The following is a 72,089-nucleotide window of genomic DNA, read 5'->3' on the forward strand; positions in this document are numbered from 1 at the left end:
CATTTATTTTCTTTTACTCCTACTGAGCTATTATTTCAATATCATTTATAAAAGAAGAGACATCCCTCTGGATATGCTAGTATAGTCAATTAAACATGGTGGTCTGTATTATATACAGAGGAATTAGAAAAGTGGGACTACTTAAATGAGTGTAATGAAATATTCCATATAAATATTCATATATATAATGTATAATGTTAAAACACAATTTCATTGTATATATCTGAGCCATTCAAATACATTTTAAAAGATCAATTTGTTCTGAGTTGCAATGGAAGTTTATTTGATATTTTATTATTTTTACTTATATCTTTTCCTTCACCCTACATTATTTTGTAAATGATAAATAGACACACTGAATAAATGAGAACACTCTTGCTATTTTTTTCTCATTTGGTTCACATTTAGTTAAAGAAAGTAAAAACATTTCTCTGTTGAATAGAATCAGCACCACTTCATCAATTAGGTCAGGGCTTCCTGCCATTTAAAATTGACAGGAAAAGCAAAATGTACCAGACTGCAGCACTGGAGATAGAGTTATTAGGCATCCCTAGGATCCCTGGTTCTAGACTTGACCTCAAATTCTTTCTGCCAAGACTTTGTAACTGCTTGGAGGGTCCTGGCCACTGGCCTCATGAGACAAAAGAAAAGTAGCTTAAATCTCTGCAATACTAAAGTAAGCCTGATTCTATGTTGCAGTTGGATGTACTGGATCATCAAAATAAAACTCTTGCCATGAATAAATAATAATAAATATTCAGAGATTAGTTTTTTGTGACTGATATAAAGATGGTCAAGCACGGATATAAAATGAATGAAAAAGATTTTACTATGAGCTCACAGCCTCACAGTAAGGAAAGAGAGTAAAATAGAAGTGTGGTTAAGAGAATAGGCTTTGAAGTCAGAGCATTTAGATTTGCATTTTAGTGTGGATATTCACTAGCTGTGTGACCTTAGGCAAGTCTTTTGATCTCTCTAGTCTACGATTTACTGAATGATTTGTATAACAGAAATATTAAGACCATCTCTCATAGAGACTCATTTTGAGAATCAAATTGAATTATTATGAAAATTACTGTTCACATTACTTGGCACCAAGTAAACACTCTAAGAATATTAAACACCATAGTTATTATCATTTAAAAAAACTGACATCATTATATGCACATATAGTTTGAAGTGATTCATTCTGGCTAAAGCAAAACACAAGAATATAAAAAATTATATAAAATATTTAATATAAAAACACAATATAAAGTAAGTATTTTCTTGTCATTAATTTATTATATGTTATGGTAGTATGTGCATATATTAATGACATCTCAGATGGAACACAATAAACACACCCATAATTAGAGTATCAATTGATGTTTTGGAGTATTAAAATATGAATATTTTTAAACGCTCACAATTTATGAAAAATATAGATGTCTTCAAGCAAATTACATGTACGTGTGTATGTATACATACATGCATATATATATTACAAGCTGATGTTCATAGAGAATCATCTAGTAAAATCTACCTTGTGAGTATTGTATTTTAAAGAGAGAATCATAGTATAGGTATTTCCATTTCCGTATACACACTATAGCCCCCAAATTATTTAATATTTATTTCTTTAAATGTATGAAAATGCTGTGCAATTGTATCCTGTTTCATAGTCACATAAAATTTTTTAATCTGAAGCAGAATGTAATTGGCATTGCTCTGAGACTATTGTTCACATGATGAAGCTTCAGTGAATTTGTTTGCAAAACCAAAATCAGTAGAGTGATTTGGTTGTGTTTCATTAGATAAAGGATATAAAGTCATTTTCAATTTGTAGAAGATCATAAAAGGAACTGCAACAGTTTAGCCAGGAGAACACTAAAAATTCAGATTTTTATAACTGTTGACTTTCATTAAAACAAGATAAAACTGTGGAATTGCATTCTAGATGTAGTAAAATAATAATGTTTTCTAATCGTTAACTCAGGATTTCATTATTAATTATAAATCTCATTAAATTCAGTTTTATTCTCAAAATCACTCAATAAATTAATTAATCAATGAATAAGTAAATAAAAATTGGGTAATGACACATAAGGAAGCTGTGATGTTTCTTCAACGAATATCTTTAAGAATACATTGGCATTTAATATATCTGAACATAACAGGCAATTAATTACTGCCCAGAGACAGGGCTATCTTAACATAATCTTCAAATCTCTCTTCCAAAATTTTATCTCTCAAATCACTTCCCAGTTGACACTTAACCACAAAACTCAGGAGGTAACCAAGCCCCACCCCAATGTGGTCTTCAATTTTATATTCCTTATTATTGCAATCACCTTATTTAAGTTTTAATCATTAAGCTGATTGCATTGCTGCACAAGGTCAAGAAGCACTTGTAGAATCAGAAACCCCAAAGTGGTTATGGACTGGCTACTCAGATTTTTTCTTCACTTGCTCTGGCTCCGCCCCACCTGAAACGTCTTCTCTGCTAGGAACTCACTAGGAGAAAATGACTAGTGAGCTTAGCAAAGCTCAGACCTTATCCACCAGAAACATCGCATGGGGCACCTCACCTTTTCAGCACCTCCTGCCATAACTGAACGAAAGTGCTGAAGGGACAGCTCCCAGTGATTTAGGTCTTAGTAAGCGCTCCCAGGAAGACAGCACCCATCCCCTCTCTGCTACAAACAGCCATTCACAAAATCCGAGGAGGAAACCAAGTCATCCCTGATTCCTTGGAAATTTAGTTAGACTGATGTTGAAACACCCCCCGCCTTTCCTAGTGTATAATTATTTGTGGGTGGAGAGCTACCACGGAGGGTAAGAGGCCGTAGAAGGGGGGGGACAAGTAGACGCGGATTTCGTCCTGACTTCTAAAAATTCCTCCTCTCCCTCTCCCATTTTCCTAATCCGAGAATGATGGAGCTCGAGGCAAAGGAATGATTCTGGAAATGGAGATATGATTCTCAAACCTAGAAATGATCGGAGTGATTTATTAGTTAAATATTCTTCGTCCAGGAACCCAGCACAATTCAGAGGTAACAGCGCCTGCGTTTTCTCCGTGATAACATAGACAAACAGTTGCCTCCAAAGGTAAAAACCCGGTTCCGGAGGGTGTTCTTGCTGTCCTCTAAGCTACAGAGGAAGGTGGGGTGGAAAGCGCTCCCAACCTGAGAAAGTGCGGAAGACTCTCTAAACCCACTAGCCAATTTCCTACCTGCCAGAACTCTTTCCTACCATCCGTCACCATTCGTGACTCTGCAAGACACGGGGACTTAGACATATGTGTGGGAGTGTGTGTGTGAGGGAGAGAGGCGAGACGAGTGCTCTCCCCACACGTGTAACCCTGCATCTCCGTGTTTCAGAGCTTGCGTTCATTCATATGCAGGCAGTGGTTTAATATTTGATCAAAGGTAGAATAGTTGCACTAAATAGTTGTATTTTTAATGGGCTCACCTTAAAATCGTCTGTTCATAAATTGCAAGTGTGAAACGACTCTAAGCGCAGTCCGTATGTCTCTCACCCTTTCTACCCTTCCCTCCCCCATTGCCGCTCCCCCAAAAAGAGAAGCTTGCAGCAGATTGTAGAAGGATTTGAGCCTGCAGCTAGAGAGAAGGGGATTAGGGCCAGAGTGGTGCAAGTTAAATTGTGCTGCATATAAAAAATGGGCGGATTGGTCTCCAGATCCAGAGGCTGGTACCACCTTCCTTTCTAAAATAAAATCTCTCTGGCATGAAGTCACCGCCTATTTCACATCCGGTTTGCCCTGGGACGTATTACTACTGTCTTGGTAAAGAGAAATCTTTTGTTGTATAGCTGCAGATTGGATATTGGGAAGCAAATTTGGGTGTGAAATCTTCAGCAAAGGAGCACGCAGAGTCCATGATGGCTCAGACCAAGTGAGTGAGAGGCAGAGCGAGGACGCCCCTCTGCTCCGGCGCGCCCGGACTCGGACTCGCAGACTCGCGCTGGCTCCAGTCTCTACACGATTCTCTCTCCCAGACTTTTCCCCGGTCTTAAGAGATCCTGTGTCCAGAAGGGGCCCTAGGTAAGTGCGACTTTGGACCACGACACACAGGCAGAGCTTTGAACGTGGCTTTTCCTAGCTGGAGAGACAGGAATGTTATAGTCCGGGGGGCGGGGGGAGATGGGGGGGGAGAGAGAGAGAGAGGAAGGAGAGCGAGCGAGCGAGCAAGGGAGCGAGCAGGACAGGCGCCTGATCCCACAGCAGGTAGAAACAACGAAATGTTTTTCTTTCAGGGTGAAACCGCAGCAATGTAAGAGCATTATTTTTTTTCCGCTGTCTTTCTTCTTTTCTTCTCCTCTTTCTTAGGCATATTTGAATGTATTCCGTAGGGTGGGTGGTGGCATGTTGTTTTGGTCTTTTATTTATTTATTTATTTATTTGCAAGGGGGAGCTGGGGTGAGTTGGGGAGGGGCATCGGGGGCCATCATCTAAAGTTAAGACGCTGGGACGAAAAACCTGTCTAACTGTTCCATCATCCTAGGGAAGGCACGCTCTTGTCCTGGCTGCAAAATCGCCTGTTTTCCCCTTTCCAGTGGACGCTGGTGAAATGCCCTCTGGTGTAGGGGTCTCTCCCATTCTGAACACGAAAACTCAACTTAGTCTTTGATATGGGTGGCATGGGATGGTAATGTTTGGAGTGTGTGTCTGGGGGAGGGGGAGGATGAAGGTAGAAAGTGGTAAGACTGCAGCTTAGCCTTTCGTTTAAACTATTATGTTTGTATTTGCAAGAAACTTTCTTAACAACTGAAGTGCCGTGATAGGTTTGCTTTTCTCTTTTAAAAATGTCAGAAGAGGGCAAAAAGCTATGGTGCCTTGTCAAAGGGTTTTGCTGTGTTTTGTTTACCCATTCAGATATTCAATCTTTTTAAAAAGATCAACAAAAATTAATAGAGCTAAGAAAAGTTGTTTTTCCCTTGTAACAAATGATGAAGATTAGTAAAAGGGTAGATTAAAATTTTGCAATTTAGATGTAGCATTTTAACATAATATTTATCCAAGATTTCTTGTCATAGTCAACGGATCTGTTTCAAAACCAGTCACTAAATTACTAAATTAAGGAAAAGCTATGATGAGGCTCAGAGTTCTTATCTCTAGACCATTTCGCTCTAAACATATTATGTTTCATTGCTTACATGCCTGTTTGTAATGGTTTTTAGTGATTTAAATGATTCCCGAGAGTGCAGAAAGCGTTTTGTAGATGTATTTAAAGGCATACCACATTAAACTATAGAGGGTTTAGTGAAAAAGAAGCTTTAAAAGATTGCAGTCTATTAATCACTTACCCTACAAAGAAATATAGATTAAATACTTTTGACATTCCTTATATTATGACTGGAATTAATTACAGCACATTAAAATGTTACCATAGCTTCTCCTTATCCAGGTAGTGCATTGAATTTCGAAAACTGACTCCACACATAGACTATATACATTTTTAATTCTCTAAGCTTTCTATACTCTTCCAGTTCTCCAACATTCCACTACCAAGTCTAAATTCAACAATCAGATGGTGATTGATTGCACTTTACCTAAGAGGTAAAAAAGATCCCTTTATTCATGCAAAGCAAAGCATTCCAGCTTCCATCTGTTTGAGATGAAACATTTTCTAGCAGCAACCTGGCAGAATTTGAGAGGGCTTGAAAGATATGTGTGGTCATGTTTGTGTGCATTTGTGTGTGTGTGTGGTTTGTATGTGAGAGATCAGCACATGGCTTGACTATAAAGTGTGTCCTTTAGCTTCACAGAAACATTAGGAAGCATATTTAACAAAGCAGTCACAGGAGCAGAATAAAAGCACGACTCCGGCATTCAACAGTGTGTTTCCTATGTTTTTAAATAGAAATAAATACAGTTGCTACTGAAATCGAGGTACCTGCAGAATTCAAAGAGGAATTCGGCCATCACAACATGTTAACCTATCCCATCCAATCCCTAAATATGTTCTTCCTGTTAGCGACACCAGCTTAAAAATTTTAATGCACAGTTCACTGTGGAAACTGAAATCATAAAGGTCCAAATTTTTAGATGATAAACAACAAGAAGAGAATAACCCAAACTATATTCTAAATATAAAACCTAGAGATAAACAACTCACAGTTTTTATGTTGAGCAATACTGTCACCTGAAAGCGTTTCAACTTGTATTCTTTTACAGGAGAATAAGGACACTGATATATTTCTGAATGGAGAAATGGAAGGGAAAGTGGAGAATGGATGGTCCAGGTTTCCATTGCTTCCAATGAGGTGTCATATCCCAGTGAGGTCATTTCCTGACTTCAAAGCATTCATCTAAACTGCCTCAGTCAGCCCTGGTGGTTATAACCTGATGTTTCTTGCTAGAGACATTGATCTCTACTTATTCTACTTTTCAGCTGTTCCAGCCCGCGATGAGGAAAAGTCCAGGTCTGTCTGACTATCTTTGGGCCTGGATCTTCCTTCTGAGCACATTGACTGGAAGAAGGTGGGGACACTTTTTTAAAAATCTGCATGAAAATTTCTGTAACTTTTCATTTATTTTATAGGGGGAAGAAAATTGTCCTCAAATGAATTTATGACTAAGGGAATTCAGAAAACTTAACTGCTATAATTTCCAGCTAAGAACAAAGAGGAGCAGTATGAAAAAAAATCATTATATGGTTAGTTAGAATACACTTAACAAGCCATTGTTAAGACATGCATTAATTCACCATTTAAGTCTTACATTGAACTTTTCACTGTTCAGCTGGAACTGAACAAAATATGCGGTTTCCTAATTCATAGAAAAAGTTACCCCAATTAGTATTTGCATACTGTGTGACCTGATTTTGCAACAAGAAAATTTCTAGCCTATTGTAAAGATCATACAGTAACTTTTGTATTTATAGAAATGGAAAGTTTTAAATAATATCTGTAATTTGAAAATCGTGTCTCTATAAATGCATGTGCATATCATGTTTTGAAATCGTTATCTATATAACTCATAAAAGTGGACTATATGAGACAAATATTTAAGAACTTTGGTAAAATCAAATTTCCCTGTTAAAAAAAATTACTGTTTATAAAGCTTAACCATAGTCAAAATATGTTCTAGTGATCCAATCAAGCATGTGAAATTAATATAATAGAAACTATTTACATGACTAATTATTACAGATTTTTCTTTATCTGCTTTTGTATTTCTTGTGTAGCCTATTCCTGTGGCCCATAAGAAAGTCAGACATATAATAAAAACATAAGTTTATTCAAAATGTAATGGCAAGTGAACTCTTAAGAGTTAAGATAGGGAGATGGAATAGTCTGGAAAGACATATGAATTTAGGAAGATTTATTTTAATTCAGAAGTTGTCTGTTGTTGTTTTTTGCTATTGTGTATGGTAAACACTGACAGACAGGCATTATTATCAGATATCCTTAATGTGAGAAGTTAAATGTCTTTACTGCTTTTGAAAAATTATATGAAGTGTTACTATTGCAATGACCTGTAGATGGAGTTAGTGCACAGTGTTTTATTATATAGTGGTTCATACAGAATCAAAATCAGGTACTGTAACTGGCAATTCTCTTCAAAATATATATTCAGTTTAGGAAACACTACATTGGGATGAGTGTTTAATACAAAATGAATAAGCCTCTTATTCGTAGGGTTTTTCTCTGGCAATTACAACTTGACATAGTAAGTTAGAAGTAAAGATGAAATGTCATTAAAAAATCACGTAAAAGAAATATTTCCATTCCAGTTGGGAAAGCAGAACTGGTCTTGGGGAAAAAGCAGTGGTCTCTTTGGGCATCTGTATTCCAATGCAAACAATTGGTGAAAACATTTGTAAGATAAAACCAGGAAGAAAAGCATTTTCTGAATTTTATATAAGCTGTAAAAACTCAGAGGGTGTAGATAAAGGTAATAAACACTCTATATTGTAAGAATTGTTTTTTTAACAATTTAAGTTTATTTTGTCATGTTACCCCATTTCATCTTTTCTTTCTTCTTATTATATTGTTTTCTTCCTCAGAGTTCTCAATCAGGGCCTCCTCACAACTTAGGGTGTTCTAGCATTTCTTTTCCATTTTTATCAAGATGACCTTCCAGTATCCTTGAAAGATGCAGGCATGGCAGTTGATTTTGTGACAATGAGTTTTTATAAATAATTGCATTCATAAAACTATTTTTGCCTTACTGCTGTCATCTGCCAATGAGAGATACTGGAAGACACTTAGCTTGTTGAAAATTTGATTTAAAAAGCAGCAAGATGTTTAATTTTGCCAAAAGAGAGTAAACCCTCAATCTGCATGGCATCAACGTTGAAATTAGGAGAATGAAAAATTGTTTCAAAGAGACACATTACATATATCCAATATTATGGATAGCCTTTAGATTTAGTAACTTTATCAAATTAAAACTTTATCAGAATAATAGCCATTGCATTTTGCCAGTACGAAATTAATTACCTGCAAAATAGTGTTTGTTTTTGAAAGATATTTTGATCATATATCTTGCTGCTGTGAAATAAGTGAATTCTAGTTTCAAATGTTACTATTTTTCTTATATTTATCAGTAATATCAACACACAAGAATGAAGCCCAAAGCATATTAAGTAGAAAATACGGAAGTGATATTTTTGTGGCAGTTTCTTAGTTTACACCCTATATTCATTTTGCTTTTGTACTCAAGGTCAGAACTATGATTGAAATATATCAGTAAATGTGGTCCATCCTAAGACAGAAAACACTTCTCTCAAAGGATTTTGGAGTTGTCATGCTAATCATCACATAAAATGTGATTCAATGAGCATAGACAGCAATGTGATTGATGTAGGAAATATACAGTTTTTGAACTGAGGTCACTATGTGGTTGAAACACAAAGACTAATAGTGGTAAGGGATACAAGCTATATCTTCAACTATGACTTTTAAATGTAAATAATTATCCCAATATAGAAGAAGGAAAATAAAGTTTCAGACTAGAATTTGAAGAAAGCTAGGTTCTAGGTCAAGTTTTGCTCACAAATAGGTGTGCCTTCTTAAACAAAACACTAAAACTGTATACTGCAGCTTAGTCAACCACAAATTAAGATTATTGAACTTGATCTTTCTAAAGTTTCTTTTTACATCTAAGACTAGAAATAATAAAAATTAATTAGATGTTTGAAAGGACAAATTTTAATCACTGGGTCATGAATCTTAAGAGGAATGGAAATTTGCACACTGAAGTAAAAATATAATTGTCCTAAGAAATAAGTTTTATCTAAATCTCTTAAAAGAACATCAAGAAAATCCCACCAAAACACAGACCTATATGAAGTGAATGAAGGAAAGGATGTTGGTAGGTTAAAACTTAGGCTTTTGCTACATGTTAAATAAAAAAAAAATCAGTTGTTTTGATAACTCTTTTTAATTTGGAAAGAACTTTCCTAGGTTTGTTTTTTTTTTTCATGTGCATTAGCATTCTTGCTTGCTCAGAGAAGACATGCATTGCAACATAATATACATGATGAGAATTCAAAAAGCAAACAGAAGTCATTTCTTACAATTTTCCTTTCACATTTAAAAAATGAAAATTAAAAATATAATTAAATGCCCAGAGTTTAAAAATAACATTCTTTTTTACCTTGTGAAAAAATAATTTTCAAGTTAAGATTCAGCAGAAAGCAAAGTAGAAAAACTGAGAAAGGATTTATTTGGAAAGAGGTTTTAGTAGAAATGTATAATTTAGCTATTGCTTCTGTTTATGTTTTTTTCAGCTATGGACAGCCGTCATTACAAGATGAACTTAAAGACAATACCACTGTCTTCACCAGGATTTTGGACAGACTCCTAGATGGTTATGACAATCGCCTGAGACCAGGATTGGGAGGTAGGTTGCATTATTTTTTTTTGTTTTAGAGAATAATATGAAATCTTTATTATTACAGCCTTAATTTACCTCTAACTGGTCAAATAATAAAAATGGTGACATGTAATTTAATGATGAATCTATTTTTAATAGATCACTCTATGTTAATTCAAGTTACTCTGTAGTTTCATATCCATATGCAGTAAAAGGCAGACACAAACTTCTAATAATGACACGAAGCAGATGCTACGTTTATGTGATAAGCACAGTACTTTCTGTGTAACGATTTTTTCATATAGGTAAAAACTGGGATAACATTCTATATTCCAGCACAATGACTGCAGCTATCTCACCTGGTACTGCTATGTCTGCATTTAATTCCAACAGGGTATCTTTGATTCTATTGGTTCAAACATTTATTTTGGAATATTACATATTGATCCACTATTATGTGTTAAATTGCCACCACCTCTAGGATAATAGGGGAATGAGATAGATGGTAGTGTTGTAGTTTAACTGTGCATTTGAACTTATACCCTAATTTTCTGTAATACAATTTTATTTTTCTTGGTATATCAATTACTCGGTTATATTGATACATTTCTGCTTAGGAAGAAGACAGAACTTAATAACATAACATGTATAACAATAAGAGTAAATAGTTCTAGGAATTGCACACATTTGAATAACACTTGAATAAGATAATCAAACTATCTTATTTGGTTAAACAAAGACTAATGAAGCCAAATAAAAATATTGATCTCAGAGTAAAACAAGTGAAGCAAGGAAATAAATTTTCATTCAAAGTCACACAGAAAACCAAGGTTAGAATCCATGATTCCCAACTATAGCTGATACTGAATCTTTCCTAAAGCATTTGTAGTAGCTATTTAATAGCAATATTTAAATAGTGATTAAATGGCAATATTAAGAAAGCCACTTCTTCTTCACTTAGACAGCACAGATAAGAAAAGAATAAAAAGCTTACAAATTCAAACAATGATTTTTCAACTAAATGGTTGCATGGATTTACAGTTACTTTTAAATAAATATTTTGCACAATATAATGACATGGATGTGTATTATGGGTCTATTTTGAAGCTGCCAAATGTCATTAGTGTCTCAGAGGTTTAAGGGAAACTGCCTTGTCAAAGACACAACCCAAATATATGTCAAAGGTCTTACCAGGTGTCCTTTCTAATCAATTTCAAACATTCATTTTAGGACATACTATACAAATTTCCTCAGATTTAGACTTCACCAAGTTTATATTTAAGTTTTTAGAAAAAATTCTTGAAGTCAAAATAGAGTGGTCACAAAATGGGGAGCCTAATTTTGTATATGACATGTTAAAATACTGCTTGTGTACATTTAAACATCTCAGTTGGCTTCAAAATTTTTTATTTATAAAATTTGCAATAAATTACAAAACTAGCTAGATGAGGAATGTATGAAAAGAAGAAATAGCCAGGCTAGTGATATAAATTTTACATAGCAAGACTTTTGAAAATACTGGTTGTAATGTATCTGATTTCTTTACCTAATCTCCTCCCTACCCTATGATCTCATTTCCCTAAAAAGTCAGCAGAATTTTACAATATATTTATAAAATTTCTCTTCATCCTAGTTTAGAAAATTCTATTTAATATTTTGACATGTAAATATGAGTATTATCTGACAGATTTGTGCATCATCTTCAATTTATTAAATAATTTTACACACAAACTGTTAAAATATTAACCATGTGGTTATATTATTGTTCAGAGTACACGTAGCAAGCTGTGACTGTTCATTTCCTTTCAATTCATTTCCTTTTAATTGTATAGAATAACTCTTTAATAAATGTATACTTTAACCCATTCACCAAATAAATTTTAGGAGAAATTATTTTACTAATCATCATATGCACTCCTAGACCCTGGAGAGCCATAGACCTTGAAGATATAAAGATTAGACTGAGAGTACATTGAAAAGCTAATTTTCAATACTGGTGATACTGGTAGATTTGCTTACAGGAATAACTACATTAATTCATACTGCCACATTGCTATTTTTGTAGAATCCACTTTTATCATCTAGTTAATCCCAGAAAATAACAAAAATAGATATGTATTTAAAGAGCAGAAATAGTAGTTGTCTAAGTATAGACAAGCTATCTTCCTTTTAGTGAAATGAGCCTAATATGCTATAATAATTCCAGGACTTGAGAAAATTAACAGTGGATGTGCTTTTATCTTTACTAAAGATGGTTTTTCTGATATTTCTGATTCCTGGTAACAATGACTTTTGAGAGTATGATAGAAATTAAAACAAACAAAGAAGTAGCTCAAATATTTTCTCTATTTTTCTTCTAAACATCCTACTGGAATTTAGTACACTTAAATGTGATAGATTTGAGATTTATGAAAAAACTTTGATACTGACTAAACTTTTTTAAAAATATTTTCTTTTGGAATTTTTTGTAATCCTTAAGGAATAAAATGGCACATGTTTATTACTTATATCTACAGAGTCATCAACATTTTAAAGTACATTTTGAGAAGTTATCTGTCATTAGAGAACTATACTTTAAAATACTAAGTATAGTTTTAAGACATCTTGAAAAACATAACCAGCATTAGACTTAGAGAAATGTGATAATACCATGATTGCTGGCTGCTATTAAGTTGATATTATCGCGGCTTTTTTTTTTATTTTTGCAGATTTGCAGTACTTAATTTTATTCATCTACCATGAATTTTTGGTACTTTAAGTATGACATGCATCTCAGTAGATCTCAATTGCAAAACAGACCCTCCCTTTTTATTTTTTTTTTTATAGGAGCCATTTGCCTCCAGATGAAAAGACTATGTAAAGGAAATACGTGAGATTATCATTAGCTTATAAGGGAGTAAAAGTTTAATTTTATGACCACAGCTAGGATGATTTCCTCTTGCAAGATAAAGGTGCCCACTGTCTCCTTTATTATGGCAAAAGTCTTTTTTTATATAAAAGTAACAACATTATGCAAAAAACAGGGATTTTTGCTTCTGAATGTCCTCAGGAAATAGAAAAACATGATAAGCTGAGACTTGAGACTAATACAAGAAACTCCTGTATTTGCAAATCCATCATGACCTGTTTTTTAGAAACACACTGCATCAGAAGGTATAGCACTGTTCTTAGTTTATATGTACCTTGGGTTCAATAATTAGAAAACAAAATATATGACTTGGTTAATCTAGATGATAAGAATCGGTTTGCAAATATTGTAAAACTGTTTTAAAAGGCTGCCTTTTCAAGGATAAGAGCAATCATGAGGAACTGCAAATAAAAGGATGACTAATAAAGAGAGATCTCTAGGAAGGGATTTTTAAAGGTAGAAGAGCTACAAAGGATTAGAATATGTGGAATTCTAAAAATTTAATATGGTTTATTTGGGATTGTAAAGAGAAAAATAAGATAGCTATGTTCATAATTTAAGTGCAATGTCAATGAAGACACTTTTAAATAGACTTGAGTTAAAATAATCAGTATCCAGAAAATACAAATAAAAATTATCAGTAATTACTGAATTCATTCCTGTCCATAATTGCTTTGGTGGCAAGGTGTGGGGAGCTACTACTTTCTTGCAACTAGAAGCTGAGCAATGTTTTTGATAGAACTCTTACCTAAAGCATGGTCAGTGTAGAAGAATAAAATGAGGAAAAAAAGATAAAAGTCAGAAAAAATGGGAAGATGTGAAAGAAAAAAGTTAAAAAAAAAAGGAAAGCAAAAGAGGATAGAAAATAAAGAGAGAACAGAGGGGAGGGAGAGGAACTGAGGAAGTGAAGGAGAGCAACGCAGAGGCAATTAAAAATGAGAGGAATTAATCTCATGAGCCTGGGGAGACTCAAGTGTCCCTTGATCAATTTATATGGCTCTTTCAGTTTTAAATCAGGACGAAACCAAAATTTTCCCAGGAAATTCATTTTCCCAAGTTTTCTCCTCTTTGCCCATATAAACGAAGGAAGCCTGGATGTTCTCCAGCTTCCTAAAAAAGTAAATAATGCTCCTGCCGTACTGCACCCATCTGCGTGAAATTTCTGTCACTTTCATATTGGCTTCCCCTGCACTTTGGGCATGGGACAAAAATAATCCGTAAACAGAGATATGAGGCTGAATTTTGAAGGAAGATAATCAGGCTTTTATGGATAGTTAATACTCTTCCACTGATATGTTTCTCCTCCATTTTGCCCCACCATATATACAGGCTACACTTTATTTACAATAAGCCAAAATCCCAGGTGAGCCACACTGAGGTACATTTTATCACTAAGAGGCGATGCCACCAAGCTAAGGGATTTTTCTTCTTCTGTACATATGCTCATTTTCACACATCTAACTTACAAAAGACATATTATTCTATAAACACATTCATTTCACTTCCTGGAAAACAAATTAGGGCGGATACTTCTTTAACTAGAACACAAACATGATATAGCTGAAGGAATGAGGTCTTAAGTGAGTCACATTTTGAATTTCAGAAGAAAGAACTTTTCATCCTCTCTCTCCCTGTTAATGGTAGTTCCTGGAAATATTGTTATAATATCTGAATCAGTCTTCAACTTAATATCAGTGTATGGTATCTTGGATGATAAATGCCTCTCAAAAGTTTTGTCCTCAAACCACACAGATAAGACAGCAAAGGAAACAGAGATGATTGTGTTTTCCTAAAACGACAAACCCTGAGAGAAGAGTGGAGAGGCAGATGATAGAGAAGTAAGATTGTAGGTAGAGAACGGACTACCTTTATCCCTGCTACACATTTAACAGATATTTAGTTAACATTTTCTTTTTTCTGTAAGTGTTGTAGATTTGGATTCTTTTGGTTTTGGGGGTTCTGTTTTGTTTTCATTTATGGAGTTTCTTTGAGAGCGTCAATTGGAAGAGCATTAGTAACTGGAGCTGTCTCTGAATGTATTTTAACAGTAACATATTATTTTACAAATCATTTATGCCTCAAAGCAGACTTTCCCCTTACCATCATATTTTTTCCTAATCTTGAATTATTTATGCCAATATAAAACCTTTAAGACTAACCTTTATCCTGATTGTGGCAAGATATCTCAGCTTTAACATATAAGAATTCCCAACTCCTAATGCAAGGCAGCTGGGTTGGAAATTCCCTGCAGTTGGCAAGATGCTGTTGGCTTTTTAGGGAATTGGCTTGGGTCTTGGGTTCCATTTCTTTATGTAAAGTAAGAAAAAATGGAAAACTAAGAGTGCTCTAAAAAGATCAAATTATTTTTTGTGCAACTTTGTAAAATTTAGGTGACTCAAGCATAGGGAAAGCAGCACAGTTTCTTTTAAAATTCAACTTTGACCTATCTCGGGATGATAAGATGTCTGATATTCATGTGATATTTTATTTTATTTTATTTTATTTTATTTTATTTTATTTTATTTTATTTTATTTTATTTTATTTTATTTTATTTTATTTTATTTTATTTTATATTTATTTATTTTTTGAGACGGAGTCTCGCTGTCACCCAAGCTGCAGTGCAGTGGCACAATCTCGGCTCACTGCAAGCTCCGCCTCCCGGGTTTACGCCATTCTCCTGCCTCAGCCTCTCCGAGCAGCTGGGACTACAGGCGCCCGCCACCACGCCCGGCTAATATTTTTTGTATTTTTAGTAGAGATGGGGTTTCACCGTGGTCTCGATCTCCTGACCTCGTGATCCGCCCGCCTCGGCCTCCCAAAGTGCTGGGATTACAAGCGTGAGCCACCACGCCAGGCGATCTTTTATTTTTTTAATATCCTTTGTAACATTGAGATCAGAGAGAAACATTTTGTTCATGTTCAACTAATGTCAAAATACCTATTTTGTATTTATATTAAGAAAACAAAATTTTAAAAAATAGGACAAAATAATTTCTGTTACAATGTGATAGCGTTAGATAAAATAATCTAAATTACTGACAATTTCCAAATAAAATTAAAAGATGGTTAGGTTTATCCAATCTCTTGTTGTTGTTCTCGTTGTGTTTACCAGAGAATAGCCTTTAGTATTGTGTTTTGAAATTCTACTCTGGAATCCTTCCTTTTGAATTTGCTGTCATTTTCTCTGTGGCTTTTAATGCAAGGTATGGAGCAGATGCTCAGACTTTGGCAAAATGCAATACATTTCCACAGAAATACTGTACCTAGACATTTCATAATTCAACAAATTATAGAGAAAAGGTAGTTACCAAAACCCCAAGAAGTATGGTTAAAATGAACAGTTAATACCTTTTAACATTTACTGGCTGAGGTCTACCATCAGCTCATGAAGCCACATTGTCTAATGAATTTAACGGAGCTACCCAAAGGAATGTTCTAGCGTGTTTAGAAAACTTGCTACTTTCATCTTTTCTGTGGTATATAAACCATCTACCTGATCAGTGCCAATATTTTCCTGAGATAAAATGAAACCACTGCAATGTTTGTCTTTCTGTGCCTGCCTTGTTTCACTCAGCATAATCACCTCCAGTTGCATCCATGTCACATGTTCTCACGTATTAGTGGAAATTAAAAATCAGAGAAATTAAACCCATGGAGATAGAGAGTAGAAGGATGGTTATCAGGCAGGATAGGGTAATGGGGGGAGGGAGGGAGGTGGGGATGGTTAATGGGTACAAAAGAAAGTACAAAAAAGTGGGAAAAATGCCTAAGACCTAGTATTTAATAGCACAACAGGGTGACTGTAATCAGTAACAATGTAATTGGACATTTTAAAATAACTAAAAGAGTATAATTGGATTGTTTTTAACATGAAGAATCAATGCTTGCAGGGATGGATACTCTGTTTTCTATGATGTGATTATGATGCATTGCATGCTTGTATCAAAACATCTCATGTACCACATAGATATATACACCTATTAGGTATCCACAAAAAATTAAAAATGAAAACATTTACAAAAAAGTAACCACTGCAACTACGTCCAAGTTATGAGATGCACAGTATTAGTAAATAGCCATTTTTTGTGCAGCTACTCTTGATCTTTTTATATAGTTTCAATTTCCCATGTTGATTCCAGATCCAATGTGGGATTTTAACAAAATGTTGTGTATAGATCATTGCTTTTTTTTTCTGGCAGAATCAGAATTCTGTACTTGAAAAATAATGTAGTGCTCCTGAGATGAGAATCTCATTTGCTATATGTCACAGAATGCCATTTTTGGAAAACTTAAGAGAAAACAAGGCCCTAAGTATTGGCATATTTCTGTAAGATTGTTAATAGTATTATTCTTGTATAACTAAAATGCTACCCTGTGAATGTGAAATAGGGTGCCTGAGAGTTATCACAGTTTGTACAATTTTGATCAAGACTTATACTGATTGCACATTGCATGCTTGTATCCAAACATCTCAGTACTCTGTAAATGCATACACCTACTATGTTCTCACAACAATTAAAAATTATAAAAATTAAAAAAAGACTTCTACTGACCAAAAGAAATCCATTTCTCCAACAGAAAAATATACATTCTTTTTTAAAGGTTAGCCCTCTGTCAATAGAAACTGCTCATATTACAGCATATGGAGGGAATTTATCAGTGGAAATAAGATAAATAGTTCCTGCAATGATATCGACCTTTCTTCCTAGGACATGCTTCTATCATCTGAGTTATTGGAATCCCAAAACACCGAAGAATCAGGGACTGGTCAAACGCCTTGAAACTTGGGCGTCTACCCCCATATCTAGACTTAGTAGCTGAATACAGCCAAAATTAAGTAGCTCTACATACCATCTAGGGGATAGTTTCCAGTTTTTCTAAGGCATTAACTGAATGGAGATGAAGGACAGGGGACAAAAATGTTGCTCCAATCAAGCAGGTCAGCAGGGAGCTGGAACATTGCTTTATCCAGGAGTATACATTGATGTCTATGTAGGAGCCCAGGATATTTTCAGTTTCCAAACAGGACCATTTTAAAGTAGGGTTTTGAGATACATTTTATTGTAATGACTAATGTTAGTCCATTTAGTCTCCATGTAGTGCCTACCTCTGTGAATCAATAGACACAAAGCAGCTTAAATAAGGCAATAGACCTCCTTCATCAGTTATGAACCCATGGAACTGGGTCTAGTTAAATATTACTCTGAGTTCCTCAGCAGACAGCATTGCCAGGGAAAATATGGACAATACCATATTAAATAAATGGTTGTGATAGCATTACTAACAAAATTCCACCAACAATTCTTTCGTATTCATTCCCTCACCCATTTTTTTATTACAGTCGCTCTTGCAATTCACTATTCACACAGCATCAGCTATCTTCTTAGACTGCAAGTTACATCATTTCATTTAATTACCCAAAGGCTTCCTACTGCATCAAAATAAAGGTCAACTGCTAGCTGAAATGCACAGGGCTCTTCAGATATGGTCCCACCTACCTCTAGGTTGTCATCTTGTGCCATGATCTTCAGCATCACCAGGATCCAGATATACTGCACTTTCTGTTTCTTAAACATAACACATTTAACACATTTATTTTCACCTCAGATCCTTTGCCTCCTTTTTTTTTTAATTTTTTTCCTCTCCTTAATGTATTTCCCTCGATCTTACTAAATTTTTCCCATCTTTAAAGTCTCATTTCAAGTTTTATCTCTTCAAATGACATTTTTTAGAGCACTTATAATCTGAATTTAATTAGCAGAATGTGTATATGTGTGTTTTTGCATAACTCTGTAGGTACTTACATCTCTATCCATCCCCTAATCGACCTAAAATATGTTTTTCCTAAAATAAGTATGTGGTTTGCTACAGAGGAACAGAAGCATTTACAGTTTTACTCATCATTGTATTACTGTTACCTAGAAGAGTGCCTAAGTGGCACATAGAAAATGTTTAATAAATATTTATTGACTAAATTAATGTACTCAATAGATGCCTCTCAAAGTGTTTTGGCACCACAGTGTTATTTGAACCTCACTCCAATGCTATGTAGTCATTTGAACAGGTATTATTTCTTCATTCAAAATGTAAGAATAGAGACTCAGAGAGATTAAAGGATTGTACCTAAAATCACATAGCTTGTTCTCGAGAAAAATCAGAGTTTAAATCTGAGTGTTTAGATGCTTAATCTATTGTGCTTACTACTTATTTTACTACTCTGCTTTTCTCATTTTTGCCTCCAGTACTAATCTCATCTTTTTGAATTATCGCTTCAAAACATATGTTATTTCAAAACTTATCAGCAAGATATCAATATTGTAGAAAATTCCCAGGAAAAACAGATTAACTGTTGTCTGAGAGTTAGGGAATGTAATATAGTATTTGTATATATATATATATATATATATACACACACATATACAGTGTATACATGTATAAGTGAGGATGTGGTTTGAGGAAAATGATTAAGTTTATATTTGAATAGAAAGTGGATGTGTTAGACCATTCTTGAATTGCTATAGAGAAATAACTGAGACTGGGGTAATTTATAAAGAAAACAGGATTTATTGGCTCGGTATTCTGCAGGCTGTACAAGCATGACACTGGCATCTGCTTGGCTTTTGATGAGGGCCTCAGGAAGTTCCAATCATGGTGGAAGGTGAAAGGGGAGCAATATATACATGGCAAAAGCAGAAGTGGGAGAGAGAGCCACACACTTTTAAATGACCAGATCTCATGTGAACTTGGAGACAGAGAGCTCAATTATCACCAAGGAGATGGCCCAAGCCATTCATGAGGATCCACCCCCAAAATCCAAACACTTCCCACCAGGACCCAGCTCCAAAATTGGGGATTAAAAGTCCGCATGAGATTTGGGTGGGGACAAATATCCAAACCATATGAGTGGATTTACGTTGATGGTGGCATTCCAAGAAAGGAAATTTTACTTATTTTCATATCTTTCTGAGTTTTTTAAACTTATATTTTGAAGTTTTTTTTTTTCTAACAACACAACGTATTATATTGTTATATACGCCTCAAGCGTACCCTACAGCTTTTGAAATATCTTAGAGTAGCAGTCCCAAATAATTTGCGGAAACATGGGTAAACAAGGTTGACCATATTTATTTAAGACATGATTTCTCAGAGACATTAGGATATTAATGTTTTCAACAGTGTTATATAATTAGCAGAGTTTTCCAGCCACATAAACTTCCCCCCTCGCTGCCCCGCCACTGGACACTTGCCAAAAGCTGATGGCAAATCAAATGAAAGAATTTCTTGGGTATGTGGCAAAGGAGATATATTAGAGGGGAACATATGAGGAGGGGTTTATTTTCATTGTCATAAGCTATGTTCTCACTTTGAACTTTTAAAAGGGTGAACTGCAGATAATTCCTGCATCAAGGGGCTCATTTAAGCAGTTTGAAGTCAATTTTTTGTGCAAAAAATATTGTATTGTTATTGAAGGGAACATCTCTGATTCAAAATTATTTTTTTAGCTGACTTACACATTATGTGTAGGGTATAACATGACCTTCTAGGGATACATTTATACTGGCAGTCTTAACTCTTCACAAGTAAATTGCTAAGGGAAAAGGGCCAGCTCTTGATTTCTAAAGGAAGTCATCATTTTATAAATTCAAAGGAATTTATAAAAGGCGAATCACCTTTTTTATGTTATATGCCAGAGATACAAATACCCTGGCATATGAATATTTGTATATGGCTAGAAAGATCCTCCAGGTGTTTATGATACTCTTGGGAAATGTATAGTGTACTTTAGCAAGACTTGTTAACTCTTTAAGGTCTCAAGAATACGTTTTATAAATGTTTGTTTTCTTGCACTAAATCATAACTGAATTATCCAAATTATTCCTCGGGAAAAATATAAATTAAAAAAATTTAAAAAGTAAATAAAATAAAATAAAAATAAATTTTTTTAAAAAGTAAATGAACTGTTAAAGATACTAGACTGCATTTTTCAGAGCTAAAGATGAAAATTATAAAGTCATATTTTTCATTTTCACCCCTCAATAAATTGTTCCTTTTCTGAAAGCATTGTTTTTCCATTTCTTGGAGAATGGCAATATTTCTCTGGAAATGTCTGTGTTGAGTTGTCATTAGCACTATAATTAATATGCTTTATTGGTTGATATATGTGCCATCAGAGAACAATATAATAAAATCACATGGAATGTGAAACAGAATATATTAAGTGAACTTTTTCTGTGCCATAATATGTTCTTCTCATTCTGAAAATTGAAGAGACTTATATATGATGTCATATTTTCCCCAGGGGATAATTGGATAACTCAGTTATGATTTAGTGCAAGAAAGCAAACATTTATAAAACATACTCTTGAGTCCTTAAAGAGTTAATAACGCTTGCTAAAGTACACTATATATTTCCCAAGAGGAGCCTAAATACCTGGAGGATGTGTCTAGCCATGTAAAAATACTTAAGCTTAAGCTATACCAACATGCTAATGTATTTTCATTACAATGTGAAGCAGTTTAGTATCATTTAGGCAAGTATGTCCACTCTTGAAGAATTCATTAGGTAGTAGCTGAGTTTTCCATAAAGTCTGCCTCCCAAAGTGGCATATTTAGGCTTCATTCTCCATAGAAAATATTAACAGTGAAATTTTATGTGTGAGTAGTAAATTATCAGGACTACACAGTGGACCAATTTTAGAAATAGCTAATCAAAGCCAATCAATTTCCCATTTGGGTGTGAGTATGTGGTGGTGAGATCTAACAAGGACGGTTGATAGATACTCACTCGCCCAATTTCCTGCTTCACCAGAGCGTGTAACCGAAGTGAAGACTGATATCTTCGTCACCAGTTTCGGACCCGTTTCAGACCATGATATGGTAAGTGGACACTTTATCTTTGGTTTTCCTGGAGAATTTTTTAAATTTACCTTTCCAAAGAACAATATAAACTAAGTTTTTAGGGAGCAACCTGAAAAGTCTTGGCTATACTTTTGTGTCTTTCTGTGTGTAATATGTAATAGGTAATATAATATTTATACAATAGAAAAATACTCATTTGCATTCCAGATCAGACCTATTTTCATGATTTTCAACTACTGCAGTCATCTTTTTTAAAAAAATATCTAAAATGATTGGTTTGCCTTGGTTAATACCCTGCAAGCCATACAGTATGACTTACGTTTCATTTTAGTTAGCAGGCCATGTTGATTCAAGGATGCTGTTTTCAGGTAACCAGAGCTGTTATAGAGTGGCCGTAAACATTATGATTTCTAAATTATTTTTGGCTACTAAAAACTAAAAGGAAATGAATGTAAAAGTTGGCCAGAATTAGACAAAAATACTTAAAATACACCACTAGGAAACATTCTGCTTCATTGCAAAAAGCATTCATTAAATTATTATCAAGAGTGGAAATACAATGAATCTATACCTGCTCTTTTTTCCAGTCCAAATAAATTAGCATGAATTTCTCTTCTGTCTGATGGGAGTTATAGAGCTCTACAGAAATTATATAATATTCTTGAACTTATAACAGCCAAGGTTCTATATAAGCAAAACATCATAAAGGTGGTCATGGAAACATACCATTATGAATATTTCAAAGATACATTAATTGAATACTATTTTTGAAATGCCTCATGTTAGCACCAGCTTACTGTAAAAGTATTTTGATTTCAAAATAGCTCACAGAGGGTCAGAATAAAACTTACAGAAAATATGAATGGCAGAGTAAAAGCCCTGACAAGTTCTGAGGTAAAACAAACAAACAAACAAACAAAACTGTATTTAATCTGGTGTTTTTGCAATTGTATTTGCCCAAGACCTTTTTTGTCATTTGACTCCTGTTTACATTCTGTAGAACTAATATTCTGGGAAGTGAACAATGGGAAATTCTGGCCCAGAGGATAATTAGATATTTTAGATTTTAAGACAAGCTTTGAAATATGCCAACTGGACAAAGAAAAATACTTGGAGTATATAAGAGGTAACAGAGTAGTAACTAAGAATGCAGATTTCTGAACCAGATTGCCTGGTTTATAATGACAGCTACTTCACATAGAAGGGCATGTCCTTAGGGAAGTTACTTAATATCTCTCTGGATCAGTTTCTTCATGTATAAGGTGGGATTAATAATGCCACCTAACAAATTTTAGCCATTACTAATATGCAAGAAATATAATATGAAAGTCAATCATACTTGTGAATTTATGCATCTTACAATTTATTTTGTAAGTATGGTCAGTCTGTAGACCACTTTATTGAAATAACATGTGATACAATGTATTTTACTAAATTGACAACTCTCTGAGGACCCATTGTGATTCTCTCATGTTGGAACTCAGTCTTCCCACACTATTCTCTCATGGTACTTTCATAATTAAGAACGTTTATTAGGTCTCAGTCATGTTTAAGGTCAAATATAAACTGTTCTGCCTGTATTCCCATAAATGATTTTGCTACTCTCTGTCACTTGTTCCCAATATTAACTATTTGTTTTAGTCCTGTTTTCTGTGAGGCAGTGCAGTGTGGGGGCTAGCAGGGCTGGCTCTGGGATTCAAGCTGGTTGAATTCAAATCTCACCATCAGCAGCAGCATGACCTTGAACAAACTGCTTAAGCTTCTAAGGCTCAAAGTCTTTCAAATGTATATATTATTATAGTTGCCTATTCCTGCAACATTTTTATAAGTTTTAAATGAGATGTGCAAATAAAGTGTCTATCAACAGTGCTCAATAAATGATAGCTATTATTATTTTTACCTCTGAGCTCCTTATTGTGCCATGCAGAACTCATGGACATTTTTTTTTGTCTTTACCCATCTAAATGAAATACTTCTGCAGAGGCCCAAATCAAGACCCAAATGCTTGATGAAATCATTTTTATTAGTCCAATAGCAAATTGACTTTCTGTTTTTGTATTCTAATCACATGTATTGACTATAAAATACCTTTTAGCTTTTGGCCACATATATAGCACTGCTTTGTAAACTTATTTCTCTTATTTATAAATAAATATCTTATTTTCTTAAATTGTTGCCAAACATGTACAGGCACATGTGTTTCACATCTTTCACAGTATGAGTTCATTGTTATTTTAGAGTAAATGTTAAATTACTATTTTCTTGGTGATAGGTTTAGGAGCCTATAATATTAAAAAAAATTGAGGTCTTGTGGGACCTAATAAATTATACCCTCTTTCCTATCTGTGTTCTGAAACTTTGAGATATAAGACAGTAGAGTAGAAGGCATGGGAAATTAAAATGTCATATATATTACTAATAATGATGATATTACAGAATGTGACTTATATCTGTAGACAAGTAGATTTGCAGAGAGTAGGCACCAGAATCAACCAGATTAACCCACCCAGTCATAGGCAGTGTTGAGTTTCCTTTGCTGGGGTGTACATTATGCATATAAAACCTCAAGCATGGAAGAGCACAGGAGAATTTTTCACTCTTACAGGCAGCCAGCAGCCAAATGGAAAAGACAAGAGAAAAGGACTGAAATAGGTAAAATTGATGTCTTTTTCCAAATTAACGTATCAGATTAAATCCCTTTCCTTCCTTCATTTTTCCCCAGTAGAAGAGTGTGAGGGAATTGGGAGCATGCAGAAGTTTCCTTTTTCCCATTGATGAAAACATCAAGAGAGGGCATGCAACATTCAAAACATCACACACTGATGGCCACACTCATCTTAGTACTTATAATAATATAAAATTTGCTTAATGGCCATTCTATCTCAGTCTCTGGCACCTGGCATGGTGCATCACAGAGTCAATGTCCAATAGGAGTTGTTGAAGGACAATGCCCAAATGAAGCCACAGGCGATCAAAAGCTTTTCTCTTTTCTTAAAAAATAGATGGCATGCCTTTGAGTTATTCCTTCAGATTAATTGTGATTTCATAAACCAATGCTGGAGTTTTTAAATCTTAGAATAGGCTTTTTGATACACCTTCAAACCTGTGATTATAATATACATTTTATATATTACATTTGGTCAAATATCAGGAATAAAGAACAGTGTGTCCAACCAACAATATTCCCTATTGCCTAAAACCTCTGAACAAGACAATGTTTCAATTGCTCGCCGAAGAATCAAATTAGCCATAGGTCTGCCACTGGTTGGCTAGTAGCTGGTAGAAATTGTACCTGACCACCTTGCTTTAGAAGATTAATCATTTAAATTACATTATAGGAGAATTTTGTACAAGAAGCAGCAGCATGATTTAGAAGTAATCAAAATTAGAAGGCAGAAAGACAAAGCTATTTTTCAAAATGGGAAAATTTTGTAGTTTTTAAAGTGAGAACTAATAGATTAATCTATATTAACAACATAACAAGATTTAATGCTATTGAATGCTTACAACACATTAGGCACAATGCTAAATGCTTTCTAGATATTTCATCTTATCCTCGTGCAAACCTTTTAGCTAAGTATTATTCTTGTCTATATTTCCCGGAGAAGGAAAGTGACCTGCTAGCTAAGTGTAGCAACTTGAACCCAGGTTATTCAGCCCTAGAGACTCCATAGCTCCCAAGGCATCTGACTTCATCTGGAATAGCAAACAAAATTAGGACAACTCTCTAACTTTATTTTAAAAACCATTAATTGGCAGTCAAACAGAACATTCCCAGGGCACTAGGTTCTGACAGAAATATCCAGGCAGTACAATCACAGAGCCTTGTTTTCCATAGTGCTTAAAATGTATTAAGTCAAAGCACACACAGATGGTAATAAATGGCACAGGCAGGAACACTTCAATACAATATTTATTTAGGAACATAGCGGATGTTTTGTCCCAGATCTTCAGACTAAGACTCACATTCTCCAGGGACCTACCCTATGGAACAGAGCAACTCAGACTTTCCACTTCAGTAGTGGGAGCTGGAGCCTGGAAACTTGAGCAAATTATTTAGGGTAGCTTTACCTTTGTCCAGCCTCTCTTCCACGGAGTCCCCTCTTTTGCATTTTGTTTTTACTTAACTTGGTTTCGACCACCTTCTTACTTTCCTTAGATTTCCTTTCCTACAATCCTTCTAAAGAGAAACACATTTTCATGACCAGCTACATAAAAACCTAATATGAATTTGTGTTGATAAAATAATAAAATGGGAGACAGGTAATAATTTCTAACTTTTACTAAGAGGTTCCTATGTTCTAGGCACTCTTAAAAGATGTTCTCACAAGTATCAACTCACTTCTCACAATTGCAGAGTGAATTATCCCACTTTATAGATTAAGAAACTGGGGCCTTAGCAAGAGTAAAATAATTACCTAAGGCCACTCAGCAGGTAGGTTCAGAACTTACATCCATAGTCATTATGCTATAGTTCTGCTGCTTGCCTCCCTTTTTCTAGCTTCCTTAAGAAGGGGCTTTGACCGGGCGCAGTGGCTCATGCCTATAATCCCAGCACTTTGGGAGGCCAAGGCGGGTGGATCACCTGAGGTCAGGAGTTCGAGACCAGCCTGACCAACATGGCGAAACCCCCTCTCTACTAAAAATACAAAATTAGCCAGGCGGGGTGGCGCATGCCTGTAAATCCCAGCTACTCGGGAGGCTGAGGCAGGAGAATAGCTTGACTCAGGAGGCGGAGGTTGCAGTGGGCTATGACCACGTTATTGCAGTCCAGCCTGGGCAACAAAGAGTGAAAATCCTTCAGAAAAAAAAAAAGGAAAAAGAAAGAAAGAAAAGAAAGAAAGAAAGAGACAGAGAGAGAGAGAGAGAGAGAGAAAGAAAGGAAGGAAGGAAGAAAGAAAGGAAGAAAGAAAGAAAGAAAGAAAGAAAGAAAGAAAGAAAGAAAGAAAGAAAGAGAAAGAAGGAAAGAAAGAAAGAAAAGAAGAGAAAAAAGAAAAAGAGGGGGCTCTGGCCAATCTTCAACCAGAAGCCCACTCTTGGTCTAATGAACTGTGCCCATGGGGGCAAGGTCATCTTATAGAACTAGCTTCTGGGAACTACCTGCTGCTACCACAACAATCACACAGGGAGAGTTCTCAGAAATGGGAGACCAAATATTTACACTGTTGGTTAGGCAGAAACTAATTTTCATCAACTGCTTTTATTTCATTTTGTATTTCAACTTCTAACAGTGCAGAAAATGGAAATGAAGATTACCCAGCGAGTGTTGCTCTCTGTGTGTGTGTATGTGCGTGTGTGTGTGTGTGTGTGTGTGTGTGTATGTGTGTGTGTCTGACTGGTACAGTATTTGAAGGAAGAATGTCCTAAATGAATTTGGGGATTCTATTGTCTGTCATTAGCACAAATAAAGCTGGTGGCAAACATAATAAACATGTGAACATCAGGATTTTGGCAAGTTTTGACATAATTTTTTGAAATTATTGCCTTTGGGATACATCTTGTCAAAGATTTGGTAATACATCTAATTTAAGTTTAGTTTATATTTAACATTTATTTTATTTTCATAAAACCTCTTTGGAGCAAGCAAATAAATGAACCAAAGGCTAGATTCATGGGGACGTGGTCACTTTCGGCATCCTTGGAACTTGGATTTGCAGGTGGCCATTCATTCCTTCCAACAGTAGTTGAACTATCTAAAGTCATTCAGTTGGATAGAAACTAGAGCTTATATGGCTAAGTCCTGAGTAACAGAAAATTTCATCATATATTACAATCCCTACCTCACAAACTTGTCTGTCATCCAGAGAGGAAAAACTGCACATCCTGAGGTAGATCCATCCACCCAGTTTTCCTGACAGGCATTGGCACATTGTATCACTTGCTGATATCATCCACAGTCTCCCTTCCCATGGAAAATGCCCATCGTACACCTTCATGAGTTTTTCTTACAGTGCCCAAGCCTAAACAGTCTCTCCTTTGCTGAATTTACTAGGTGCTTAGGAAATGTTTGTTGGTGAGTAAATTCCCTTCATGTATTTATCACAGTGCCTTTCATCTGACACTTCCAGACACAAAATCCTAACCAAGAAACAAGGTTAACTTGTCTTGTCTACAAAGACAGTCTGGCACCAGATTACACTTCCTTGTTTCTATCTCAGTAAGCAATTAGTACTATATCTGGTGCATTATAATACATTTAATAATAATTGTTAGTTACTTGATCAGTAAGGGCTCAGTAATGTGAAACATGTGCCAGAGAACACGCCTTCATTCAACCTTCACCCAGTATTGCTTACGCCCTTGGAAGGAGACATGCAGTTAAGTTCGTACACAAAACTCCTAAACACAAACATTTTATTTTGTAGGTCCTAATGACAATATGTGTAAGATTTAAAAAACACAACTGCTTTGTGAAGTAACAGGGCTTAAAGGATTAGGAAAATGTAGTGTGATGTTTTCAAGTTAGTTCTCTTTCTGGTTTGGAGTACACTAAGATTAATGGAGAATGTGGTAATCTCTATTTCAAACCATTGAGCTCCAAATTTAGTGCCAGTGTGGCAAGTACTGAAAGAAAGATGGATATTACCCTTTTCAATTTTAGGAGCTGGTAAGTCACATTGCTTGTTTTCAGATTAGCAGATGTTTGTCTCTGGGTATTGCCATAAGGAATGCTGTGTTTATTCAAATAAATAGATTCCCTGGCTGTGAATGATGATGAGCTTCAAACACTTCTCATGTGGCTTATACACATGTACAATCACAAACACATACTCACACACACTGACACACTCTGCATTCTTATTTTTGTTCTTTTTCTTTTTGAAAAGGATTCAAATTACCAGTAGAAGCAGTTTCTTTGTTTTCATTATCTTCTTTAATGTGTAGGATAATTGAAAGTCTATATACATTATCTGTGAAAAAAATGTTTATTTAGCCAAAAAAAGATGAAATTTTTACACCCATATTGGAATCACAATTTACTTGGGTGTGGGCACGAGGTTTTCAGAGACAATGAGAGGGCCCCCAAAACACTATGCTTTATCTTTATGGCTGGAATTGTCTAATTTAAACATTTTTTTTCTGTGCATAATACCCTCTAACATGAGTTTGTTTTAAAATTGTGATATATTCTATTCCTTCTAGTGCTGCTGTGATAGGGTGGAGGTGGGGTGTTACTTTCCTTTTACATATCTGAGCAGATAATTGGAAAAATTTTTCTGACCAAAAAAAATGTCAGGCATTTTAGATATTTTTTTTTAAATCATTACATCAACCAGTGATTCTCCTGACATCAACATGTACATGCTATCACACGTTTACTTCTAAAAACATCACCTAGCTAACATTATACTTCCAAAGTTGCAAAAATTATGCACTGTCTGTGTTAGATATTTGCATTGCAAAATACAGCACAGTGAACTCTTCGTCATTTTCCAAAATTACCTAGGAATATACAATAGATGTATTTTTCCGTCAAAGCTGGAAGGATGAAAGGTTAAAATTTAAAGGACCCATGACAGTCCTCCGGTTAAATAACCTAATGGCAAGTAAAATCTGGACTCCGGACACATTTTTCCACAACGGAAAGAAGTCAGTGGCCCACAACATGACCATGCCCAACAAACTCCTGCGGATCACAGAGGATGGCACCTTGCTGTACACCATGAGGTAAGGATGGCTGCACTGCCATTTGTGAATGTTGCTGTACTTCATTCCCTTCCACTTGTAGGCAATCGTCAGGCTGCTGAGCCATGGTGGAATATCTGCTTCCTTGTTTTTCAACCTTAACAATCTTAAAAATCTCTCCAACCTTTTCTAATTCCCTCAATCGAGGATGAAGTATTATTTATGCAAATGTTTATTTGTTTACATCTAGTTTTATTCTTAAATAATTTTCTGTAGCTAGGTGGATTCAATATAAGGAACTTCCTCGCTCTACTATAAAATTCATATATTCCTGCATTCCAGTAAGATCTAAATTTCCAGAAGCCATCTGATGATTTACATCTGAAAACATTCCTACTAAAAATGAAGTAATAAAAAACAGAAAATATGGAAAGTTACAAAATTCATAAAACACAGATCCATGTAGACATAGGTATTTTAAGAAGTATTTGAATTCACAATGGCGTTGATAGCTAGAAGAGAATATAGATACTATTAATTTTGCTCAAACTAAAGACTACGTATACATTTCTGTTTTATAAACATTTCCCCCTCTTTAAGATTGCTGTAAAGCCTAGCATCTATTAAGTGTTCAATACCTTATGATTGAATGAAGGAAGCATGAATCAAATAAAGTTTTGAATTTTATATAGAAAAAAAGAGATGTTTAAAAGTATTCCTTGTTTAGGATAGATTAAGAATTGTCTGGAACTCATTCTTGAGAGCAGCAGTAATTTATTCCCAGATGACTTGTTAGATACGAGTTTTTTTACATTTGATCAACACTTAGTAATTCAGATTTTTCAATTGTTTCTTTGGTACAAAAAGGTAATAAAGGCAAAATCCTCAATTTATGGATTGTATGCAAGTACAGTAATATTTTGCCTTTGGAGAAAGCTGCCAGAATGCCTAGTTTTTCAAACACAAACATCCAAAAGAAAAGAAAAGAAAAAATGCTTCAAGAGACACTTTAGATGTTGAGCTAACTAATGAAAATGTATTAGGACTTAAAAAAATCTAAAAGATAGAAATAGAGGACCAATGGACACATGTCTTGAGAACTTTCTAGATTTTCTAAGCAGGACCTATTGGTATTTGAAATTTGAAATATTCTCCCCTGATGAGACACCCTATACTTGGCTTTGAGCCTAAATCTGGTATTCATTCCTCTTCGATGGCAATTTTCTGAGGAGAGACTTGCATATCCTAAGTAGTTTATTGATTAATGGTTTCTGATGTATGCAGTATTCTTCATCTGTATCTTTCATCTCCTAAAATTTTCCTTTGCTAATGTGTTTTTACTGTCTTTAATAATTTAATTTAAGAATGCAATTTAATCATTAATTTATACTTTGTATATTTACTACATTTCTTGAGCTACTTTATAATGTGGGTAAATATACTTGCTAAAAATCATATGAAGGACATGAATATAAATTTCCTTATAATTCTACAAACTGAAAGCAAATATATTTCAGTGAACTTCTTTCTTAGCAATCCAAAAGTAAAACAAAACAAAACAAGAATAGATTTCACATCCACAGAACATCCTAGGGACTAGAGAGAAGCACAGCAGAGTCCTAGCTTCGATTAGATGGTAGGTTTGTAAATAAAACCAAATGGTTTGCAAGTAGTGAGATCATATGTGGAGACGTTGTATTAATCTTAATCTCACAAAGCCTGAGGAAACACCCCCCTTCAGCTTTTACTACCTTCTTTTATGCATTTGGTGCTATTTTAGAGAAGGAAGCAGAGAGAGATGCACTTAGAACAGGAGAAATTCTCTTCTCTTCCGTGCTATCCATGTCTTCCTCTCGAGCAAGGATAAAGTAGTATTTACGCGAGTGTTTATTTGCTTACATCTAGTGTTATTCTTAAACAATTTGCTGTAGATGAGTGGATTAGTTAACTGTTGTTAACTAATGGAAAATATTAACAAGGCTTGCCCATTGTACAATATCAGGGGTTGCCTTTTTTCTTAAAGCAAACAAACAAAAGGATAGAATCCACTGATTATTGTAAATATGTATTTTTAGATCATTTGATTATTAACAGCTCAGCATAACCCTGCAATTTATGCCTGCTTTGTTAATCTATTTGCTACAGTTAATAACATTCCACTTGTATTTATCAAGAAGTATCTAATCTATATGGCTCTTGTTTGTATTCTATGTTTCCCTTAAGGCTGACAGTGAGAGCTGAATGTCCGATGCATTTGGAGGACTTCCCTATGGATGCCCATGCTTGCCCACTAAAATTTGGAAGTTGTGAGTAAATTTATATGGATTTTTCCTTATTGTAAGTCATTAAGTAAGAGATCTCTAGCTATATCTGTGATAAAAACACATAGATAAGAGAATCAAGAAAATTTAAACAGCAATATACTGCATGGACCTTCCATAAGTAGTGCTCTGTGACTTCACTTTTTAATGTTGCTTCAAGACAGAGGTTATTCTTTATCTACTGAACTAGAAAGCATGGATTAAACTAGTTATTGAAATAATTCTATTTATGTTGAAGTTGTATTTATAGAAAAAGAAGTGAAGTATGGATGCTTCTACCTCATGGATAATATTTTCCTCTCAATTAATGGAGATCATTGTGTCTATTTCATATCTTTACTGACACTTGTTTGATCTTAAAAATAATTAAATTTGTTTACCAGATTAAAGTGTTGGTAGATGGCAAAGCACAGTGTTTCTTAATAATGAAGCCTACACCACACTGATGTTGCAAAAACACAAATACCCTAATCATAGGCTTAGAAAATTAGCTGATATGTCTGTGCGTCTCATGGCATTCATATATATATATATTAGTGCTCTTGAAAGTATCCTGGATAAATGCCCTTCATAATAACTTCCTGGGTTTCAGCTGTTTGAAAATATTCAGAAACACCTTGGAGCAGCCAAGAGAAAAATGACTGTGAGAGTCAGGTTCTCCAGTCTTTTCTTTACCCTTCTGCTTTCGACTGGTTTACATGCATGGAGTGAGTGGGAATAATGTATTCTTGGTTTCCTGCAGGGGAGTTATGTACAAGGACTGAGTCAACTCCTGGACTACCTAACTGATTTTCTGTTCTCACTAGACAGGCAGTCTAAATGACTATTTTGGTGAAGATATGATTCATAGAAAAATAACAGTGGTAGTGTAGGAAGACAGAAAGTAAAGAAAATAGCAAAAGGCCTTCGGGCTCCTAGCAGCATCAGTCCTGGAGAGAGAATTTTATTTATAAATCCCATTTTGTACTGCAACTCGAAGATAAACTGCTTCAAAAACTCTAGGTTAAACAGCCATTCGGTGATAACTCCCTTCTCCCTGCTTTTTTCCCAGTTTAATGTACATTCTTTAATATGAATGATTATGTTTTCTCCTGAATAACAGATCCATTTGTAATAATGATCATATGTGCTATATGTTACTTGCATGTCAGATAGTATATTAAATATTTGTACATTTATAATCTCATCTAAATCACAACCTAATCTTACAGTTAGGAAGTTCATACACCATAGTTTGCCTGGGACAGTATCGGTTTATGCCTAATATACTGGTATAATTTTTTTAAGAGACAAGGTCTTGCTCTGTTACCATGGCTGGAGTGCAGTGGCACAATCCTGGCTCACTGCAGGCTTGACCCCCTGGGCTCAGGCAATCCTTCTGCTTTAGGCTTTTGTGTATCCAGGACTACAGACATGTGCCACCACGCCTGGCTGATTCGTAACTTTTTTGTATAGTTGTGGTATAGACAGGGTCTAGCTATGTTGCCCAGTCTGTCTCACACTCCTGGTCTCAAGTAAACCTTCCACCTTGCCCTCCCTAGTTTTGGGGATTACAGGCATAAGCCACAGTGCCCAGCCTGGTATAAATACTAATAATTCCCCCTATTATCTTAAAAAATCCTAATTTGGAAAATGAACTGCATGTTTTTAAAAATTAGTCAGGAATGCTTTCAGCAGTGAGAATAGCTGAAACAAGGAGAGTTTATCATTTTATATAAGATGTGTGAAAGTGAGTGCTGACAGATTTCTGATTGGTTCAGCATCCTAACAAGGCCACTGTCTTAAGATGTCTTTAGATATTCTTTCTCATCACAAGATGGCTGCTGTAACTCCAGCCAATGCAATTCTGTTCGTCATAGAAGGTAATAGTTGGTAAAAATGAAAGGAGTAGTGCCTATATAAAAAAGATAAAAGCTTTCCCTAAAATCCTAATAGAAATCTACTTACATCTCATTAATCAAATGTCTCACATTGCCAATGATATTTGCAAAGAAGGCTGGAAGTAAATATTTTTAATTGGACACGTTGTCAACCTGAAGAATAGTGGAGGTATTTTAAGAAGAGGTAAATGTATAGTGAATAGAAAACAGTGTCTCATGTAAGAAAATTGAAGCTAAAGAAAAATAAGTAAGCTGTTTTCCACCTCAGAGCCATATGCTCTTTTTCTTTGCCTGGATTACTCTTCCCTTGGTTCTTAGCATGGCTGACTTCTATCTCTCCACATGTCAGCATAAATGTCATCTCCCTGGGCCTTCCCTGATGACCTTATCGAAATTTGCTTACAGTCTCACCAGTCTTGTTGATCACAATGCACATTTGTTTTATACCATTTATCACAGCAATGATGATTCATTTTATTTATTGTTTAACTTTTTTATTGCCTGGAGACTGTAACGTCGTGAGAGAAGGACATACTTTGTTCAGCTTTTCCTAGCACAAAGGCAAATACACTGTAGGTTCTCAGTAAATATTTATTGAATGGATAAAGGTTACAAGACTCAGGCTTTAAATGCCCCTTCACTGTTTAAGCTTCAGAAAAGAGAGTATAAGACTTGTGGGGAATGAAACAGAGCAGACTAGACATTGAAGTGCAGGCTTTGATGGTCATGCTTAGCAGAAAAGAACACCATGGCTAATTACCACTGCCTGGCATTGGCACAAGAGGCAGGGGCAGTCCATTTGTTGTCCAGTCATTTCTCTGGCTTGGCCTACTTAGCATATTTCAAAGATGAAGAAACTGAGGCAAGAGTGGGCTAAAAATATTTTGACTCATTTTTTTGAAGTAAACATCTTGCCGAAATATCAGAGAAAAGAATAGGCAAGAGGAGTTTTCAATAATTTACTGGAACAGTCTGTCATAAATGTTTATGAATATTCTGAAGCAACCTCATCCATATGGTGATAAAATCTAAAGTTGAGAAGCAGTTTGTTTCTGCAGTTTGATTGTTTAGGCTAACTTAAGCTTTCCACTGGTTATGGATAAAGCTCTCTTTATAAAGTCAGCTAACCTGAGGACAATGTGTGTGATACAACTGTGATCGTTTCACTGCTGTTGAGAAATATACCAAATAAGGCTTTGTTTCCAAAAGAAGAGATTTGGGTTACAGATTCTGACATAAAGACCTAGGCAAAAGCTGAATCTAGTAAGGCCTTAATATATGATTGTTTTTTGACTAATTATCAAAAACAACGCATTGTAAACACACTGAGAGGAATGAGTCCAAATTTGAATGAATTCTGAACAATGTACAACTTTAGGAATCATTTTGTTCATGTGGCTCATACAAATGGAAACACAGAGACTCATAAAAGCGAAATAGTAGTGTCAATTAGCAGCTCTCCTGATACTAAGTAATATACGTTCCCAGTGTTTTACCACCACAGAGTTCTTTCATAACACCAGCCAAAACCTTCTTGTCTTTTTTATTTTATTAATTGATGTTTTTGAGACAGGGTCTCTCTCTGTTGCCCAGGCTGGAGTGCAGTGGCACAATCATGGCTCACTACTGGCTCAACCTCTTGGGTTCAAGTGATCCTCGTACCTCAGCCTCCTGAGTAGCTGGGACTACAGGCACATGCCATCACACCTGGCTAATTTTTAAATACATTTTTGTAGAGACAGAATTTTGCCATTTTGCCCACACTGGTCTCAAACCCCTGGGCTCTATAGATCTGCCCATGTCGGCCTTAAAAAATCCTGTGACTGCAGAAATAAGCCACCATGCCCGGCAACCTCGTGGTCTTATTTTTAAAACTTTTTGGGGGGCATTATAATTTATTCGAAATTGTAACTTAAAATTTTTGGCTAAGTAACTGAAGACTCTTTTTAACCTCACTTTTCTTATGCTGGTGTCTCTGGTCAAGTACATTTTCATAGGAACTATTTTCTGGTAACTAAAATTTAAGGAAACAATAGGATATATCATCTTTGCTAAGGCCTTAAGTATATCTGTATTCTCCATCTTAAAATACCAACTTTCATCATGTGAATCTACCCTTCATTTTGGAAGATTCTCGTGGAGAGACATGGATAATGAGTCATCTGCACCTTCACAATGATGTCATGTTTGTAGTAGATGGCCTACACATTTTCATAGGCAATGGTGCTTCTATGAAATTTCACGAAATGAGACACCAAAATTATATAAAATGAAAAGTCAATGGTAACACATTTTTCCCCCTCTACAACTATATTAGTAGCTCCATAACGACACATGACAAAGGATAAAAAGATAGGGTGCAGACACTGTTGCTAACAGCAGTGCAATATAAAAGCAAGAGTTTTAGTTTGTTGTGAAATGACACAAGATCTAGACTTGGTTTCATCACTAATTGCACGACCACCAAATATCTTTGCTTGGCTTATGCAAATCTATCTAATATACAGTTTTGCCTAGAAAAATACTTACAAAACACAGTCAAGTCAAATGAATGGCATCCTAAGTCTTTATCTTGGTTTTCCCAGTTATTAGTAATGTCTGCTTAAAACAAGTCATTTTATTTTTTTCCTTCAGTTTACCATCTGTAAAATGCAATTAAACTCTATGACTTTTGAGGCGTTTGCAAACTGAACATTCAATCATTCCATGTTACCATAAACTCATTATGTCTTCTTAGGTAAGACGCTTCCATTAAAAACCACTAATTTATCATATAAAAAAATACTGAATGTGGTTATCTACAAATTGTAAGTGATAGGGTCCTTCTCAAACTAGTGTGCTCTGCCTTCTTCTAAGAGATTTGTAAATCACGTTTTACAGCCCTCCTAATAGACGCAGTACTCCTACTATACACGATGCTGAAATGCTTTCATTTTTAAGACCATGAGGATAACCACAATTAAAAAGGAAAAACAAAGATAAATTCAAAAGTATCCATTTCGTACTTTTACATGTCCCATGAACCACTAAATTAAGTTTTAGTTCATTCTCTTAAACTTATGGAAAATTTTGTTTTTAAAAAGCATCTGATTATAAATTGATGCAGAAGTGATATTGGAACTGGCAGGCTACCCTTGTAAAATCAGGGAACACTGGTTACGTTTTTCTGCATCACTCACCTCAGTGAAAAGTAATCATGTTAGAAGCTTTGTTTTAGGGACTGAGAGGCATGGCTCACATCTTTTTTCAGACAGCCTTATTTTCATGTAAAAAAGCAACCATAGTTTTACACCTCATTATATTTTATCTGGGGAAAATATGTATTGGACAGAACACAAAAGCCTGGTTATTTAAGTGGGGATTGGGTCAAACAGAGATGCATTATGACTTTTATGAGCCCTAGGCACTTTTGCCTTTGGAGGCCATTCCTCCAAGAAGAAAATTAAAATTATTTCATGATCGGGTTGCTACAAAGATGAATATAATCCAGATTATATTATAGTCACTTTATCTTTGAATTTCAAAAGAAATTAAAATATTTTTGTGCCCTCCTAAAAGTATTGACGGCCTCGGGCCCTGTGCCTAATGGAGAAGTTGACTGTTGGCCAGTGAGTCAAGCTCTTGTCATAGGCCAACATTTACTATGATGCCTCCCCCTCAAAAACACTGGAAACAGCTTGCTTTTTCTAATGTGATATTTTCTTAAGTGTTTAACCTCATTCACCATCTAAATAGAAGAGAGTACGTACTATCATTCCAACCTATATGAAGTGGGTGTTATAGGACTAGAAATCAGAAAATGTATGGAATTCCTTTTCCTTCTCTTTCTCTCTCACTCTATACAATCTCTCCCTCCAAACTGTGTAAATTATCCATCAGAATTATGACCTAACCTCTCATTAGGAGATGGCCAATTTCAAAGTGACATGGCAAATAAAAATGATTGAGAAGAGTGATAGAATGTAACTCATCATCATGGAAAATATCTATAAGAAGGATAATCAATAGAAAAGAGGAGAGTAAACTCGGACTTGCTAATGGACAGGCAGCAAAATTTCCAGTGATTTTTACATTTATCATGACCTTCGCATTTATCATGACCTTTTCCTGGCTTAACAATAATTTAGACCAAAGTTACTGCCTCTAACCTCATTTCATCTCTCATATGCTTCACTCTAGTCAAACTGGCCTTCCTCAAACTAGTCAAGCTTTTACCTGCAATAGAAGAAAACACTTGGGAGGCTGAGACAGGAGGATTGCTTGAACCTGGGAGGCGGAAATTGCAGTGAGTTGAGATGGTGCCACTGCACTCCAGCCTGGGTGACAAGAGTGAAACTGCATCCAAAAAAAAAAAAAAAAGAAGAAGAAGAAGAAGGAGAAGGAGGGACAGGGGGAGGGGGAGGGGGAGGGGTAGGAGGAGGAGGAGGAGAAGGAGAAGAAGAAGACACTTGTTAGTTTGTCTGTTGGAAAAACTCTTCCCCAAGATTTTCACATGTATCTGCCATATATTTGTATAAATGTTACCTCCTCAGAGACAACTCTGTCTGAGCCCCTTACCTTACTTAGGATAAGTCTCCATCCCTTCATTTTCTATCCTTTTTTACTCGGTTGTGTATGACTCTATCACACTTATCTCTACTTGAAATTACATATGTATTTGCTTATATGTTTTTGTCCCCACTGATACAATGCATATTTCATAAGATAAAGAACTTTTGTTCTTATGTTCACTACTGTATCCCCAGCAAAGTATTTTGTCCTTTGTAGCTCCTTATAACCATTTGTTGGAAGAGTGAATAAATGACTAAAAAAAAAAAAATCAGAAAATGGGTTTTAGTTTTTGTAAATTAAAGGATGTGAGCTCATCTTTCCTAGCCTGCCCTCTGGAACCATGAAATAGAAAATACAAAGCTGATAAAAGGTACCAACTAAATAAGAGAATTGAAGTGGTAAAATATATGGATCATTTTCTACTGTTTCCTTTTAGATGCTTATACAAGAGCAGAAGTTGTTTATGAATGGACCAGAGAGCCAGCACGCTCAGTGGTTGTAGCAGAAGATGGATCACGTTTAAACCAGTATGACCTTCTTGGACAAACAGTAGACTCTGGAATTGTCCAGTCAAGTACAGGTAAGTACGATTTTGTTACTTCAGATATGGAGGAAGAAGCAGAAAAATATGTTGTGAGAACTCAATGAATCATTCAGTAACACAAGTCTAGGAGAGAGAACATCTCACTAAATTGGGCATCAGTTGAGCTGGGAACTAGTGTAAACTCGGTAGACCTGTGACCTTGGACATGTCATTTAATGCCTCTTGGCCTCTGTTTCTGTTTGTTTGTTTGCAAATTGAGAAACTGGTTATATGTGATTACTGTAGCACAGCAGGTAGCTATGTGAACTCTTAGAGATGAACATCTGCGTTAAATCCTTACTCCTCGACCTTGTCAGTTGTTTGTAGTCCCCTTGCAGAGTGGTTGGAAGAAATACATTAAATTCATAAAGAGTACTTATCGCAATTAATGACACATCAAAAGCTTTTCATAAATAACTATTTATATAGTCTAGGCTCCACATATTACCATTAGTTAATTAATTTTGCTAAATTTGTAGCAGTGATTATTACACGTAAGACATCAAAAAACCAATTCCTTCTACAAATTTGTTTGCATCTCTAACCAAGCATCTTCCACAGCTAAAGCCAACAGAGTCATAACCACATTGTTGATCATTCCATGTGGGAGTTAAAAGTAGGTAGCATGCCATCCTTTTTAGTGTGGTAACTGCTTTACTAATTCTATACTCAGAACTAGACCTGACACTATGGAAAAGCTGGACCTACATCTTTAAAGTTGTTTCAAACAATAAGATAAAAGTTTTGTTATTCAAGTATCCATTTTGTACTATCTGAAATGTGATCATCAGACCAGATAATTATAAATAAAAGCTGGACTCAAACAATTAGAAAAATACATGCCCCACAAAGCCCATTATTTGCTGAAAGCTTTAACAAGGGTCAAGAATTATTTTTTTCAAAATTATGTCTTTCAAAATTTAAGTTGACTTTGTTCACTCTTATTTTTTATTTCTAAGGAAACATGATTTAGTAATAAATAAGAGGAGTGGTGCTAAAAAAAACTTCTTCTGATTTCATGCTTTATATTGGGACCCTCACAAGCATAACACATTCCAATAATAAGTCAACCAGTCTTACTATGATTATTAGATAAGTTCTGACTAACAGGATCTGTCTCTTGCTTGCTTAAGAGCCCCCATTGCTAGCCCAGAAGCTTAAATGTTTATCTGTTTTATTTTTTTTTTAAATGGAGACTGTTTCTCTTTTTTTCTTATTTCAAATCCAAGTGGCATAGTGGAAAGGTCATAGGCTTTGTAGTGAGGAAGATGTGAACTCAAGTTCTGATCCTGTCGCTTAGAAGCCTTGTGACTTTGGGCAAGTCATTTGTTCACTTGGAAACTCTAGTATTGCCTAAGTAATGATAGTCCTGTATTTTGTATTAAAGATAAAATAATATAAAATATTGCAGAGTGTTATATAGTAGGTACTGAAATGGTAAGTAAGAGCTGTTGCTATAGTCCTGAAATATCCCAAAACATGAAAGATGCTCAAGATTTTTCCTTCTTACAATATATTATGTTGGAAAAGATATGAAAATAAGCTGTGTTTACTTTTTAAAACTTGAATGTCATTATAGGCTGGATATAATGGCAGTCACTACAGATTAAATGATAGACAAGCTGAGATCTTACTGTCATGGAACTTGAAGTCTAAGAGAAATTGAACACATAAACTATAATTATCAAAACAAGTAGTTTAAGTGCTGTGATTGACATTTTTTTTGTGATGGAAGAGACCACATCTGTCTTCTCTATCCCTATTATTTTCTGTAGTAGTTGAGACATAGGAGGCATTGAACAAATATTTTGAATTAATGAATAAAAAGTAAATCCAGAACTAAGGTGATCTACGAAGGATTGTTGCAGGAACTGATTTTTCATTTTGTTTGTCTGAATATATTGGGGGATAAATAATCACTCTCTAGGCTCCAGGCAGACCAAATAATGCACACATAGCTTTTCCTCAAGGAACTCTCCATCTATTTTTGTTAGAAAGGAAGTTGGAGAATGTTGGGAAACAAATCAAATGCAGTAGTATGCAGGCCATAGTGCAAATATGTATGAAGTCTCAAAGGTTGCTTAGAGGAGGGAATATTCCTACTCTAATTTTAGCTTTAACAACCTTAGTCATGTTACTATAACCCTCTTATGCCTGAGATCCCATGTGTTCAAAATTAGAGGCTTAGTCAAAATAATGGAGGTCTTCCTCACGTTTGGCTTTCAAAGGATTCAACCTGTCTACATTCTGGATACTCAGAAAAAATATGCAGTCATTCAATAGAATGAGAGACAGTGGCCCAACCCATTGACACCTATGAGGGTAGACCTCATGGGCTGGGTCCACTAGAAGTAATCGTTCTGTGCTAGAGCAGTAAGTTCACCTACATAAAATAAAAGCTTTTTCCTGTCACCACATAGTGAATATTGGGGGGTAAGGAGAATAATGAGCAAATTCTCAAATGGAAGCTCAGTTTGATGTATGTTTCAACTCCACAGTAACACACTGAATTACACTTCCTCTGGGGCCACTTTAGCTCACCAAGAATCCACCTTGATAGATTTCAGTAGAAAGAAACAGAGACCTTTGTGTAAGGTCTGCAACGCTGTATTTTACATCTCTTTGTGGAGCCCTGAAAACATTAAAATAAATGACCTTGAGTACCATTACCTCCGTGTTTCTGCCAGAAGACTAGAGAATGATGGTGAGAGAGAACACACACATTGGGAACGACTAGATAAAAGGCATCTTCTTCTACTTTAAAATTCTCCCTGGAGAGAGAATCATTCAATCCCCTTGGTAGTTTAGAAAGTGCTGTCCTACTTACCTGCCACCAACACATGGGAAAACATAAACACACAATCCTACTGACCTCTTTGAGTCAAAATATTTTCTAAATCACTTCATTAACATAAAAGGGAAAAAGATGGAAATCCTAGCACAATATTTGAATTTCTAGTTCAGTACAAATACATTAGAGGTACAATTCCTTCCTTGGATTCTACCATTAAATTTAGGAAAAGAATATTTAGTTAGAGCCTTAGTTTTAAATGCACTTACTCACCTGGCAGAAAAATACTACTGGACAGAGCATATGGCAGAGAAATAGGCAAACGGGAAAGATGATCCAGTTAGTTTTCAAATGCAATATGTTTTTATTATTCATTCATTTATCCACATAATCCTTAAATCGCTTGTTCATTTACTGTGTCTGACACTGTGACTGGGCTTGAAGAAGAGAGATGAAAGGCACAAAACCCCTGCCCTTCAGAAGCTCTTAATTGAGTGAGATAAATAGCTAACATGCATTGGCACTGTTCTATTCTTCACATCCAATACTCACAAAAATCCTAGAATTCAGATAATATTATTACCCCCATTTTATAGATAGGATATATGGGGGCCCAGAGAAGTTTAAACATTCTTCCAAGGTCACACAGCTGGGAAGTGGCAGAACTGGGATTTGAACCTGGCTTGTCGACCTGCAGGGTGTGTACTCTCAACTACATGTCACACCAATAACAGGCATCAGAAATACATAAGATGTGGAAGCATAGTTGTTAAGAGTATGAACCCTGAAGTTATACTACAAAGATTTCAGTGCTGGTTTTGCAACTTATTTACTGTGTGACTTTTGACAAGTGTTTCAATTTTTGGGGTTTTTTTTGTATATATCTTTTTCATGAGCTATTGTGAGATGGAAATAAGAAAATGCATGTAAACGGCCTAGAAGAGTATCTGGTTTGTAAAATGTATGCAGTAAGTGTCCGATATTACTATTAATAATAAGAGTAGGCCTGGGTGCAGTGACTCATGCCTGTAATCTCAGCACTTTGGGAGGCTGAGACAAGCAGATCAGATCACTTGAGCCCAGGTGCTCCAAACCAGCCTGGGAAACGTGGAGAAACCCCATCTCTACAAAAAATAAAAAAATTAGCTGGCCATGGTGTTGCATGCTTGTAGTCCCAGCCACTTGGGAGGCTAAGGTGGGAGGATCACCTGAACCCAGGGAGGTAGAAGCTTCACTGAGCCGAGACTACACCACTGCACTGCCACCTGGGTGACAGAGTGAGACCCTGTCTCAAAATAATAATAATAAAAATAATACTAATAGTAAAGCTAGTGTAAGGGAACTACATGATGGCATAAAGGAGGAAGAGGGGTCATTTCTACTTGATGTGTCAAGGGTGGCATAACCCCTTGTCTCTTCCCACCCTCACCACATTATGCTTTCTAAGTAATTCTTCAAGGAGAGCCCATGCAAAAATTACTACAGTGACTTAAGGACATGAAACATAACTTATAAGGAAAAATAAAATAATGAAATTGATCATGAAGCATAACAATATCAGTGTCAAGAAAACATTAATAATATAATGCCATGCAATGTTTTAAAAACACATAATGATGACTGCAAGTTCTCCATATTTACCTAAATAAATTTGATTATAAGAAAATTTGATAAGTTTGGTGAAAAAGAAAGTTTCTTCTGAATGATTATTGTTAATCCTTAAAAGAGATGACTAAGAAACGTTGTAGGATTCTCTTTTTTGGACACAGAGTTTTCTCTGCATGACCTGATGTAATGATGACCCTGAAGGGTCAAGATAATAAGAAAAGCAACTGTCTTCTTTGACTATGGAGTATAACATTGGTGATCATCATTCATCCAAAGAGCCTAGGGGCTTCCGTTTATGAAGGTTAGTACATGGTCTCCAGATAAATAATTACAACTATAGAATGTAAGTTCTGGGGAAAAAAAAAAAAGACTTCTGTGGTCATTTGGTCAAACCATTTATATTTCAAATGAGGACATGGTCCCTGAGAGGCTAAATGATCCAGAACTATAATCAGTGTCCCCTTATCTCTATTTAGAATCTCTGAAGCAATTAAAAAACATAACCACCACTTTCTCAATAACATTTTTGATAGAAAATTCCTTTTGCAATATTAGTATCCATAGGAAACACCAAGTTTAGAGTACTTGGAAGGAAAATGACAGCTTCACCAGGAATCAATGTTCAATACAATTTTGTTGAATGACCAAGTGGTTGATTCTCTGAGTTAGAGAGAGAATACATGTCTGTGTTTTTAATCTTCACACCGTAAATGTCCATAGAAATAGAGTTTTTAAAAAGCACTTTCACTCAGATTATGTAATTTTATCCTCACATCCTCCTAGGAGACAGTTAAATTAAATACTATTATATTAATTGGACAAATCGGGAAACTGTAGTCAAATGAACATACGCAAGGTATTTACCTCCAAGTAACTAATATTTGAGAAAGCAAAGATTGAAATCCAGCTCTAAACAAATCTTTAATGCTGTTTTGAAAAATTATATTAGTTTCTTTTCTTCCACTCTCCTTAATTTTGTATTGCAATATATCAGAAATATTGTCACATCTAATTTACAAGCTTCCTTCAGGGTTAAATAAACTGCAAGAATATTTAAATTATTATTCTCCTAGACTGTTGAAGGAGAGGAAAATAATTTGACATGCTTTGTGCATAAGCACTTGATGTCTAGACATATTATTTCAATCCAATTTAGGTGACTGGGTTTTTTGTTTTTGTTGTGTTTTTTTTTCATTTTAAAGCTATTACAACATGATTCTGATGTTGCTGCCCTTTTCTTCCTTATTTGAAAGTTTTGTGCCAACACTCTTAAAATTGTATTTAATTTAGGAAAAGGTTTCAAAACGTTGGAATTTCTTCTGCTGGGAAAATCTGTTAGGGAAAAAGTTGTTTATAAAACAAATATAATGTCAAATAATAGCTCTTCAGATCTCCAAAAATTATATTCTTTTCAGGATCTTTGCAAAAATGTCATGTTGAGAACAACAAAAAATGGAATGTATACAGACACTCATTTTTCTGGCATTATATAAAGATGAATTTTTTTCTTTGCGCTGGTGACATTTTGCAGGCTGCAATTGAATGAATTGTTAGGAATAATAATGCAAGCCCCTGAGATGGTGAAGTGTAGCATGGGTATGTCCACATAAGACTATATTTTAGTAGTGTTTTGGGAAAATTGTTTTTCTACATTTTTCTCAAATTTGGATCACTTCCTTCTTTTCAAATGACCTTAAAGATATCACTAGAGAAACACACAGAAAATAATAAGAAATTAATCTGGTAACACTCCATTTGTCCTTTAAAAGAAAGATGCTTATGAATTTTGTTTTGATTGAGTGACCATAAGCCTCAGTGCATCCATTTTCACTATATGAAGGTATTAAATACTGAGGATATGGCCGGTCATGCTACATAACCAAATAACTATTCTTCTCTATAATTAACTTTCAGTTTGGTGGGAGGGATATATGTATGTAGTTCAATAACTAAAATACAAAGTATGAGATATTATAAATATAAACAAGAGCTATAAAGTTGAGCACAGTAAGTGTTCAGTAAAGGGCAGGTGCTATTATCAATAACAGTTAATAATGAAAGCAGGCATAAGTGCATAGATAATTTCCTGCTACAGAAAGCAGGATGTGTTACTCTACCAACACTTCTACCAATTCTGATTGAGGAGAAGTGTGAAGAAAATGGAGAAACAAACTAAAATTTATTTTAACATTATAACATGGTTACATATTATCATCTTAATTAGAGCCATTATTCTTTATTATCCCCATATTGTGCTTCTGACTATTTTGTAGACAAGAAAACTAAGGATAAGAGAGTTTAAGGGAGTTACCAAAAGCTACACAGCAAGAAAATAGCAGATCTGGGTTTTGAAGTCAAATTCATTTGCTTCCAAATATTAATACATTTTCTTCTATAGAAAAATAATTTCTATTCCACTGAGGACCTGGTACTTGGGCTGGAACCAACCTATAGATGAGTAAAATATTCAGCTGCAGAAGATAGGTAGAGTTTTGTAGGCCAATATATTGAGAAGTTTAAATGTTTGAAGAGACAAGAGAATTCAGTGCATATTAGAGCTATGCTATGCATAATCTTAAACACAGATTAGGAAGTTTGCTTGTTACTTTGTAGAACTTGAGTCAGTTTGTATTGTCACACAAGGGAGGGGCAGCTGTTTGCTACTGGCCTCTAGTAAGTAGAGTCCAGGAATGCTGCTAAACATTCTGCAATATATAGGACAGCCACCTTCACTAAATGATTATCTGTTCAAAAATGTCAATAGTGCTGAGGTTGAGAAAGCCTAATGCTGCTAATTGGTCTCCATTAAGATATTTTAAGTTAAAAAAAAAAAAAGAGTGGCAGAATCGCACATGTGAAAGATCACTCTACCTCAAAATTTAGGAAAAATTGGAGTTAGGATGTGACTAGAGCCTATATTAACCCTATATTTTGAGTGAATAAGGCTAAACAATCCTAAGATTTTTAACTGAGAAAGTATAAAGCAAAAAGAGAAACAATAAGACTCTCCTGCAATTTGGTTTTTGTGTCTACTGCTTTATACCTCTAACTGAAGTCAGAATTTGGAGTATTTAAGGACCCTGGAGAGCGCCTAACTAGACCACTGTTTCCCAGATCAATCTAGGAATTGGGACAAACTCAAAAGCTGGTTATAAATACATATTTTCCTGACCTTCCAAAGAACGGTTTGTAAATCTAGTTGGGATGTGAAGAACTGCGTTCTTCTAAAGTTTCCCAGGTGATCCTGGAAAATAAATTTTGAGAAACAAAAGATTCTAGCCCACTCTCCTTATTTTGTAGATCAGGCCACGCTAAATTACTCATCTGATGTCAAAGAGATATTTAATGCAGTGCTGGAGCTAAAATTAAACTGTCCTGATGTACACACCAAAGCTTCTTCAGTAGGTATTGTGGATCTGCTCTGTAATGGACACACTGGAGATCTGATCTGTTTCTGACCCATTGGTCTATGTCACAGGGTTTAGCATGTTGCCTTCTCAGTCAATTTAAGGATTGGAAAGCCAATCCTTAAATATAAACTCAGATTTGTTCCTCCAATATGTGATGTATTTGAATTAAGAGGTAAGAATATCTTTAAGGACTCTGGCACCTCAGTCTCATCCTCAGAGTCATTTTACTGTGTGTTAAGTATGTCTCTTTTATTTTCTGGGTAAAAACTTCTTCCTCCAAGAACTGGATATCACATGGAGAAAGGATGTGTCTAACTCCAAGACCTTTGGTACTCATAGTAAATCTCAGAGATTACCTTTTTCCAAGGTCAAATTGCTCATCTTTCTTGTCTGTTTTACTTCTCAGGAGAATATGTTGTTATGACCACTCATTTCCACTTGAAGAGAAAGATTGGCTACTTTGTTATTCAAACATACCTGCCATGCATAATGACAGTGATTCTCTCACAAGTCTCCTTCTGGCTCAACAGAGAGTCTGTACCAGCAAGAACTGTCTTTGGTAAGTCCCAATCAAGATACATATGCAAGGAAGGGTATGGAAGACAAGTTATATCACACCCGTGACACTGCAAAGAGAAATAAAAAAATTATACACTCAGATATTAAGTTCATACAACAGAAAGTTTCAAGGAATTGCCACTCTCATTATGGTATGTATTTTTTTAAACTATTTAACTAGCAAGCTGTTTTAGTATTTATGAATAGATGGTATTAATGAACATTTGATTTGATATTTTGAGATAAAAATGAAGTGAAGAAGGCATAAAATGTATAATATTAAAAACTCATAAATAAAAACTTAATATTTAAATAATATATTTAGAATATGTAACATGAATCACTGAGTTTTTCGAGAAGCTTAGAAAATATCAGCAGAGCTACTTATTTACATTTATAAAAAGCAGGATTTCTTTAAGTAGGGAGAGCCAATTAATGACCATCATATCACTACAGGAATAAGTCTCTTTACCTGATGTGTGCACTTCTGTAGAGTTACATGCATTCATTTTTTCTATTACAATATTTTTAATGACCTACATGCTTCAAGTTAAGAAATCTAATTGAGTATTGTTTAAAGGGTAAGAAACCTTTTACTAATAGGAAAACTTATTTCCTCATGTATTATTTTAGAGTGTGCATTTGATATAAAAAGATATTTCCTACCTATATCCCAGTATACTATTTCAACTGTATTTTTCAGGCTGATAAAAATGAAAGATTCTAATATAATATCTTCTAGACTCAGAATGCAGTAGTGAACTGAACACAAATCGCCACTCTCCTTATGAAAATTGCATTCTGAAGCTTAAAATTGAGTAATTATCAAATGCTTTTATACTGGGTGCTGTTCTATACAATTAGCCTATATTATTTAACTATAAAACAAATTCTATCTACTGTTATTATTTCCATTTTCAAAAGTGAAATCTAAGGAACAACAGATTAAGTAATCTGCCCATAGTTAGAAGCTATTAGATGGAGCCAGGACTAAGACCCTAGCATTTAGCTCTGGAGTCTGTCCACCTAATGACAATGCCGTATCATGACCTCTGAGCTATCCTGCTGCAATGAAAATAATTGAAATAGAAGTATTGTGGTTAACTTCATTTGGAAATCAGAACTACATATTTATTGGTGAAAGGTGCAATTATCAAGGTTCATTCCACAAATATCAACTAGGCACCTGCTGTTTTTAAGAGCTGTGCTAAAGGATAAAAGCCTTAAGAAGCTTATAGTCTAAACTGAGAATTATTCACCTGAAGAGATTCCTATGATATCATCTTTCAATAATATGTAGTGTATGAAAAATCAGTTGTCTCAGAAAAAAGCAAGACTCTGCTATAAGTACCAGAAATGTGTATTTTCTTCTGAACTTGGCAATATGCTTCGAGATTGGCAAACACCAAATCATTGCTCTGACAATAGCCTAGGCATATAGCTAAATTAATATTCAGTATAATTGCAGCTGCAGAGCAAAAGAGCAGTTCATTGCATACTCATTCTTTCCCATTACCACGTGTTGATATTAACTAGCAATGAATTCACTAAAGACTAAGTCTTGTTAAGATGCTTATATCTGTATGAATATGCCTTTTTCTCACTAGGAAATTAAAAAAAAAAAAAAACCCACACAGGACAGGCTGGGCACAGGGCCCATGCCTGTAATCTCAGCACTTTGGGAGGCAGAGGCAGGTGGATCACGAGGTCAGGAAATCAAGACCATCCTGGCCAACACGGTGAAACCCCGTCTCTACTAAAAATACAAAAAAATAGCCCGGCGTGGTGGCGGGCACCTGTAGTCCCAGCTACTTGGGAGGCTGAGGCAGGAGAATGGCGTGAACCCTGGAGGCACAGCTAGCAGTGAGCCGAGATCAGGCCACTGCACTCCAGCCTGGGGCAACAGAGAGAGACTCCGTCTCAAAAAAATAATAATAATAATAAAATAAATAAACACAGGACATATTTATGTTTTATTTTATTTTTGTAGTATGAGTACAACATTATATTGAAAAAGATTCTTTTAAAAGGTGATTTTCCCCTTCCCACACCAACAAATTCTACTCTTCTGATTTGAAAATTATTTACAGCATTTCATATGGTGTATGTCAAAAAATATTGCTCTTAACTTTGTCAGCAGTCTTATATCTCAACAGACTCATGGCCTTTGGTGAACATAACTATATGTCTGTAAACTTAGTTGTGACAAGTATTTTTGTGTTTCAAGTTTTATGTTTCTAATATTTTAAGTTCACTAGAATCACAAATACAATTTTCTAGACTTTTAACCTTTTAACATTTATTTTGTACACGTTTCTATGCTTTTTAGTTTGAACTCAGCACATTTTTTTTCTGAGCTCTGTGAGATGCGTAAGAGGATCATGTAGATTCAAAAAGAAAAAAACAAAAGAACCAACCAAACAAAAGTTGTACTTTATAACCATTTATTAAAAGACGTCCAGAATGAAACAATGTTGCAGTCTATCTTATGCCTTAGAAGACCATATTCTTGGTTTTTCATGCTGTCTCTCATTTGGAGGCAATGTGGTCACTTAATTTTGCTGCCAAATACATCCAAGTTTCAGATTCAGTCTCACCACCTACCAGCTGTATGGCATTGGCAAATTTACTTCCTTTTATGGAGCTTCAGTTGTCTGTTAAATGAAAGTACAAGGAAAGTAAAGTAATGCTGTTTTTTAAAAGGTGAGACAAATAAAATAAAATATGTACATTGTCAGGTTCAATACTTGTAACTTAAAAGCCGTTCAACAAATCTGTGTTCTTTTCTCTTTTCCTATAACAGGAATTGTATTTTCCTATGGCACAAATTGTATCTTCATGTTAATCTTCTTAACTGCTCTTAATTTATGGACACATTTGGTTTAAAAATACCCATTACCACATTACTTCTGACAGCTGACTACATAAAACAAGATTTTTTTAAAAAATTGAATTTATTGTAGTAGGGATTTATCAAAAAGGACTAAGGTTGTCAATTATAATAGTCATTAGTTTTGCCCTTATTATCAGGCTAAGAGCTAAACACTTCATTGCATTACCTTACTTAATATTCATAATAGCCTTCTGAGTTAAACTTATTAAATCAACTTACAAGAAAAAAATTTTATAAACCCCAGAAGCTCAGGATTTTAAGGCAATTTTCTCAAGGTCATTCAGCAGTTATAGAACAGGGATTTGAAACTCGGTTGCCCTGGACTTTTAATTACCCTAATATTTGCTCAAGTTAATACTGACATGTAAATTCAGGAGCCTGAATTTACATGTCATTGCATTTAATCCTCATGATAGTCTTTTGAGTGAGTGAGCAAAAATGTCCTTCTCCTAGAATTTCAACAATGATATAGACAGTGGAGAGAATGAAAGACAACTCATCCCTTTTACAGATATGGGCACAGAGTTCCTACAGGTTAAATCACTTAGCAGAGGTCATACAGCTAATAAGTGGTAGGATTGAGACTAGTCACTGGAAGAGGTCAGAATTATTTCTACAATATGTAGCCTGATCCTCCCTGAATGGGTAACTGTGAACTGTTTTCTTTAACATTTTCATATGGTTTAAAGGGAACCTGACAGCATTATACTTTTGTACTGAGTATAGTGCATTACAAATAGTAGGTTGATAGTATTTGGTAAATGAACATTAGAGGGTATCATCTTTCTCATACTAACTTATATAATTGTGTAAGTAAACTAAAATGGGCTAACTTGAAAACTTCTTTTGAATAGAGGGCATTTTAATCCCTAGGGATGGATTTGCAGAGTAGGAAAGATGAGGCAGCCTTATCAGAAAGAAAAAAGATTGTAACGTTTGAATCAGAAAAACTGGTGTTCAAATGTTGGTACTGCTACTTCTTGCTGTGTATTCTCTAGCAAGTTACATAAAATATATTATTATATATATGTGTGTGTATATATATTTGTGTGTGTCTATATGTATATGAGACACACATGTTTCTATCTATATATGTCAGATTTAGGAATTTCTTTAAAAGTGTGGCTATTTTTGAATCAAGAAAGATAGTGTAAAACCATGAGTCAATAAGGTGACAATTACCCCCAAATTGTTCAGTTATCTATAAATTATCAAAAAGTCATTCACTTCCTTGTTTATATATTTGGGGTACATAGAATATTAAACAGAGCTGAGTATCCAGAAGTTACTTGTGGATCACAGGCAAGTGAAGATCTGTGATTTCTATATCAAGAACTAGGTACCGTGAGGAATATTATTTCTTGTTTTACCCAGGACACCCGTGTTCAAAGTGCCAATTTAAAGGAGTTTACTATCTTTTTAAGAGCACCTCAATAGCAGAGCAATTTATTCCTACAAGATATCCTCCTCACTGCTGCCATTCCATGAATCACAGACTACACTGGGGTTAAATTAAGGCTCATCAATTCTAAACCAAAATAAGATGATCTAGAAACCACGTTCTGTCACGATACTGTTGATTTCCTTTTGTTCAAGTAGGCTGTCCTATCATGATGAAATTTCATAGTATGAACTGGCATCACGTATGTTTTTTTTTTTCTTTACAGGAGTAACAACTGTGCTCACCATGACAACGTTAAGCATCAGTGCCAGAAACTCCCTCCCTAAGGTGGCTTATGCAACAGCTATGGATTGGTTTATTGCAGTGTGCTATGCCTTTGTGTTCTCAGCTCTGATTGAGTTTGCCACAGTAAACTATTTCACTAAGAGAGGTTATGCATGGGATGGCAAAAGTGTGGTTCCAGAAAAGGTAAATGCTTTAATAGTCACTGTAGTACATCAATATTATGTCTCTTTAAACCTATGAAATGAGATGTTTGGGCCTGTGGTATTGGATGGAGTATGCAGAATAATAAGGATTCTTTTTTTCTTATGTTGTGAACAATTAAGTGCCATGATAATTTTGTTATTGATAAAGGGAGAGGTCATTTAGGTGAATAGATGTACAAAGTGGAGGAGATAAAGGAGAGACAGGAAGGCAAAAATTTCTAGTCAAATAGACTTTCCTTTGGTTTCTATTGATTTGAGAACAGTTTTAATGAACCTGATATTAGGAGCAAATAAACTTAGTCAAATCCTTTATTTACCAAGTGCATTATAATTTTGTAACTTGAAAGTTATATTCTTTTGGTTGTTTTCTGAGCCTAATCATTTGGTCATAAATGTATAACCATAATGCCTCAATTAAATTAAGTTTGCCACATGAACCATCCCTAGTTCTCTGCAAAGTCAAGGGCAGGCACATTTTCTCTTTCCAAAATAGACATACGCTTTAGGGATCATAACACACAGAAATTACCAAGAAATGCCTCATGGTAGAAAATGTTCAAGTTAAGAATACTGCTGCTTCCCTCAATTAGAACCTATTAGACAGTATGGATTTTATGTCACAGCTTGGGAGGATAGCTCTATTTGTGGGGTTTGAAGAACAAGCATGACAAAATGCAAGTAAGCTTTGGGATGCTGTGATGAAGAGCAAAGACAGAGACAAGGAGATTTTAAGATGTTTAGCAATAATCTAGAAAGAGTAACTTGAGAGCAGCTTTTCTGAAACTTTATTCTATAGAATATTAGTTTCTTAAGATATTCCCTGAAAATTTAGTTCTTTGTTGATGACCACTTGAATATTGCTGCATACTGTATTTCCTGGTCACAGCATATTAAAGGGGCTTAGAAGTTCTATAGTAAATAAATTGGTTTAACTGTGTTTATCCCATAGTTACACAAATGCATTAGATAAGAAAATCCTCTGTAGTGGTAACATCTACCATATTTAATAAAATCTAAGGTGTTGCACTTCTTGATGGCAAAAGGCTATTAAATACTGCCTGCATTTTTAATTTATTATAATAAGACAGGCATAAATGGTGTTTTTAAATTCTTAAAGCACAGATTTAGGTTGCAAAATAAGGGCCACCTTGCTCAGCAACTTATAATTTTGCTTCTCACTGTTTACTAAACAAAATGCATTGCTCTTTCTTTCTACAGCCAAAGAAAGTAAAGGATCCTCTTATTAAGAAAAACAACACTTACGCTCCAACAGCAACCAGCTACACCCCTAATCTGGCCAGGGGCGACCCAGGCTTAGCCACCATTGCTAAAAGTGCAACCATAGAACCTAAAGAGGTCAAGCCCGAAACAAAACCACCAGAACCCAAGAAAACCTTTAACAGTGTCAGCAAAATTGACCGACTGTCAAGAATAGCCTTCCCGCTGCTATTTGGAATCTTTAACTTAGTCTACTGGGCTACATATTTAAACAGAGAGCCTCAGCTAAAAGCCCCCACACCACATCAGTAGATCTTTTACTCACATTCTGTTGTTCAGTCCTCTGCACTGGGAATTTATTTATGTTCTCAACGCAGTAATTCCCATCTGCTTTATTGCCTCTGTCTTAAAGAATTTGAAAGTTTCCTTATTTTCATAATTCATTTAAGAACAAGAGACCCCTGTCTGGCAGCCTGGAGCAGAGCAGACTATTCAGCTTGGAGACAGGATTCTGACAGAGCAAGTGAAAGAGCAAAGTCATGTCAGAAGGAGACAGAATGAGACAGAAAAGAGGGGGAAGATGGTTCAAAGATACAAGAAAAAGTAGAAAAAAAATAACACTTAACTAAAACCCCTAGGTCATTTGTAGATATATATTTCCAAATATTCTAAAAAAGATACTGTATATGTCAAAAATATTTTTATGTGAAGGTGTTTCAAAGGATAAATTATAAATGTTTCATGAAGAAAAAATTTAAAAAATCTATGTCTTTATTACACAAACTATGGTGTGCTTATGTTTTTGTTTTGCTTTTTAAACTGATGTATAGCTTTAACATTTTGTTTCCAAAGCTGAAGATCCCAATTCTTTCTCTTTGAAAAAAAATGCCTAATGCATTATTTTGTCATAAAATGCTATTTTAAAATTCATGGAACTTTCATAGGCAAAGGTGCAGTTGCTCATTGTAGAGCACATTTAGTCCAATGAAGATAAATGCTTTAAATAGTTTACTTCACTTTCATCTGAGCTTTTACTGCTAGACTCAAGGAAGAATAATTTTAACAGACACGTATACTCCTTAGAAACTAAACTAAAATAATTTTAAAATATTCCCTTTTTCACCCTATTTTCAGAAAGCACATGAGCCCAATACTCACTTAATTCTCATTATGAAGATGTTTTTAGAGGGGCAAAAATATTTTGCAAGCTCTGGAATTGTTGAATGTATTCTTTTATATAACTACATTAAAAGCTTTAGATTGAAATTTATGACTAGCAAACAAAAATAGAATATATAAACGATATATGTAAATATACAGCATGAGATTGTACATTTTTTACTTTTTTAAAATTGTGTTCTTAAAATATTGTGTAAGAATCACTGCACTTAGCTGTTAGAATGTTGTTAAATGCTATGGAAATACATTTAGAACCTGCATTTAAGAACAGAACAGCAAGTAGGAACCACATGGAACTTAAAACATATGGGTATGAAGTCCACTTACGTAGACAAAACTTATAATTTCCAAACTGTTGTCCAGTATACAGTGATCAGTTGATATCTGTTCAAGTCATTCCACACATTTCCCTATTTTAGGCTATTATAATATAGAAAGAAAATGGGAAGCATTAGTTGGAGCTAGAAAATGAACTGTATATTATTGCTATATTTGCTAATACCAACTATTTCAATAAGTGTTGTACCATATGTAGCATTAAATATAAAATACATAAAAGAATGTACAGAAAATAGCTTTTATTGAGTAATATTATTACATTTCATTTATACTGTAGCAATATATTTGTAGGTATACTATGTAAGGGCTTTAAATAAAAGGGGTCCATTAATACTTCCTTATAAAAATTCTAGCCTGTTTCATTACTGCCCAGATGTTTTAGAGATAAATATTTATGCAGAAGGTATTTTTGAAGTCTCCTTTTGTCTGATAGAGTTTAACAGATATTTAAATTTAGTGTTCAGAATCCACAAGTCATGGTCTAAACACACTTAGAATACTACAGCATAAACCTGTTAGCATTATTGCCAAATAAGACAGTTGGGATCCAAACCCAAGTCTTGAACAATGTTTTTCTCAAAAAGCTGCTATCCAATGACATAGGAAAATACATTGTGTTTTCCTAAACACACTTTTCTTTTTAAATGTGCTTCATTGTTTGATCTGGTCCTGCCTAAATTCCACAAGCTAGGCCAATGAATGCTGAATCAAAGGCATTTCATCCACCAATATCATGTGTAGATATTATGTATAGAAAATAAAGTAAATTATGGCTCTAACTTCTGTGTTGCTGTTTATCTTGTTATTTTTCGGCGTTATACTAATGTGTTTATTGAGAGCATTTTACCTTCCAGACTTCTCATGGCTAACTTTTGGTCAGTATTTTGCTCCTTAGATGTGAATATTTCTTATTAGTCTGCTTCCTGCTACGCAATGACTGCATTTCTATCATTTCTCAGTTTGTTAGTATATGTGGATAGTATTCTACTGTATAAATGATTGCAAAGTTTATCAAAAACAAATTATTATATGTAGCTTTTCTACAGTGCTTTGCTAAACCATGTAGTACTAGTTAAGTCTTCCTTGAAAATAAAGATACACTCTTATAGGGGACAGTTCCTGTTTACTCCCAGGAAACTTTTTTAAAAGATGACACTGAATGTTTATTGCACTTTAGTGCAGTGAAGTGGCAATAAAACCTAACATGAATCAAGGTTGTTTATGGCAGATGCATGTGTTGCTTCACAGAGTTTAGCAAAAGCTCTTAATTTTATGTCATACTGTATTCTATTACGATAATAAAGCTAACATTATTCAATAATAAAATGGAATACCTGACTCTCTTTTCATGTTTTGAAAGGACTTTTCATTGCTCTGTTTTGATGCATTTTTACATTAGAAGCACCTAAAAGTACCAAGTGCTAGCAGGAATCTAGGCCACTAGAAAGATACTAAAAAATATCAATAGTATGATCCTATACTATGATTTTTAAAAAATTATTTATAATATAAAAATGAATTAAACACCAGGTTTCTGGTATTACTAGTAGCACTTTGAAATTTATGAAAGATAAATGTAAGAGAGTGAAAATGCTGAAATGATAATGGAATTTGCTCATATGTATTGATAGTATAGGAAACTCATCTTCCCTTCGATCCTGAGACTCTGATTTAATTGTTTTGAGATTGCATCTGAGCACTAGTTTTTTAAGCTATCCTGGTGACTCTCAGTATGTAGCCAAAGTTGTTACATTGTTAATACTTTTCATTTTAACTTAAATTCCTTAAGGTTTCTGTAATCAGTCACATCAAGGTAAAAAATATTTATAATCACATGCAAGACAATAGAAAAGTCATTTCAATGATAGACATAAAACCATAATTGGATTCTACACACCAGACCACATAAGACAAAATTTCTGCTTTAGATGATGGTCTTGCCAGAACAACGTAAATTGTATCTTCAACAAATAAAACCTACATATTTCCTAGTAATGACTCACAACTTTATAAAAACTCACAATTAAAAATCCTCCAATAGCTGGGTGCGGTGGCTCATGCCTGTAATCCCAGCACTTTGGGAGGCCGAGGCGGGCGGATCACGAGGTCAGGAGATCCAGACCATCCTGGCTAACATGGTGAAACCTGGTCTCTACTAAAAATACAAAAAATTAGTTGGGCGTGGTGGCGGGCGCCTGTAGTCCCAGCTACTGGGGAGGCTGAGGCAGGGGAATGGCCTGAACTCGGTAGGCAGAACTTGCAGTGAGCCGAGATCATGCCATTGCACTCCAGCCTTGGCGACAGAGCGAGACTCCATCTCAAAAAAAAAAAAAAAAATCCTCCAACTAAATGATTTATTCAAATAAAACTGTCAATGTAAACTAGCTGAACCATCACATTTATTGATTTCTGGGTTCTCATAAAAAAGAATGCAGTGAATGATGACTATTTTGTCTATCAAACCAAATTCATGTCAAGGCTCACCACATAATTATCAAAGAAATCACAATAAGAAAGGGCTTGGCATTATTGCTGACCATCTGTTTGAAATTCGTTGTACCAGTTAGTTATAACCTTCTGTTGGAGTTTTCTGAAATCTATCCAGCTCTTATGACCAACAGTAATAAACATCTTAACTTGACTATTTTATACCCACAATCCAGCAAAATAGTTTAACTTCAAATGTTGATTTAATTTAATTAAACTAAATTCTACTAACATTGGCTGAGTCTTTTCCCTGTACTAAATACTGTACTTGATGATGGGGATGTAGATGTAAATATGGCCATTTTCCTTACAAAAATAATGGTTATCTTGGGGAAGGAAAACAATCAGACAAAGATAATAAAATAAGTATTATGATAAAGTAGAGGACGCTAACCCGTATGTAAAAGAAGTGCCTTGCCACTTTTCATAAGGCTAGCAAACTGGATTTGTAGAAACTAATGATGTTCAAGTTGAAACTTGAAGTATAAGAGTAATTGAAACCATCCTGGACCTGGCCTATGAATGAGTGGACTTCTGATCTAATGCCAGTTTTGTGAGTTGTTAGCCGTTAAACTACAAACCAAATATTTGAAACTTCTAAGATCCCTTTAGCTACTGGGATAGATACTGAGCTTGCAGAGATGAAGATGACAATATAATCTTGGAAAGCTCATAAGTTCATAGAGATTCAGAATGAATCTAAAATGAGAATACTTCCTATATTACATATAATTACTGAAAAATGTGCAAGTATAGGAGACTTACCTGGAGAGTGGTATAAGGGAAGTCTTTAAATGAAAGTGTTAGCCAAGCTAGCTTTTGTTTCGATTTAGGAATATAAACTTTATTTTTTCAATACAAGCTCCATCAATTCAAGACACTTCTGTAAGCAATGATACCAGCCATTCAGTCCATTCCTAAATATTTAACTAAGGGTCTTGAGAATATAACCATGTAAATGAAGCATTTTTTACATTAAGTGAAGAAAATGAGTGTCTTTTAAAAATTGTTAAGATCAGAAAACAAAAAAAAGCCAGAAAGAAACAAATCAGGACTGTAATGATTTCCAATCAAAACTCTTGGAAAATTGCCCTAGTTTGATGAGATGCCCAAGCAGCATTGTTGGGGTAGAGAAGGACTCTCTGGTGAAGGTTAATTGGGCATTTTTCTGCAAAAGCTTTGGCTAACTTTTTCAAAATACTCCCATATAAGCAGATGTTGTCATTCCTTGGCCTTCCAGGAAGTCAACAAGCACATTGTTTGGAGCATCACAAAAAAACTGTTGTCATGACCTTTGCCTTTGACCAGTCCCCTTTTGCTTTGATTGGACCACTTTGATATCTTGGTAGCATTGTTTTCAGGATTGTGCTGGTAGAGCCCATTCCATCTTCTGTTACACTTCTTAGAAGAAATGCTTCAGGATCTTGGTCACATTTGTTTAAATTTCCACTGAAAGGTTTGCTCTTGTCTGCAACTGATCTGCACATAATAGTTTTGGCACCTATTGAGTGGAAACTTTGCTCAACTTTGATTTTCAGTAAAATCGTTTAAGCTGAACCCGTTGAAATGTCTATGGTGTTGGCTGTTTGTTCTGCTGTTAGTTGTCTTCAATTAGAGCATGAACAAGATTAAAAATTTTATATTTGCAAATTGATGTAGATGGTTTGCTGCTGTGGGCTTCATCTTCAACATTATCTTGGCCCTTCTTAAAAATAGTTATCCATTTGTGAAGTGTCTGTTCATATCTTTGCCCACTTTTTGATGGGCTTGTTTGTTTTTTTCTTGTAAATTTATTTAAGTTCTTTGTAGATTCTGGATATTAGCCCTTTGTCAGATCAGTAGATTGCAAAAATTTTCTCCCATTCTGTTGGTTTACTGTTCATGCTGATGGTAGCTTCTTTTGCTGTGCAGAAGCTCTTTGGTTTAATTAGATCTCATTGGTCTATTTTGGCTTTTGTTGTCATTGCTTTTGGTGTTTTAGTCATGAAGTCTTTCCCCATGCCTATGTCCTGAATGGTATTGCCTAGGTTTTCTTTTAGTTTTATGGTTTTAGGTCTTATGTTAAATATTTAATCCATCTTGAGTTAATTTTTGTATAAGGTGTAAGGAAGGGATCCAGTTTCAGTTTTCTACAGATGGCTAGCCAATTTTCCCAGCACCATTTATTAAATAGGGAATCCTTTCCCCATTGCTTGTTTTTGTCAGGTTTGTCAAAGATCAGATGGTTGTAGATGTGTGGTGTTATTTCTGAGGCCTCTGTTCTGTTCCATTGGTCTATATATCTGTTTTGGTACCAATACCATACTGTTTCGGTTACTGTAGCCTTATACTATAGTTTGAAGTCAGGTAGCATAATGCCTCCCACTTTGTTCTTTTTGCTTAGGATTGTCTTGGCTATGTGGGCTATTTTTTGGTTCCATATGAACTTTAAAGTAGTTTTTTCCAATTCTGTGAAGAAAGTCATTGGTAGCTTGATGGGGATGGCGTTGAATCTACAAATTACCTTGGGCAGTATGGCCATTTTCATGATATTGATTCTTCCTATCTATGAGCATGGAATATTCTTTCATTTGTTTGTGTCCTCTTTTATTTTGTTGAGCAGTGGTTTGTAGTTCTCCTTGAAGAGGTCCTTCACATCCCTTGTAAGTTGGATTCCTAGGTGTTTTATTCTCTTTGTAGCAATTGTGAATGGGAGTTCACTCATGATTGGGTTCTCTTTCTGTTATTGGTGTATAGCAATGCTTGTGATTTTTGCACATTGATTTTTTATCCTGAGACTGCTGAAGTTGCTTATAAGCTTAAGGAGATTTTGGGCTGAGACGATGGGGTTGTCTAAATATACAATCATGTCATCTGCAAACAGAGACAATTTGACTTGCTGTTTTCCTAATTGAATACCCTTTATTTCTTTCTCTTGCCTGATTGTCCTGGCCAGAACTTCCAACACTATGTTGAACAGGAGTAGTGAGAGACAGCATTCTTGTCTTGTGCTGGTTTTCAATGGGAATACTTCCAGTTTTGCCCATTCAGTATGATATTGGCTGTGGGTATGTCATAAATAGCTCTTATTATTTTGAGATACATTCCATCGATACCTAGTTTATTGAGAGTTTTTAGCATGAAGGCTGTTGAATTTTGTCGAAGGCCTTTTCTGCATCTATTGAGATAATCATGTGGCTTTTGTCTTTGGTTCTGTTTATGTGATGGATTACGTTTATTGATTTGTGTATATTGAACCAGTCTTGCATTCCAGGGATGAACCTGACTTCATCATGGTGGATAAGCTTTTTGATGTGCTGCTGGATTTGGTTTGCCACTATTTTATTGAGGATTTCTGCATCGATGTTCATCAAGGATATTGGTCTAAAATTTTCTTTTTCTGTTGTGTCTCTGCCAGGCTTTGGTATCAGGATGATGCTGGCCTCATAAAATGAGTTAGGGAGGATTCCCTCTTTTTCTATTGATTGAATAGTTTCATAAGAAATGGTACCAAACTCCTCTTTGTACCTCTGGTCAAATTCAGCTCTGAATCCATCTGGTCCTGGACTTTTTTTGGTTGGTAGGATGTTAATTATTGCCTCAATTTCAGAACCTGTTATTGGTCTATTCACAGATTCGGCTTCTTCCTGGTTTAGTCTTGGGAGGGTTTATGTGTACAGGAATGTATCCATTTTTTCTAGATTTTCTAGTTTATTTGCGTAGAGGTGTTTATAGTATTCCTGAAGGTAGTTTGTATTTCTGTGGGAATGGTGGTGATATTCCCTTTAAAATTTTTTATTGCTTCTATTTGATTCTTCTCTCTTTTCTTCTTTTTTAGTCTCACTAGTGGTCTATCAATTTTGTTGATCTTTTCAAAAAACCAGCTCCTGGATTCATTGATTTTTTTGAAGGGGTTTTTTTGTGTGTCTCTATCTCCTTCAGTTCTACTCTGATCTTAGTTATTTCTTGCCTTCTGCTAGCTTTTGAATGTGTTTGCTCTTGCTTCTCTAGTGCTTTTAATTGTGATGTTAGGGTGTCGATTTTAGATCTTTCCTCCTTTCTCTTGTGGGCATTTAGTGCTATAAATTTCCCTCTACACACTGCTTTAAATATGTTCCACAGATTCTGGTACGTTGTGTATTTGTTCTCACTGGTTTCAAAGAACATCTTTATTTCTGCATTTGTGCAGCCAACAGACACATGAAAAAATGCTCATCATCACGGGTCATCAGAGAAATGCAAATCAAAATCACAATGAAATACCATCTCATGCTTGTTAGAACGGCAATCATTAAAACGTCAGGAAACAAAAGATGCTGAAGAGGATGTGGGGAAATAGGAATGCTTCTGTACTGTTGGTGGGAGTGTAAATTAATTCAACCATTGGGGAAGACAGTGTGGTGATTCCTCAAGGATCTAGAACCATAAATACCATTTGACCCAGGGATTCCATTACTGGATATATACCCAAACGATCATGCTACTATAAAGACACATGCACACGTATGTTTTCTACGGCACTATTCACAATAGCAAAGACTTGGAACCAACCGAAATGTCCATCAATGATAGACTGGATTGTGGCACATATACACCATGGAATTATATGCAGCCATAAAATAGGATGAGTTCATGTCCTTTGCAGGGACATGGATGAAGCTGGAAACCATCATTCTCAGCAAACTATCAAAAGGGCAGAAAACCAAACACTGCATGTTCTCACTCATAGGTGGGAACTAAACAATGAGAACACTTGGGCACAGCGTGGGGAACATCACAGACTGGGGCCTGTTGTGGGGTGGGGGACTGGAGGAGGGATAGCATTAGGAGAAATACCTAATGTAAATGATGAATTGATGGGTGCAGAAAACCAAAATGGCACATGTATGCCTATGCAACAAACCTGCACCTTGTGCACACGTACCCTAGAACTTAAAGTATAATAATAATAATAAATATTTATCCATTTGTAAATTGCTACTGATTTCTTTGGGACATTGTCCCCATAAAATTTCTGTAATGTATCAGTGATTTCATCATTCTTCCACACAAGCTTCACCATAAATTTGTTGTTTGTTCTTGCTTCAATTTTGGCACAATTCATGTTATCCTTCTTAGTGCCTCAAACTAGATCCAGAAACAAAATTTTCAACATAGATTTCAGATCCAGGTTTTAAAAACTGGAACACCTTGCTTAATTTTCCCACAAAATCAGACTTATTCTCGGTAATACTTTGGGATATTTATCACTGAGATGTCCTGTTTCCTTCAGCAAAAAAATTTTATTTTTTTTCAATTTTTAAATTTAAATTTCTTTTCTTTCCATCAAAGTATCCTCTACTACCAAGTTCCAACAGATGACTTAACTGGTTCTTTATAAACAAAAGACAACCCAACAAGAATATAGACTTATATTTTTCAAAGGAAACAAGAATGTATCTTCTTTCCTTGAGCAAGGATGAGGGCTGACAAAGATTCTTTGCTTGACTAAATTGTCATCAGGTTAGTGAGCCTTCTTCTAGGCCCATCAGTGCACTTCCCTGTAAGAACTAGGTTTAACAAAGAACACTGCTAAATCAGTTTATTAACAAAGAACACTGCTAAGTAAGTGTAAAGAACTCCAACCCTTGACCTATCTTATCAGGTTTCTAAACCTCCAACATCTCCCAGGTCTGATCACCCCGGCCTGAATCCAGTCCAGCTGGCTTAGCAAGACTTCCCCTTTCCCCCAATACTTCCTTTTAGCAATTTCCATCCTTTGACCCCATCGAACTTCTTGGCTGCTAACCCCCATTGACCCATGCTATGTTTAGTGTTGAGCCCAGCCTCTCACTCCCACTGCAAGACCCCATGGCAGTGGTCCCTACAACTGTTGTGATAGTGCTTAATAAAGTTTTCCTTACCAGGCTTCAAGCTAGGATTTGAAGGATGATTAGACACTTACCAGACACTTTGGTGATGGAGATGGCAGTTGATGATAAGAAATAGAGCCTTTATTAAAAGATAATGTTAACCAACCTAGGTGTACACAAAAAAGTGAATTTGTAAAGAAAATGTGACATGAATACAATGTTAGAATAGTATTTTACTTTTTCTTAAAAGAAAATTTTTTCATTTATGAAAACATCAATGATCCTGGAGAACATTGTGTTACATGAAATAAGCCAGGCACAGATAGACAAATACCACATGATCTGACTTGTATGTGAAACCTACAAAAGCTGAACTCATCGAAGTAGAGGGTGAATGATGGTTACCAGGAGCTGGGGAGGTGGATGTGGTTGGGGAGATGTTGGCCAAGTGAATATAAAATTTCAGTTAGAAAAAATAAATTCAAGAGATTTATTGTACAATGTGATGACAATAGTTAAGAAGAGTGTATTGTATTCTTGAAAAAATGCCGAGAGGAGTTTTAAATATTCTTACCACAAAAATTGATATGTGAGGTAACATCTATGTTAATTAGCTCAATTTAGCCATTGTATACATATCCACAATATATACATATTTCAAAAAACAACATACTGTACACGATAATTATATACAATTTTATTTCTATTAAAAATAACTTTTAAAAAGGATATGACTTAAAATATTAAACACAAAACAAATCAAAACAATGAAACAAGAAAACATCAAAGGAATTAAAAATAGTACACTAGGAAAATTCTACTTAACCCACAAGAAACAATAAAACAAGACTAGAAGATTACAAAAGAATTAGACACACAGAAAACAAATAGACTGTCACCTGGCAGCATATACAAAAATAAGTCAAAGTAAATTATAGATCCAAATATAAGCACCCAAACTATAAACTTTCCAGAAGAAAACATGAAGAGAAATCTTCATGATTTGGGGTTAGCCAACAGTTTTTGGACACACTAAAATCAAAATCTATAAAAGAATGGTTATGGTTAAATTACACTTTATCAAAATTAGAAACTCTGGTGCCTCTAAAGACCACATTGGAAAATTAAAAATAACACAATCTGATAGAAAATATTTGTAAAAATTATATCTGATAATGAACATTTATCCAATCTGCATAAATAACTTATAGAACTATATAATGAGATAAACAGCAACCCATTCTAAAAACAGGCTAAATATTTATTTGCTTTTTGTTTTTGAGACGGAGTCTGGCTCTGTCACCCAGGCTGGAGGGCAGTGGCGCGATCTCCGGTCACTGCAAGCTCCGCTTCCTGGGTTCATGCCATTCTCCCGCTTCAGCCTCCCGAGTAAAAATAGACTAAATATTTAAGTAGGTATAAGCAAATGACTAATGAACCTATGAAATGTTCATTACCATTAGTCATTAGGAAAATGCAAATTAAAGCCACCATGATAACTTTATATCCATAGAATAGCTATAATCAATTGATAGACTATAAAAAGTGTTGAAGACAATGTGGAGAAATTGAAACATATATACATTGCTGGTGAGAATGTACAGTCACCTTGGAAAATGGTTTGGCCGTTTCTTATGAAGTTAGACATAAACTTACCATATATCTCAACAGCTCTATTATTCAAAAAAATTAAAAATTATGTATTCTTACAGAATTGTATGTAAATATTCATAGATACATTATTCATAAGAACCTAAAACTGAAAATATCCCAAATGTCCGTATATTAATTAATGGATAAATAAAATGTTATTCAACAAAAAAGAAGGAACGAAAGCTTGATACAAGCTACATGGATAAACTTCAAAAACATAATAAGTGAAAGAAGCCAGATACAAAGACCATATATTGTATAAATGTATTTACACTAAATGTCCTGAAATGTAGAGACAGCAGATTGTCGTGTCTGATGCTGGGGGTGGCAGTGGGAACTGGTTGGAATTGAGCATGAGGGAACTTTTTGGCACAATGGAAATGTGTTAAAATTGCACTGTGGTCATGGCTTCACAACTTTGTTAATTTACTGAAAATTTTTGAGTTGTACATTTTAAGTAGGTGGCTTTTATACTGAGTAAGTTTTAATGCATTAAAACTACAAAAATAATGATAGTTAATGTGAAGAGCTGTTTTGAGGCATCACTGATATCAAATTTATGTAAAAGAGTCAGGCATACTTCCTGTCCTATAGTATATCTTGCAAAATTAAAATAACTATTAAGATAAGGCCCCCATTTTTAGATTGCAATTAATAGTTAAAATTGAGTCTAAGGAGAGAAAAATAATTACCAATGGGCCAAACACAACACATAATAAAATAGAGTAGGGATTTCTTATCTGTAAATCGGAAGTAGGGTTAAGGGTCTGTATGGATCCAAATATCTAAATAATCTAGTCCACATATGTGAGGCAGGTGACTTATTTAAAACATTTGTAGGAAGATTCAACCCACCTCCTTACACACTGCGTGCATACTTCCACACTTGAACAAAGGTATTCCCTGTAGGGAATAAGACAATACAGCACCTGGGTATCCTGGAAAGCCACAGACCAGTGGTTCTCAAACTTTAGCATGCATTAGAGTTGCCCAAAAGGGCTTGTTGAAAGACAGATTGCTAAACCATGTCTATAGACTTTTTGTTTCAATAGGCCTGGGGTGGGGTCGTTCCCATAAATTTGCAAATTTTATTTTATTTTATTTTATTTATTTTTTTAAGACAGAGTCTCGCTCTGTCGCCCAAGCTGGAGTGCAGTGGCACGATCTCCGTCACTCCAACCTCCACCTCCTAGGTTCAAGCGATTCTCCTACCTCAGCCTCCAGAGTAGCTGGGACTACAGGCACATGCCACCTTGTAAGTCCCCAGCTAATGCTGATGCTGTTGAGTCCATGAAACACACACTGAGAAATTTACATGTAATATCAACATTACCCACAGTCCATGTTTATGGATTAATTGGTTTTATTTTAGAATTTAAATTAACAATCCATGTGCTTGAGAAAGAGGAAAAATAGGTTTTAAACAATAAAGTATGGCCTTATTAGAGAAAGCATATACATTTTATTTTATTATCAATGACAAGGAATTTAAAGTTTTATTAAAATAAATCTACGAGATTTTTGTTTCATTCAGTATAAAACTGGTGATTATAATAAATTCCACCCACAAATGGAAAAGTGAATACAAACACAATAAAGAAATACAATTCAATAAGCCAGTTAAAATAGAGATTTTTTACACAGAATAATACTCAAATATTTTTGAAAATTACTTTGTCCTTTAAAGAGGGAAACTCAATTTCAGACACTATAAGTGAGACTACACTTTCCTCTCTACATTATTGCACGGCTATTTGTAGGTCAGCCAGAAATATTTTCTCCCGCTGTTTGTAGCTGTATCTACTTTGCCTATTAGCTCTAGTGATTTGAGAGCAGGGAAATGTCGGTGAATATTATGATTATTATAAATGCTTATAATCTTGAATGATGAAGGATAATGTATGCTTAGAATAATCTCATTTTAGAGGACGGCAAATGCGCAAACAATAAACACTGCCTAGATGTTTATAATATTGATGGTTGAAAAACCATATTGTTGAATATAAATTTGAATTTCTGGCATCACAATTATCTTCCGGTAAGGAGTACAATAAGAGTCTCTTCATAGTATTCTTGAGTACATCTCTTTAACAAAGCTATTCAAATACTAAAAGGTAAACACTTAAAATTGCTTTTATTAATACTGGTGATTTTCTGTTCTCCAGTAGCCATATCTCTTCAGACTACCAGTGAGAGTTGGTAAATTGACACGGAAACTGAATCCACATATTGGGAGGCCAGTTGTCCTCGTCAATTCTCTTTATGGCCCCTGCAAAAAATAGAAATAATGAAACATAATATATCAGAACTGTTTTCCAATTCAAACTGTTAAAGCAAGCTAAATATGGCCTGCGAAGGATTCCGTTCTTCTATATTTGAGTCCTTGTGGATGAACTATAACCTAGCTTAATAGACAAAATTGAAAACCTAATTTAGGAATAGGTATCTGTAACAATAGCTGAGTTTTGGGCAATCCCAATGGCCATACTTCAACCATTCATACACTGTTAGGTGTTCAAACTGTGTTCAAATAAGGCAAATGCCAACCTGTAACCAATCTACCTGTTTCTGTACCTCACTGCTGATTTCTCTACTTCATTTCCCTTTGTCTATAAATCTTCTTCCACCATGTGGCTGTGCTGGAGAATCTGAATCTGCTGTGATTCTGGGGGCTGCCTGATTCACAAATCGTTGATTCCTCAATTAAACACCTTTAAATTTAATTCAGCTGAAGTTTTTCTTTTATCAAACCTTAGGTAATACTTATTAAAGAATCAGGAACGTACTTTGATTCAAAAACTATTTTCTTGAAGAAGGCACTATATAAAGGTAACATGGGGGTGAGGAAAATGGGGAGATGTTGGTCAAAGGGTACAATCTTTAAACATAAGATGAACAAGTTCAGGGGATCTAACAAACAGCATAGGTAGTGATGTGGTAATTAATTTGATATGCATCATTACACAAAGTATATTAAATCATCACATTGCATATCTTAAATCTATACAATATTTTGTCAATTAAATATTTCAAAATTAATTTAAATAAAGTTTTGATATGTGGCCCAAAAAAGGGGACTTTATCTCCTTAACAAATTTTAGTCAGTGACCAGAAAAAAAGTTAAATATTGATGTACAATTATATCTCTGAACTCCATGTATCCTAAACATAACTTTCTATCAGAAAATAAGCTACTGTATGACAGTGATAACAATCATTATCAGAAGCTCACAATAATGTGTTGCTTTCTTAGTGTCAGGAATTACGCTACATATTTTACATATATTTTATATATATATAAATATATATTAAAAAATTTTATATATATTTTATATATATATAAATAAAACTTAATTCTTACATCCCTATGAAGTAGGGATGACAATCTCCATTTTATGGATGAGAAAACTGAGACTTAAAAAGGTTATAAACTTGCCGGTTGTTATGTAAATAAAAAGTGCCAAACCAGGCTTAGAAACTTAGAATTGAAACTAGGTTATTTTTTATGAGTTTAAGTGGATTGAAAAGGTTATCTAGATTAATTCTTTTATTTTATAAACAAAATAAGGAGCCACAATGGATAAGCCCCCAGCTAAAGGTAGATTCAGGATTATAATACACATTTCTATAATTCTAACAACAAATAAAAATATGAATTGGTTCCTTTACATTAAACTTTTTACTGTGTTGTCTTAACCCTTAACTATTACACTTTACAGACAGAGAGAGAACCGGAGGTGGGAGGGAGAGGGAGAGAAAGAGAGAGACACACAGAGATTTAACCCAAGATGTAACTTTCAGGCCATGGGTACTACAGGAAATTAATTCATTGAGTAGATATATGTTATGAATTGCTTACGTGTCAGGAAATGCTCTAGACACTAGGAATGCAAATATGATTATAATTTGTCCTCTCTCTCTCAGAATACCTCTCCCTTTAAGAAAACACAGGTAGCATAATAGGCCTGGGACACACATGAGCAGAACTATAGTGGGTTGAATGGTAGCCCTTCAAAATATATGTCCATGTTCTAACCTTGTAACCTGTGAATGTGACCTTATTTGGAAAAAGGATGTTTGCAGATATAATTAAGGATTTTGAGATGAGATTATCCTGAATTATCAGGCCCTAAATTAAATGCCAAACCCTTAAAAGTCATTATAAGAAGGATGAGAGAGATAACACAGGCCGGAGACAACACACACAGAGGAGAAGGCCCTGAGAGGCGGAGTGATGCAGCCACAGGAGATTCCTGATGCCACTAGAAGATGGAAGAGACAAGCAAAGACCCTCCCCACGGAGCCTTTGGAGGGAGGCTTAACTGAGGGAGGCTTAACTTTTGACCAACACCTTAACTTTTGATCATTGGCCCCCGGAAAATTGAGAAAATAAATTTCTGTTGTTTTAAGCCAGGAAGTTGTGATAATTTGATACAACAGTCCTAAGAAACAAATATAGGAACATATATGGATTTTCCTAGCCCTAGAAGAAGAGGTGTTCTAAGCAACAGTTTTTGAAATAGATCTGTCATTAAGCTTCCTCTAATGTGGCAGTGACCTAAATAGCAACAGATATTTATGTTAAATGTCTGTATCAAGGAAGTTTCCTATAATAAGCAATTAAGAGTTAAAACTTTGGGTCTGGTGTTGTGGCTCATGCCTGCAATCCTAGCACTTTGGGAGGTGGAGGTGGGTGGATCACCTGAGGTCAGGAGTTCGAGACCAGCCTTGCCAACAGGTGAAACCCTGCCTCTACTAAAATACAAAAATTAGCCAGGTGTGGTGGCAGGCGCCTGTAATCCCAGCTACTTGGGAGGCTGAGGCATGAGAATTGCTTGAACCTGGGTGGAGGAGGTTGCAGTGAGCCAAGATCCCGCCACTGCACTCCAGCCTGGGCAACAGAGTGAGACTCCATCTCAAGATAAATGAATAAATAAATAAAAATAAGACAACTTTGAATTTAAGAAATTTACCAATTATCTCATTTATTAAACAAGAGGCTCTGAGTCTTGGAGTACTAAAGTCTGTGACTATAAAACATGGTATATTTCTAAGATTTTCTCACTGTACTACACAATGGTTTAATAATCTATTTAATGGTATTCAACAGCTCTTCCACATTTGGAACCAAATAATTAATTCTCACAAGTTTGAAAACATAAGCAAGTATTATTTATCATGAGTTTAAACATTTAACAAGGATGCAGCACAAATAAAAGCACTATTTTCTTTATAAAACTGTGTCTCACGGGGCTAAAATATAATCTTTAGACCAAACTAGCACTGTCATCATCCTACTCATCTTCATAATTTAATCTTCATCCAAAAAGCCCACATCTACTAAAATACTAGGTCATAAATGGTGTTGAATCAAAATACCAAAATACAAAAGTACTGTTTACTTGAAAGGAAAAAAGATGAAGGTTTAAAATGAACCCAAATGGATTATTTGTAAACATTTAAATACTAGGAATCAGAATCACTTATTTTCTGAATGAAAATTCAGGTTATGGAACTTGAAAAGTACATCCAGGGAAGTAACTTCACATCATAGATGAGGTCACTACATCACAGAGAAGTGAATTACCCAATTTGCACAATCTACGGCAAAGGTGATATCTGAAATTTGATCTCAATTCTCTAGCCAATGGTATTTCCAAGATTCCTTATTCACATGCTTATATCTAAATAATGCATTACTATCAATGGTACCAAGACAAGTGAAGGGTTTTTTGTAGGTAGGTGTTGGATTAGGGAGAAGAAGAAGCTTGAGATTGTCATTCTATTGTATGAACATCAATAAATTTCATATAATTATACTTCCCACACAAAGAGTAACCCAACTTAGATTTAATGATCACGAACTGTTATTTTGTTGGCTTAAAACATATGTGGTCTCAATAAGTAATATATTCTAACGGGTGGCATTCAGATATTACTCAATTCCTACCTCTGCCCATTGAAAGCTTTTAGAAGAGTTTCTACTCGAAAGCCCTAGTCCTCAAATGCCCACCAGGCTATTATGAGATTATTTATTTAAACCACACAGGCTTTTCAAGTCATACAGACATTTATAATTCTTTTATACACTCTGGCAAAAGTAAAAGTTGCAATTCTAACAATAACCTTAACATTTAACCAAAACACACTTAAACTACACTTGTTAGAATATAAATATTACACTCATCCATAGACACGATTAGGCTATTTTCCTCATGTGAGGTCAATTTACTAGAGCAGGTGGTAGGATGGACAGACTAAATTAAAAGAAATAAATTTCTCTTCCTTATTCCACTTATGTGTGTTACTGAACACAGTCAAACTCACAGAAGCAAAGAATAGAATGATGGTTGCCCGAGACTTGGGGTGAAGGTTGATGGAAATGGAGAACTGCTCCTCAGTGGGTAAAAAGCTTCTGTTTTGCAATGCGTTCATTCTAGAGACCTACTGTACAACACAGTGCCTATAGATAACAACACAATATTGTACACTGTAATAGATCTTAAAAGGATAGATCTCATGTGAAATGTTCTTACAAAAACAAAGCATGGAAATATTTTGGAGGTGATGAATATATTTAGTATCTTGGTGTGGTGATGCTATCACTGGTATACGCACATGAACTAATTCATTAATATGTGTACGTTAAATGTGCACAATTTTTTTTTCTTTTTGAGGTGGAGTTTTGCTCTTGTCCCCCAGGCTGGAGTGCAATGGCACGATCTTGGCTCACTGCAACCTCTGCCTCCCAGGTTCAAGGGATTATCCTGCCCCCACCTCCCAAGTAGCTGGGATTGCAGGCACATGCCACCACATCCAGCTAATTTTCATATTTTTAGTAGAGACGAGGTTTCGCCATGTTGGCCAGGCTGGTCTCGAACTCCTGACCTCAAATGATCTGCCTGCCTTGGCCTCCTAAAGTGCTAGGATTACAGGCCTGAGCCACCAGGCCCGGCCAAATGTGTACAATTTTTGTATATCAATTATAGTTTAATGCAGCTAAAACAGAACAAATGCCTTTTTTTTTCTTTTGGGTAAAGGAACGGTTTCTGGTAATAATTTGAAACAGACTGTGCAAACAGTTAAGTCTCATGTAACTAATACCTACCTTATTTTCTTCTCCCGTTATCTTTGCCAGTGAGTCATTAGGCATGAGCTTGTGACGTAACTTTGAACACAAGGTGAAGGCGAAGTTTCCTATTGGGCTATGGAAAAGATTTCTTATTCCCTTGAAGAGGCACAGAGAAAAAGGCAGGCTCTTTCCTCCCTGGATATGGTTAAGACCGTGTTTCCTAGAATTGCAGCAGCTATCTTGGGACCCTGATAAGAAACTAACCTCAGGAGAAAACTGACAATGCAGATGTAGGAAGGGGTGATGGAAAGAACCTTAAGACCTTAATGACATAGATGATCTGCTGGATTAACCAAATGCATGGCTCTGCTACTCCTGAGTTTCTTGTTGGATAAGATAACATATGTCCTTATTATTTAAGCCATTTTGATGTAGAAGTTTTTTGTTAAAGCCAAAAGCTTTCTAAAAGATGTCCAGAAGCAGATTATTGGGGCAATCATGCAGAAAGGCAACCTTGCCTAACAAATGAATGCTTTTAACTGCATTTTCTTATGCCTAACCTATTCCAGGTGTCTCTCATCCTCTGGACTTCGAGTCTCCCTCAT

At 35.1% G+C, this 72,089-nt stretch overlaps 1 protein-coding gene across 3 annotated transcripts; it reads left to right on the forward strand.

Moving 5' to 3' along the window:
* The first annotated feature begins 3,620 nt into the window (after positions 1-3,620).
* GABRA1 (gamma-aminobutyric acid type A receptor subunit alpha1) lies at positions 3,621-55,789 on the forward strand. Of its 3 annotated transcripts, none has more exons than XM_032158550.2 (10): positions 3,621-4,045; positions 6,396-6,484; positions 9,741-9,853; positions 21,545-21,612; positions 29,042-29,262; positions 31,444-31,526; positions 38,409-38,552; positions 46,771-46,923; positions 51,483-51,685; positions 52,924-55,789. In XM_032158550.2, exons 2-10 carry the CDS (start codon positions 6,411-6,413, stop codon positions 53,233-53,235), a joined length of 1,371 nt encoding a protein of 456 aa, XP_032014441.1. In that variant the 5' UTR covers positions 3,621-4,045; positions 6,396-6,410; the 3' UTR covers positions 53,236-55,789. The 3 variants fall into 3 exon arrangements, with proteins under 3 accessions (XP_032014441.1, XP_032014440.1, XP_032014442.1); XM_032158549.2 differs by lacking the exon at positions 3,621-4,045 and adding an exon at positions 4,130-4,228; XM_032158551.2 differs by lacking the exon at positions 3,621-4,045 and adding an exon at positions 4,191-4,274.
* Positions 55,790-72,089: the final 16,300 nt, after the last annotated feature.

Source organism: Hylobates moloch, unplaced genomic scaffold (genome assembly GCF_009828535.3).
Source record: "Hylobates moloch isolate HMO894 unplaced genomic scaffold, HMol_V3 SCAFFOLD_6, whole genome shotgun sequence".
Lineage (NCBI taxonomy): Eukaryota > Metazoa > Chordata > Mammalia > Primates > Hylobatidae > Hylobates > Hylobates moloch.

What these genes read in the sequence shown, in the direction of transcription:
- GABRA1 (XM_032158549.2), top strand. Translation starts at nt 4,145, where the DNA reads ATGGGGGGGGAGAGAGAGAGAGAGGAAGGAGAGCGAGCGAGCGAGCAA. An exon ending in GGCGCCTGATCCCACAGCAG is followed by an intron (nt 4,229 to 6,395) that starts GTAGAAACAACG and finishes TCTACTTTTCAG; the next exon opens with CTGTTCCAGCCCGCGATGAG. An exon ending in AATTGTCCAGTCAAGTACAG is followed by an intron (nt 38,553 to 46,770) that starts GTAAGTACGATT and finishes TTTACTTCTCAG; the next exon opens with GAGAATATGTTGTTATGACC.